This window comes from Rousettus aegyptiacus, unplaced genomic scaffold (assembly GCF_014176215.1).
Source record: "Rousettus aegyptiacus isolate mRouAeg1 unplaced genomic scaffold, mRouAeg1.p scaffold_m13_p_4, whole genome shotgun sequence".
Taxonomy (NCBI): domain Eukaryota; kingdom Metazoa; phylum Chordata; class Mammalia; order Chiroptera; family Pteropodidae; genus Rousettus; species Rousettus aegyptiacus.
The window spans coordinates 65,272,681-65,327,125 of NW_023416307.1; the positions used below are offsets into that span (position 1 = coordinate 65,272,681).

The 54,445-nt window shown below is 36.2% G+C and overlaps 1 protein-coding gene across 1 annotated transcript; it reads right to left on the bottom strand.

Moving 5' to 3' along the window:
• Positions 1 to 36,694: 36,694 nt before the first annotated feature.
• LOC118601721 lies at positions 36,695 to 49,786 on the bottom strand. The gene is made up of 4 exons (XM_036219657.1): positions 49,713 to 49,786; positions 47,552 to 48,062; positions 41,349 to 41,485; positions 36,695 to 37,701 (listed from the first exon to the last, which is right to left on the bottom strand). The coding sequence occupies exons 1-3, from the start codon at positions 49,784 to 49,786 to the stop codon at positions 41,381 to 41,383; spliced, it is 690 nt and encodes a 229-aa protein (XP_036075550.1). The 3' UTR covers positions 36,695 to 37,701; positions 41,349 to 41,380.
• Positions 49,787 to 54,445: the final 4,659 nt, after the last annotated feature.

Here is a 54,445-nt window from a genome sequence, read left to right on the forward strand (position 1 = left end):
CCAGGCCCTTAACATTCTGTCAAATGTACAGTTTAAAATGCTGATCCTTTTTTAATCCCTGAAGTACAAAAACAAAAAAAGAGGATTTCTCCTTCGTTATCAAAGTGATCTCTTATAGATTGACAAGACAGGGAATTTCTTTATGAGGATTTTTCCCCTGTTTTCTTTGAATGAAGCTCTCAAATGAACAACCTTATTCATGTTAAATTTTACCCCGAGTGACCAGTGTGTATCAGTGGTAGAATTATGCCAGTTGGAGAGAAATGCTCATGAAATTAAACAAAAAGCAAGAAAATATTGGACCAGGAAGGCAAACCAGATGGACAAGATCCTATTAGAATTACAGTGATTACTAAGAACAATGCTTGTGCAAACCTCTTACCTCTAGAAACTGCCCCAAGATTATATTTGTCACCAGTTGGAGTCCAGTGAACCCTCCATCTCTAGGCAGACAAAGCAAAATGAAATAGTTCTCAACGATACAAAGAGACAAGACTGAGGGAGATTCTAACAATGTGTCGAAAAGATGACACAGGTCAAAGTGTGTTCAAAGAATTTGATCTGACAACTTTGGGACCTGTTAGTTCTTAGAGCTGACTTTGTGCTGGCTGGAAAATTACTGCTTGGCTATCTCCCATGGGAACACAGGCTATCACCCATAGGAACATAACATTCTAACAATAAGCTTTCTGCTTCTGTACCCCCGCTTGCACAACCAACCTGTAGGTTGACAGTAAATGGAAGAAAAATATACTTTTGTTTTCAGACAGAACGAAGGATGGGGTTTAGGGCTTAAAAACTCTGTACCTCTATATTTCGGGGCTGCTTAATTTGGGGTCTGCGTACCCCTGGCAGACCCAGCTGGTTGAATAAAGAGTGTGTTTCCTATAACTCACTGATTTCCGGTGGTCTGTGTGTCTTTCGGGGGCTGGCAGCTACAACAACTTGAGGACACACTTATCCGGCTTATGTCTGTCCTCTTCCTAGACCCCTGGTCTTATTAGACTCAAGCAGAAAGTAACAAAACAGGTAGGCAAGCAGAAACAGGTTTCAACCACATGTGAAAGTTTTCAGGGGGAAGAGCTAATCAGTCATGTATCTGGAGGACAGCTCAATCCTTCTCATAAATGATCAAATGGTATTTCTTAAACTGATGGGAACAGATAGTACCCTTGATCTTAGCCAAAAGGCTGAGAAGGCCAAGTAGTTATCAAATGGTATTTTATAGAATGACAGACTAAAGGTTTCACCTCATCACGGAAATTATGGAATACGTGGTCCTCAGTTTATCTGGGGTTGGGGGTGCTGAGGATTCCTTACCCATAAACTCACACTGAACTTATAATTTCTAGTTATTTACTTCAGTTTATTAGCCTATCAATAAATTGAGGTTTCCTTTCACTAACAGATTCTGTGGCATAAGAATACCATTTATGACATACTTTAAAAGTGGTGATAAACTTGTGGTATAAATATGAAATAGTTATGTTGTAACCCTCAAGGGGTTTTTAGTCAAGGTAAAAAGACAATCATTTAAAATAACAAGGGGGCCTGCTTTTGTTATTCCTGTCTTTAGGAGAATGTGTGTCCCAATGTTTAAAATTATGTTTACTACTAGTTCATGATAAATACCTTATAAAAATCACATTATGGAAATGGTTTTCTATTCTCATTTTCAAAGAGATTTTTATTAGGAATATGGTTGTGTTTAATCAAGTGTCTTCTGCATTTCTTCATATGATCATGTGATTTTCCACTTTAATAAATGTTTTAATATTGAACTGATCTTTTATACGTGATGTAAAACACACTTGCTTTTATAGTTTATTACACTTCTGGAATAATTTTATGATGCTATTTCTAGGATTTTGGCATCTGTATTCATAGATGTGATTTCGAATTTTACTAGGCTAGTTTAACTACAGCTGGGAATTGGTTTAAAGAGTGAATAGGAATTCCTTGTTCCAGAAATGTTCAATGGAGCCTTTCTTCAAAGTTATCTAGTCCTGTTACATTTTGGGGTGAAAATTTTTTCATTTTTTTCTTACCAGTTTGATTCGTTTAATGTCTCCCCAAGAATGTACTGAATGCCTATATCCAGTAAATGCTTTGAGGTGCTCTGGGTATGGGCAGTTACTGTGGTGAACAGTGCAGCCATAACTCCTACCCTCTGCCTGTATGGATCTAAAGATCTTTTCAATTTTCCTGCCTACTCTTGAATTAGTTTTGTAATTTTTTTTCTAGTGTATATGTTGAATCTGCATTTTCAAATTTATCGTCATAGAGTTTACAATGTGGTCTCTTAAAAATTTTTAAATGCTATATACTTCCCATATATTTCTAATAGTTTTTATTAGAAATAATAAACAGAAGCGTTTTATTTTTTCCCTTTTTATTTCTTGGTCAGGAGGTACATAAGACAAGTTCTAAAAAGATGCATTATTAAAATAATAGCTGATACTTACATGGTACTTTCAATTTGGTCTATTTACCTGATATTATTTTGTGTAACCCTCATGCACTCGATGAGGTGGATCCAACTTAAACACTGCTCTTTTTAAGACCCCACACCAATTTCCATATCTGGTGTATTGAAATCTGCTTCTCTGTATTTTTTTTATTAATTCTTTTTCTTAAAGAAATATTTCCATTCTTTTTTCTTTTTTCTTTTCTTTTTTTTTAGTTTAAGTATTTCACTGTCTCTGTAAGAAATAATTACTAGAGAGAGAAAAAATGAGAACAGCAATAGTACAAAGGAAAAGACAGGTAATTTTCACAAAGAAATACTTCTTGCTATCTGTTTTGTTTAGGAGCAAATGTTTATTTGTTAAATGATGAGAATGAACATTCCAGAAACTCTTACAAGAGGAAGGCAGGAAAAAGCAGATGTACTGGAATGTAAACATTACAAAGTCTGCTTGGGTGGACAGGAAACAATATAATATTCTTAAATATTTCTCCTAGAAAGGAGGTCCCAGAATTTAATTTGTATAGGTACAGAAGGCAGAACTAAACTGAGGAAAATTTACCAGGAAGTAGATATTGAAAAAGTATGAGGAAGAATTTTCTAGTAATTGTAGCTTTTTTCTATGAACTGGAGGGACTGCCTCACAATGTAATGAATTTTATTCTCAGATGAATGATCATGTAAAATTTCGAGAGTAAAATGGGGTGCTAATAATTATAGTTGCATAATTCTTGAAAAAATACTGATTGATAAAGTAGTTTTATTTTATTGGTGAACTTATAAAAATTTATTAAAACTATACTAAAAATAAAATTCTTAACAAATAAGACATATCTATGTATATTAAAGCAAAATATAAAAAGTACATGTATGGATTATCTGCATATTAAAATTATATAAGCAGAGTTTTGTTTTGTTTTTTGCTTTTTGGTCCTGTTTGAATATCTTTCTTTTTTCACATTTTTTGATACTTATTTGAATACTTTAATCAGTAACTTACAGATTAGGACATCTTTGCCTTTATGTTCCCTGCATATTTTACATCTATCGGCCTTATAATTCCCCTATTTCCTACAGATGCCACAGACTGGCAGGCTGACAGCTTCAGGTGTCCTACGGGCTAGGGTGAGGACTGTGACAAGAATCATTGCCATCAGGGGCACCCTACTGGCTAGACCCATGAAGCCAGCGGGGCAGCAAGCACCAAGATGGCATTCAATGCATTCCATTTTATTACTATCTTGCATGATGTCTTTGGGAGGCTGGGGTTAGTTTCTTGGTTCTTAGAAAGATTTGGATGTCTTTTGGATTTAACCATGTGCTAAAGTGGGAACTCTATTCACTACCCAAAGTCTCAATTACTCCTAGCTGATTCCAAGCTGAAGCTGGAAAAGTAGAAAGTCCACCAGAACCATCTTAGCATTTTTAATGCAACTATTACTAATAATGCTAGATTAAAAATGAAAACCCAGAGCAAATGCTAAACTGAACAGGCCAAGATTATGACAGAGTGTAGAAGGGGACCTTACCTGGCAAACCATCCGTGAAGATCTCAGACATACAGAATCGTTTTCTCTTTATTTAAGCATCAATTCTATGCAGGCAGAAAGAATTCAAAACAAACATTCATGGGTGTTTTAAGTATCTAAAATGTGATTCTTGTCTGATTTTTTGGTGCATTACTCATTCGAAGTGTCCCTCCAGTCCCATAAGAGGCTGGAGACGTTGGAGACCTCCAGGAGGGGAAGAAATTAGCTGACTGGTGGGGCTCGGTAACCTGCATTTGAATCTGGTCTCGCTACTTGCTGGCCTTAAGCAAGTTCCTGTGTTCCACTCACTCAGTATCTCATTTTCTCCTTTGTAAATTGGAGAAGGTTGCTAAGAGGGTTGAATGACCTAACAGTGTAAAATAGTATTTGTAATTTATTGTTTGTTAAATAAAATTGGCTCCAGAGCCATGTGGGAGGGAAAAGGAAATACGTCTTTTCCCACTGTGTTCTGTTCTTCAAGCCGTTGAACATTTCTCTTCACTTTCTACAATGAAAGAATTGCCTTTTGTGGTAAACTAAGAATCCTATTTGATATGGTGACAAGACACAATGACATGATTGCTGCTACTCTTAAAGGCTCCTTAATGCAAGACCATCTTGCTTGTGATTAGAAATGTAATTAAGGGCTTTTAGGTCCTTGTACTCCGGTTAGGAGATAGCCTTAAGATTTTGAAACTCAGAGCTATCCATGATAGTTTCTGCAAAGAGCATTTCATTAAGTAGCAGCTTCAAGAAGGAAAATTAGAATGAGTTGAAAATCTCTTCAGATCCCCATCGTAGTTACAAGGGAGAACAAAATGTTAGCACCATAAACAGAACTGTGACTCATCACCAGATAGTCCCTGAAATTATGGTCATGAAAACCAAAATACTGTATATAAGAAATCCTATAGCAGCTTTGATACACTGTAAGATTATGCCACGATTCTGGTTTTAGATTTAACTGCCTATCATTCTGTGTTTGTGCTAACCCCACACCACTATAGGACATTCGGTATTTTTTTCATTCTAGAATAAAATGTTCTTTAACTGAAAAACCATTCAGATGAATCACAGCCTAAGAAGTGCACGTGGGCAGCACAAATAAAATAAAAGTATTACCTTTGCTAAAGCATCAGAATTTTTTAAGCAGGATGCACTTATACTCGATGGTAATAATTGTGTTTTTAAAAACAGCAGTTGAAAAAAAACCTTGTTTTGCTGACTTGCTGACTCACCCGAATTTTGGTGTCTCTAGAAAATGCCAGGTTGATGGTTTTTTGAAAGTAACATCCAAGATGTAGGCACAAATGAGGGTAATCTGGTCATGGCATTCACACTTCTCTGACACCACCTCTGTTCATTATCACCTCATTAGGACAGTCTCAATTCTGATTCTTATTCTTCTGACACTATGATGAAAGAAGTTTGAGATTATGTGTCAACAAATAGCTATGATCTTCATCAAAATCAAAGGGTCAAGCTCAAAGCATTTACCCATGAAGTGGACTGGGCTCAATTAAGACTTACTGAAAAGCTCTCTGCAGGGCTATGCAATAAACCAGTTAGTTGCTAAGGGATAAAGATCTGATCAGCCACACAGGAACATAGAAGCACTTCCACACACAGTTCACACACGTTTCCATCTGTTCAGATTTTTTGACCCTTCAAAACAGAAGTCTGAGAGTAAGAACATGGGAAATGAAGTTCTTCTTCTTTAATTTTAGAGCTTCCTAGTATGCCCCATAATTTTATGCAGTAAAGAACAATTCGTTAGGCCAAGAACAAAGATCTAAAAAGGTGAAGTTTTGTTTGTGTAAGGAGAAGCCTCTTGCATTTCATATACCTGCAACAAAAGAATTTGAGTATGAATTTTATTGGTAAGATGTCAGATTTTTCATGGCATAAATCCTTTATTGTTTCATCAATGAAGGACCAAGTAATTTATATTTGAAGTTCAGACATAGAGTTGTGTTGATTTGATTCAATGCAGAAGTTGGCACACCATGGCTTGCAGCCCCAATCCAGCTTTCACCTATTTCTGTAAATATTTGTTGGAACATAGCCACACTCATTTGTTTACATATTGTCTACAGCTGCTTTCACTGAGACAACATGGGCAGAGTATAAAATAGTTGCTATCTGGTCCTTTATAGGAAAATTTCTGATCTATGAATTAATATATATTTTTATAAAACTTTTTTAAAGACAGCCTAGGTTTTATTTTAGTTGTTTGTATAATAGGTCCTGGAAGAGAGAGGAAAGTAATATAGGTACAACTGTGCTAAGATTCATTCAGTGGTATTATAATCTGTGTTGCCCAAGTTTACCCAGCCACGCAAAGTTGATTCTTATTTCTTTTGTGTCTCTCTAGATTCTAGAAATAGGTCTGTTTTTGTAGTCATTTGTTTACATCTTTCCTATTTGATATTGAGCAATTTGAGAATAAAATTCATGCTCGATAATTTTTTATTCTCAAAATCAGATATAATACTTGGCATAACACTAAAAATTATCAGGAATTGAATAAATTGGGCAGAATTTCTTAGGATCCCAAAACAGAAGCATTTTATGATAGGTCCAAAAAAAGAGGCGGAGAATGCATTCTGTCTCATAGCAGTATGAATTATTTAAAAAAAAATTGAACATGAACTCTAATCCTATGGTTATATGGAATACAACCAGAAATTGATAGCGTCTGATGTGACTTGATCATACAGATCAAAATAAGTAACCCAGAAGTATATTTAACAAAGATGAAGATTTGTTTTTCTTCTGATTTTAATTTTTCTTTTAAAATTGTTATACACTATGAACTCCTATTCATTGAAATGATTGCGGGAATGGGATTCTATAGTTAATTTAACAGTCTCTCTAATTACTATACATTAATAGGTTTTCAATTTTTAAGGAGAAAATAATGAGATAAAAAATCATAAAACCATCTGGACAAATTTTAAATTTGCTTTAATGATTCAGAAGGCACTTTGAGATCTTGAAGTAACACAGTTATCATAATGAACATAAATAGTGGGTGGTCAAATACTTATTGATTTATATTCTATACTCTAAGAAATCAGGCTGAAAATATGCTGACCCTGTGGTATATTTTGGAAATGGCTTCAAAAATTCCTGATATCAGCTTGTTCACTTGTCATTTGTATTTTTCACATAGAGGCAAATTGTAGTTCAAAAAAACTTTAGTTATTTGAGTTTCTTAGCTATTTGCATTGTAGATAAAGGAAAGTTTTACAGTTCTTAAATATCTTAAGAGTTGGCAGGCTTCTAAAGTACTTTTCCTTTCAATTTTGATACCAGTAATAAATATTAGTTTTTATCCATCTTAACCATCAGAAGCAAATATTCTACTATCAGTCTTCTTCCAAAATTGGTTTTCTGTTTCAATGTTCAAAGGGATGATTGTAATGTACTTAGACAGAGAGATAAGTTTAAATCCTCGCTGAGCTACTTATTATATATGTGATTATGGACAAGTTATTTAATCTTTCTGTGTTTCAGTTTTCTCATCTGTGTAATAAAGATATTTTAATAAAAGGGTTATTAAGGTAAGGATTAATAAATTAATGAATATAAAGCCTGTAGCTAACAAGTTTCTGGCACATAGAGATCTGAAAATGCTAACTATTTTTCTCTTTAGAGTTCAGATTCTTTTTAAAAATTTACTTTTTAATTTTTAAATTAACATACAGCAAAATACAGTGTTTTGGTATAAAGTTCTATGAGTTTTAACATATGTATAGATTCATGGAACCATCATTACAGTTGAGATGCAGAACACTTTTATCATATCAAAAAATTTCTCATGCTGTCCATTTGTGGTCACACTACCCCCAGTCCAAACTCATGGAAACCAGCAATCTATTTTTCATCATTGTAATTTTTCCTTTACTAGGAAGTTATATAAATGGAATCATAGAATGCAACTTTTTGAGACTGTATTCTTCATCCAGCATAATACATTTGGGATTCATCCAAGTTTTTGTGTGCGTCAATAGTTTATTCCTTTTATTGCCGAGTAGTATTCCATTGTATGGATGTATTATAGTTTGTTTATCCATTCGCCTTTTGAAGGATGTTTGGGTTGGTGCCAGTTTTCGGCAGTTTTTTCTTTCAGGCTTAAAAAAAACAGTTTTATCGAAGTATAATTGACATGCAGCAAACCACATATATTTAAAGAATACAGTGTAATACACTCTGACATGTTTATACCTGTGAAATCATCACCACAATCAAGATAGAGAACATACTTATTACCCACAAGTCTCCTCATTTTCTTTTGTGATATAAATTCCCATTCCAAACCTCCCCAAGCAACCACTGATCTGCTTTATAGAATTTCCAGTTTCCAGAGTTTTATGTAAATTTACAAATACACTCCCCTGCCCCCAGTCTTTTTTCAGAATGATCATTTTGAGGTTCATCCATGTTGCTGTGTGTACCAATAGTTTATTTTTCTTTATGATATTCCATTGTATGGATGTACGCAATGTGTTTATTCATTCACCTGATGATGGGTATTTGGGGTTCTCCTCCCCCTCAGTTTTGAGCTTTATAAACAAAGCTGCTATGAATATTTATGTCCAACTATTTGCAAGGATATATGCTTTGTTTTCTCTTGGGTAAACATCTGAGTGGAGTGACTGGGTCATGTGGCAGGTATATATGTGAAGAAACAGACTTGGCTTTATGTTGTATTTATGTCTGAGGTTGAGCCTCTTTTGTTTAATGAAAATCTATGTGTAATTTTCCATGAACAGAGTGCTTATATGCTTTGTCCATTTACTGAATAATCTATCTTTCTCCCACTGTCTGTGATGCTATTTTTAAAATAATTTATTTAAATTAGTTTCAAGTATACAGTACATTTGTTAGATATCTCTAGTTTTTGGTAATTTTTAATGGAGCTACTGTGTGAACATATATGGTGTAACATGTTTTCACTTCTTTAGGGTAAATATCTAGGAGTGGGACTTTTAGGTCATATGACAAAATGTGTTTAACTTTACAAGAAATTATCAAGCTGTCTTCCAGAGTGACTGTACCATTTTGCATTCCAGGAACGAATGAGAGTTCCACTTTCTTTGCATCCTCGCCAACACTTGGTATTATCAATTTTATTTTAAATTTTAGCCTTTCTGATAGGTGTAAAGTGGTATCTTATTGTAATTTTAATAATAATATTGAGCATGATTTTATATGCATTTGAAAACCATGAATTTTTTTGGTGTAGTGTATATAAAAATATTTTGTCCTTTTTGGGTTGTTTTCTTATGGGTAAGCTTTTAAGAGTTTTAAAAATTCTTTGTATATTCTGGATGCAAATCTTTTGTTAGATGTGACTTGCAAATATTTTCTCTCAATCTGACTGTTCTTTTCATTTTCTTAATAGCTTTTTAATAAAATGAAGGTTTTAAAGTTTGATGAAGTCCAATTTATCATTTGTTTTCCTTTATGAATTGAACCTTCAGTGTTATGTCTAAGAACTCTTTGACTAATCTCATATCATGTTTTCTTCAAAAGTTTTATAGTTTTATGTTTTACATTTAAATCGGGGATTCATTTTAAATTAATTTTTGTACAATGTGTGAGAGATTTTGCGTGTGTATAAAAAAATCCATTAGCTGTATTTGTGTGGGTCTGTCTGTGAACTCTATTTCATGCCACTGATCTTTGTGTATATCTCTTTAATAATATAGCACAGTGCCTCGATTATTATAGTTTACTGTAATTCTTAAATTACCTCCAACTTTATTCTGCTGCCTCAAAATTGTTTTGTCTATTCTCTTGTTTCTTTGTTCTTTTGTCTTTCCATATAATTTTAGAATTAGCTTGTATATATTTACAAAATCCTTTTTGATTTTGATTGGAATTACATTAAATCTATAGATTACTTTGAGGATAATTGGCAACTTAATTTTGTTAAATCTTTAATCCATGGACACGGTATGTCTCTCCATTTATTTTGGCCTGCATTGACTTCTTTCAACAGTATTGTATAATTTTCAGCATTCAGGTCTTGTAAAATTTTGTTAGATTTATCCACAAGCATTTCATTATTTTGGAGCTATTATGTTTTTAAAAATTATTTTCAGTTTCTAGTTGTTCATATTTGGCATATAGAAATAAGATTAAATTTTATGTGTTGATTATATATCCTGAAACCTTGCAAACTCATTAATTAGTTCTTGGGTTTTTTTGTTTTTGTATATTTTTGTAGATTCATTCATTCATTCATTCATTCATTCATTTGTAATGAAATCCAATAAGTTTCAGTTGTACACTTTAACAGTAAGTCATGTATATTTTTACACTGTGTGTTTACCTTCCAAAGTTAGATTTCTTTCTCTCACCATATATTTGACTTCTTTTAGGGAATCTTGTTTTCTTATCCATTCAGCTTCCCTATCTGTTGGTTGGAACACTTAATTCTTTTCCATTTAAGGTACTTATTGATAGGAATATAGTTCTTATCATTCTTTATTCCTGTTTTTGATACATGTTTTTCTTTTTAAAGAAGTCCCTCCAACATTTCCTGTAATACTGGCTTGGTGTTGATAAATTCCTTTAAATTATTTTTGTCTGGGAAGCTCTTTATCTGTCCTTCCATTCTAAATGATAGCTTTGCTGGATAAAGTATTCTTAATTGTAGATCCTGAGTTTTCATTGCTTTGAATATTTTGTGCCAAACCCTTCTGTCCTGCATAGTTTCTTTTGAGAAATCAACTGCCAGTTTTATGGATGCTCCCTTGTAGGTAACTATCTGCTTTTCTCTTGCTGCTTTAAAGATTCTCTCTTTGTATTTAACCTTTGACATTTTAATTATGATGTGTCTTGATGTGGGCCTCTTTGGTTCTTTTTGCGAGGGGACTCTCTGAGTTTCCTAGGGTTGTATGTTTATTTCCTTCACTAGGTTAGGGAAGTTTCTCATCATTATTTCTTCAAATAGCTCTTCAACCTCTTGTTCTCCTTTAGGTACCTCTATGACCCAGATGTTTTTACATTTAATTTTGTCCAATAGGCTCCTTAAATTATTATTATAATCTTGGCTTCTTTTTCTTGCTGTTCTGATTGAGTGTCCTTGCCTTTCCCATCCTTTATATTGGTGGTTTGAGCCTCTTATTTATCCACTCTGTTGATTCTCACTAATATACTCTTCATCGCAGATAATGTGTTCATTTTTCACTGGTTTCCTTTTATAATTTCCATTTCCATTTATATTTTTTATCTATTTATTAAAGTAATCACTGAGTTCATCTACCCTTCCCCTAAGTACATTGAACATCTTTATAACCAGTATTTTGAACTCTGCATCTGTTAGATTGCTTGACTCCACTATATCTGGATCACTATTCTGTTCTCTCATATGATTCTGTTTCTTTGTATTCCCATTTTAGCTACCTTTCTGTGTCTGTTTCTATGTACTAACCAAAACTCTTAAGTCTCCTGGTCTTATTAGCATGGCTTTCTGTAGTAGGTGGCCAGTAGCACAGTTCTGAGAGGGTTTCGGCTGCAGGCCAAGTTTAGCACCAGCCTGTGTCCCTCCAGGGCCACCTGTTAAGATTGAGCAAGCAACCCACAGATGCTGTGCTTATAGTTGCCTCAAGAAGCCACACCAGAAACCGAGGCCAGCTGCCACCAGCGTAGGCTTGGAGTTGGTTCAGTAAAGAGCACCTGACTCACCAAAGATACAAATGGATGTGGCTTGGGTAAGGCTGCATGTTGGGAAGAGTTTCAGGAAATCATTTCCTCTGGGTGGAGCGACCTCTGTTATCCAGTTTGATGAGGTCTCTCCGCTATAGTGGCACTGTATCTGCACATTGGGAGGGAGCAGGGCTCAAGAGAGAAGCCATGGATACCTCCAGTACTTCTGCCAGGGAGAAAGCCTCACTTCCAGCCCTTGCTCCAACAACTCGGTGTCCCCCTGTAAGTCTCTGGTGCCCCCTGAACAGCCGACCCAGCGCTGGTGCTCAGAGCGAGCAGGTCCATCACAGTGGAAGTCTGGTCACTGACATGGCTCCTTTGAAAGGCGTATGCAGCTGCCAGCTACTGCAGCTATAGCCTCTGTTCCACAGCCTCTGTCACACTCAGTCGCTCAGGACCAGGCAGCCTTGCGTCTTCACCCACTCTTATCTTCTACCATTACAGGAATGCCTTATTTCTCTCCCCAGTAGTAGCACTTCTGCTCACCTAGACCCCAGGTGACTCTGCTTGCTGTTTGCTCCGTGTTTCCATCACAATTTTAATGTGGTTGCAAGAGGGATGAACAAAGTCTCTATCATCTATGCCAGTTTTAGGTGTCTCCCCTGCTTCACGAAGTTTGAAGCTTTGTTGTTCACTTAGATTGTTTTGTCCTCTTGGTGAATTGACGCTTTTATTATTATGTAATATCCCTGTTTATCACTTTAGCTTTCTTTTGATTAGTGTTTGTATGGTATACCTATTTCCACCATTTTAGCTTTAACCTACCTAGTTTTTCTTTTTAAATCCTTTCTGACAACTTATGTCTTCTAATTTGTGTATTTAGACTATTTACTTTTAATGTAAGTTTTGATGTATTTGGATTTAAGTCTACCATTTTATTATTTATTTTTTGGTTTTCCCTCTATTTTTGTTTTCCTATTTCCCCTCTACTACCTTCCTTTGAATTATGTGAATATTTTTAGTAATTCATTTTAATTTATTATGTTTGACTCTCTTTTTTAATAGTTTATGTGGTGCTCAAGAATTATACGTACTTAACTTTTCAAAGATTATTTAAATTATTACCTTATATATTATACAATATATATTATAGTATATAATATATACAATATAATAAAATGTATTACCAATATTTCAATATATTACCTTTCTACTTAGAATGTGTAAAGCTCATCACCCTATAGGTCCTTTTATTCTCCCATGTTTGTTGTAGTTGTCTCATGTATTCCATCAATGTACACTGAAAATTATCAGAAAATGGAATAATTTCTGTTTTCATCTATCAAATGTATTTTAAAGAGCTCAAGAGAAATTGTATTTACCCAAATATCTACTATTTCTGTGTCCTTCTCTTTGGTACTGATAGCATGTTTTCCTTTGGTATCATTTTCCTATAGCAAGTATTCTGGCAACAAATTTCCTTCATTTGAGAAAGCATTTATTTTATCTTTATTCCTGAAGGAAATCCTTGCACTTGAAAATATTGAGCCAATTCCTTCTCACCTCCATGATTTCATTTGAAAAAGAACATTTACATTGTTGTTTCCCTGTAGGTGATATATTGTTCTCTTTACTTTTGAATATTTTTTCCTTTGTCTTTAATTTTTGGAGATTTTATTATAATATGTCTTGGCATAAACTTCTTTGTGTTTATCCTGTTGAGGGTTTACTGAACTTTTTTTCCATTTATAAATTTATGACTTTCATCAAAAGCAGGATATTTCAGGCATTATTTCTTCAGATATTTTTTCTACACCATCCTTCTTTCCTTTCCTTTCCTTTCCTTTCCTTTCCTTTCCTTTCCTTTCCTTTCCTTTCCTTTCCTTTCCTTTCCTTTCCTTTCCTTTCCTTTCCTTTCCTTTCAGAACTCTGATTACACAAGTATTATCTTTTAGGTACTGTCCAATAGGTACTCTTTCCTGTCATCTCCATTCTGCTATGGAGCCTATCCAGCAAGACTTTTTAGACATGTAAAGTTTTAAAAACATCATGTTAGTGAAAAGTTTCCTAGAAAATCCTTTGTATCCTACTGAGTCTTATATTTGCCCCATATCTTATATTTTCAACAAAGTATTATTATTAATAGTGCATTGATATAAGCTACCAGTCAGATCAATGGACAAAGGAGAAATTATAAGTCAGTTTTATGTAAACTATATGTGAATGTCCACCAGCTTTTAAACGTTCTTTCCATTAAATGGTTTACTTTAATTACCCTCCTCTTGAATAGCATTCAGACAGATTGCATTGAAAGTGATGTTTTGTCACTACCAAGGTCATGCTAGAAAAGGCAGAACAGCTTCCTTACTGCTTTTTTCTTAAAAAACTCAGCCTTAGAAAGCAGCCACCATGTCATGAGGGAACATGTAGAGAGTACATGTAGTGTGCTGATCTCCACAGCCAAGGCTCCAGGAAATCTTCAGACATCGGAATGAACAAGACTTCAGATGATTCCAGTTCCCAGCCTTCAAGCTGCCCCAGCCAAAGTTGAATGGAGCATAGATGAACTGTCCCAAATGAGCCCTGCCAGAATTGCTGATTTTTAAGCAACATATACATTGTTAAAAGCCTCTATATTTTGGGTCTTTTTTAAATCTAGCAATTAATAAATGGAATAGATTTTGGTATTTCGTGACTGGAAGTGCTACTGAAGGTGTTGCTATAATGAAAAACCTAAAACATGTAGGAGTTGATTTGAAATTTCAAACAGAATGCTAATGAGAGGCTAACACCTTGAAGAGACTATAAATAATAGCTTTTCTTCAAGCCTTCTAAGGCATTAACAAAATCCATCCACCAATGCTTTTTATTCTTTTAATTACATCTACTCCAATACCATTCAAGTACTAGAGATACTGCGTATGTTAACATATGTTAACCTCTACCTGTACCTCATTCCAATGTGTCATAAATGAGTCTTAGTCATTGTGATGCCACGGCATCCAGGAGTTAACCTCCCTCCCACACTCATGGTATGCAATGGCTGCTATCTGACTGTTGAGTAATTCTATTTCAAAATCTTATCCTGAGGGGCTGTTTTCTAAAGCCACTCCCGCTCCAGCTCTTAAATTGCATTCTCATGAAAGCAGACTTTGACTCTGTGCAGGTAATTTATTTGGGAGATAATCCCAGGAAACAGAAGTGAGAGAGTAGAGAGAAGGAAAGGGAGAAAAGCCAGTAATTGGTATAATATTGTACAGGTTGTTGCTGAGAACAATTGGGACTTAATCCCACTTGTGAACATGAAGAACCTTATAGAATATTTGAATTGTCTTGCTAAAGAACTTAAGGCTAGTCTATTTACATAAAAACTCCTGTACATTTTCTGAGGGTTGTACTCTTGGTTATTAATACTTTTGCATCTACTGTGTGACTTCCAAGACTTCAGAAAAAAGCCCTGAGGTAGAAAAGCCAAGAGATGACAATACATCTGGGATTGTTGACCTTGGCTGAACTGAAATGGATGGACTGATTGAGGTATGTCTTTGGACATCACAAGTGTCTACTACACCTACATTTATAATTGAAGGGTATGCATGCTGTGTTTCAGAGGTTAGACTAGAATTAGTTTTGCATCCAAGCTAATAGCCTTTTTGTCAGCCCATGAGCCCTATGTTAAAAACTCCTGGTCTATAAGCTCGGTAACTCTGTATTCTCTTTCTTGGCACACAAGAAGCCTCACTTTGCAGCCTTCCTTACAATTAGGCTGCTCATGTGCCTGGCCTGACTTTGAGACAATGGCTAGGGGACAGAAGTAAAGTATACTACTTTCAACTCTGTTTCCTAAAATTACCCCATTCTTTGCTCATCAGCCAAGGGAGATTTCAGTGGGAAGATGATGGAGTCACATGATGCAAGGAACTTGAATCCTTGACTCGTCACCTGAAAGATCGCAGCCCAGGCAAGTCACCTTAACTCCCATTAGGCAGTGACTTGAGTGAGAAATAAGCTGTGTGTGTGTGTGTGTGTGTGTGTGTGTGTGTGTGTGTGTGTGTCCATGGATATTATGTGTTGTTTATTTTAGCCATTGATATTTATTACTTTGGTTAATATAGTCAGAGTGGTACCTTACATAAGACCTTTCTTGATTCTCACTACACTTTGGTTACTGAAGAAAGTATTAGCTATTACCTTTTTATCTTATAGGCAGGCATGTGATAATACTTGACAGAATCATGTTTGTGGTTTGCTTTTAGTTTTTTATGGGCTGGGAAAGAAATCAGCTCAAAGCAGTAGTATCATTATTTTTAGATAACTCATTGCTTTCTTCATAGTTGGGGGAAGTTTCCCATTGCTATCTTACACGTGCTGAACACAACTTGAAAGAGAAATTCTCCTTCGTAATCCCAAGATAATAAACATAAGAGAAAGAGCCAGTATGAAATATTGTCTGCTTTCTCCTTTATCATGAGTGGCCAAGAAAAATATCCTGGTTATAATAAATATGAATCAATGAAAGACAAGCAGATAATCACTTGGATTTTAGATAAATAAAAAAGAAGATTGCCTGGCATTTTATAATATGTCTTATCATTTTTAGACAAACATAAGGATAATATCTGTTCAGTGTCAGAGATGAACTGTGACAAAGAAGTAAGAATACTCCCTCTTGTGGTTCTTGAGAAAAATAATCCCAGCTAGGAGAGCATATTGAAAAAGTAGAAATTCTGGGTTTAAAGGTAACTTCAGTGGATAATTAGACTTATCCTTTTCTCTCTGGCTTGGTTCTGTGAAGCTGAGTAAGCATTTGAGGCTGTTTTGATGTGGATCATCTTGAGAGTAATTGTGAGCTGGTACTGCTAACCTCGGGGAGGAGCTGAGAACACGACATGAGGAAAGGGCTCTTCAACCTGAACCCGAAGAAGGCTGCTTTCCACTAGGAAATTTTTCCATGAAAGGTTAAAGAAATAATAACTGTTGCTAAATTTGTTTTTTCTTTAACTTGCAACTGGTTCCTAAATGTGGCCTTATCCTTGCTCTTGGGCAAGCTTTGATTTAAGAGGAGTAATTTGGTGTTAGGACATTGTCTCTTTTAAAACACATTTCTCATTGTTTTGTGAGGTGGGTGTAAATGTATTTCTCAGATATTTGTTTTTTCCCCCTGTCTATTTGGAATCTTATCTAGCAGCTTTGTTTTCCTCAGGAGATTCTTGGCTGCAAAATACTTGAAATAGGAAATTTACTCATTTCTTAAGATGTAAAATAGGGATGGCATCGTAACTGGAAGGCAGCATATATCCTATGTCTGTAGTGGTTATCATTCGTTTTCTCATAATTGATGTCTCCTGTTTTTTGCTTCTAATGTTTCACGATTAGAAACATGATAACTTCCAGTTCTGAGGAGGGTTGACATCTGTGCAGGAAACTAATATCTATTTATCTTTCTATCTCTTTTTCTCCCTCTGGTTTTCTAGTTAGATTGAGCATATTGTTCTGGTTTGCCCAGAAAGGTCCTGGTTTACACTGCTGTCCCTGTGTTCTGTTTGGTTTAGGATGCGTTTCTTTTCCATTTTTGCCAATGAAATTTTAACAATTTCAATTTTATTAGTCTTAAAATGCAACTTTAAGAAGACTGGAGGCAATTTTAAATTTAAAAAGATCGAAATATTACATTGAAAAAATACATTCTTTAGGAAAATACTCGTGATACTATAGTAGAAGCAAAGAAACTGATTGTAGAATATAAATTGTAAGGGGGAAAAAAACTACCTTGGACTGGTGAGACATATCACTTTTACTTAAGTTTCACTGGAGAGACAGGGCACATGGCCATCAAGGTACATAGCTACTGGGAAATGTAGTTTAGCTGTTGGCCCAGAAATGAGAAATGGGTTGAGGAACCATCTATTTAGTCTCTGTCACATTATTTTAGAACAAAAATTTCTTATGGCCACCCAATCAAAAAGGGACATAATTAAGCATTAAACTTGAATCTACTTGACTTCAAATCCCAAAATTTAACATTGTAGCGGCTCAGAACAAGTCACCTCAAGGTGTGCTTTTGTAGTATGTGGATTATTTTGAACTAAAGGCAACTGAGAGCCTGTGGGCTCAAGAGAAACTTCTGCACCATTCTGCACAGCACCCCCCTCCCCCCATCTCTTTGGCAGGGCAATTGCTCATCACCAACATCTGTTCTTATTGTTCTGCAATGAACCTCCTCCCTTCTGAAGCTCCAGGGCACCTTACTTTCTCCTTAGCTCAGAAGGCCACATATACCTTAGTTTTAATTCCTGTCTCTGAACTTCTCATGCAGGTGGGGTCTCTGACGATCATGCGTGTGGGGTTTCCATACATATGTATGTTAATTAAATTTGGTTATTTTCTCTTGTTAATCTATCTCATATAGATTTAATTATTAGACCAGCATAAAGAACCTTCAAGAGTAGGGGAAAGTTTCTTCTTCCACCACATCATCACAGCTCAAACCTCTTTGCAGTTTCCAGAAATCACACTTTATAGCACTATTTATATCTTTGTCTATGATTAACAGAAGTCAAGATTTAAGTGATTAAGGTTATTTCTCATTTTACCTGAATTATAATACCTGCACACATTTTGTAAGCCATGACTAAGTATAAATATTGAAAGGATTTTTATACACTTGCCTGCCAATAATTTAGATTTGATATAAATTTTCTTCTTGTGGAAGTCTATTACCTTAATTATACACACATAGAAAAATAGCCTTCTCTTTTCCTTATGTATTCATCTATTTTATTTTTTTCTGAATTGAGGTCATGGGGTTAGAAACAGAAGCTCATAGGAGATTTTATTATTTTTTCTGGGTTGAGCATGTACATATAACCTGATTTTTGCTCAGAATTTTTCATTAGTTTTAAGGGTGAGTATAATATAAACCTGGAAGATTTCTCTCTTTATGTGCATCATTCTCTTCCACATAAATAATCTTGAGACTCATAAACAGAAAATAAAATTCTGAAATTAAATTCCTCATTGCTCTTGTTGACTCATTTTACCAACTGTTGACTGGTTGGTTTAATAGAACAACTCCTTAAAAACACATAACAAATTGACTAATCCACTTTGCTATTTTCCCAGAAGTTAAAGCAGATAACAGATTTTCTTTTTCTTTCTTTCTTTTTTGTTTTTCTTTCTTTCCTCTTTTTTTTTTTTTTTTTGGTCCAACAATGAACAGAATTATATGGATCTCAGGATTTGAAGATAAAAATGTAGTAAGACACATATTACATAGCTTGGGTAGTAGTGGTCTGTCCTGCTTTTTGGAGTTATTTTCTGCCAAGGATGATCTTACCTGACACCTGTTAACAAGCAAAGTTGAAAAAAATCAAAGATTGCTTGATGGCCTTTAACTCCCTCCCACCCTTACATTAATGTCTGCCTCTTTTATAACTCAGCCAGAGTTCACAGTTGGGCAGTCTGTGCATTTATAGAGAAAATTGGATGGGAAAAAGTGAAAAGAGAGGACACAATCATTCCTTCCCACAATACTAACTATTCTTGCTTTGAGTCTGCTATTCTCTATTTTATTCTTAGAAAAAAAGGCCTAATTTTTTTACTTGATTCTGGACCTTCTTGCAACACTGACTATTTCTCTACTTATCCTTTCTGGAAATGTGTTTGGTTAATTGTTTCTTTGGCCTTATCCTTTCTAAGCACAAAAACTCTGAAGAAACATGTAAACTAGGGAATCATAAACCCCGTTTGTCTCAAACTACAAGTCATACATTTAGTTGTTCAACAGGAAACATACTCTGTCTGTTCCACAGAGAGTAGTAGTTCAGTGTGCTCAGTGTTCTGACTGACACACAAAGCTCACAGATTCCATATCGATAGTATGTAAATGTAGCCAGAGAACAGGCTGTAGACGCAACTAGAATTTGGACATGTCTGGACATGCCCGGTGTGCTGGTAAGGCCATCTCCCCAAAAGACTTGTTTTTCTGATGGACTAAGGAGAGTTTTGAGAAAGTATTTGTCCTGAGAGAGGAGAGTTTGACCTTGTAACAAAGCCTTAGCTCCCTGGATGGATGGGTAATTCTGAATAGCATCACAATTTTCACTTTGACTTGTAGCCAAAACCACATTGGATTCAGGTTTAAATCCTGCAGAGAGCAGTGGGCCTGTACTTAAATCCCCAAAGACCTGATTTCCTAAAAAATCTCAAGTGCAGGTGCACAAACAATGCTTTATTGGAGCTCTTTAAACCAGTGTTATGCAGAGGTGAGAGAAGCCCTTCCCACACGGTAACTGTGTAGACAGGATTTTAAAGATGCTTTGCCACCCACCCCTGCTTCCTACCCCCAAGATTTTTAATCCACGATTACTTATTCAAACACTAATCTAGGTACTTTTTCGAAGGAATTTTGCAGATGCAATTGAAGTCCTAACTCAGTTGACCTTAAAGAAGGGAGATTATCCAGGTGCGCCTGATCCTATGAGATGAGCCCTTTTAAGGCAGAACTTTTCATGGGCAGGAACAAGAGAGGAAGTCAGAGATTCAAAGCACAAGGGTGGGGCGCGGGGTTTGGTGCACTTGCTGGACTGAAGATGGAGGCCTGTGCTAAGGGATACAGATGGCCTTAAGGAGCTTAGGAGTGGCTACCTGTTGACAGCTAGTGAAAAAACATGGACCTGGACCTCAGTCCATATTTGGCCAAAGACCTGAAGCAGATTTCTTCCTGGGGCCTCCAGATAAAAGCCCATCCCAGGGGACCCTTGAGTTTAGCTTTATAGAACCCTATGCAGAGAACTCAGTTGAGCCATGTCAGACTTCAGACTTATGGAAGTGTAAGATAAATCATTTATATTGTTTTAAGTCACTACATTTATGGTAATTTTCTTTGCTAAAATAGAAAACTAATGCAGAAGCAGAATATGATGAGGCTCGTATGTTATGGGACTCGGGCCTTAGCCATGGTGGGAAGCCCCAGCATCCTACACACCTGCTGGCATACAGTGGATGCCCCATGGTTAATGGTGGGACATGGTAAAAGATTTGGTGAGTGCTTGTGAAACATTGCTTAGGAACTCCCAGAAATTTTCCTGGGTAGGGGAAACAACCACTAAAATTTGGATTGTTATAATTAAAATGAGTCATTAGAACCTATAAGCTAATGAAATCCAGAGAAATTCTATACATCTCCATGAAGTCCAGGTTAGTTCAATCTCCTAGCATACATTTCATTCACCAAAAGGGACACAGTTGTTTTTGTTTTTATTTTCCGATTTACTTTTTCCCACTGCCAAATTCTCCTTCCTTTTTCTTGGGCTCTAATCTCTTTTCATAGATGCCAAGTGTCAGCACTGAGCTGATCGAGAAGGGAAGGTTCGATGGTGAGATGCTCAGTTGGAAGAATGCACAAGAGGCCGACATAAGAATGAAACGGCAGGCACCAGCTTTATTGTGCAGAGTGCAGTTCTATTGGGGGAAGTGCAGTCTGTTGCAGGGGGCGCAGTATTGCACGCACTTCCCCTGCTCCCCTTTTCGTGCTCCCCTTCTGCTCTTTAGGGGACCGCATGGATCCACACAGATCAGGGAACAATAGTGGCATTCAGCCACACATGTGTGATACAATAAGCTGAAGTACGTTTACATACGTTGGACTCAGGCGCCCTACTACACTAATATAACATTCTAAGTCCAGGGTCCTATTTCTAGCTGCAAGTCTGGATCACAGCCAGGCCTGAGAGCTGCCAGGCCTGAGACCCACACCAAGAGATGAATTTGGTAAGTATATCCTTGGATAGTGAAAACAGTAGAAATAAATATATCTTTTTCTTCATTATTAATTATTTTTGCTACTAAGATAAAATAGCACCTTATTCTTGAGAGATAGGTCATCTTTTTTCAGTATACTTAAATGCTTTTATCACAAACTTCCTTTAAATAGTGAGCACACATTTTGTATTGGGTTCTTGACAAAGGAAACTTGATCAAAACAGGGAGAGTATGGACTTTCCATTTCGAAGCCAAGATAAAGATTAGTACAGAGATGGCTGTAGTATAATTATACTGTAATTTTATAAGGATATTATTGGGAGCCAATTCCATATAGATCTTTTGCCTTTCTGCACGTCTTCTGAGCAGATACACTGACAACTTCTGTTCTAAAATATATTTTCAAGTATGTTTGTTTGGCAAACAGCTTTGGAAGATAAAGATAGTGTCTGTCTCTGAGGCAAAGGGCAGATCTGTTTGCTTTCCAGGATAATAAAGATAATGTCTTTTTCTGGAGCAAAGGTTGGACAAATTTGATGGCAGTCTTCTTTAAAAGTTCTGTGTTTACTAAGCTCAGGGAATTTAAGCTGTGATACAAACCCTGTATGCACCAACTTGTTCCTAGTTTGCCTGATACTTTCTTGATTATAAAATAAAGTCCTGAATAACAGGAGCCCTTCAGTTTGGGGCAAGTCAGGGAGTTGATCATCCTATTGAGCTGCATGCACCTGAGATACTCCATTTCACGCCCACGAAATTTTGAAGGCAGAGAACCAGAATAAACTTAAAGTTCGTGCTGTTGCTGTATTTAAGTAATAAAGTCCTTTAGTTCTGACCCAAAAGTTCATGTCTTCAGCTAGTACCCTTAAAACTATCGTAGGCTAACTCGTTAGGTAGACAGCACAGTAAAATATTGGACCCTCACAGTTTTTTACAGATATGTCTAGTAATTGTTGGAATTGTAGCCAGAAAAAAAGTCTATTTTAGATTGGGGAAATGGAGTAAGTCCATAAGCTTCCTCTAAAGTTTTCCAAAAGCTGTTTTATGAAATGAGTAATTCAAAAGCAGATCAACTTATAAAAGTGAATTTGTAAGAACTTATTTATCTTTCCCTTACAATTATTTTTCTCTTACTCATAGGTTGTTTAGAAGTGTATTGCTTCATTTCCGAACATTTAGGATTTTTTCCCCTAGTTATCTTTATGTCAATATCCTTTAGTTTAATTCTACTCTCATCAGAGAACATTCTCTATACTTTCAACTTTGAAATTTGTTAAGATTTGCTTTGGTCTCTTTTGGCAAATGTCTAAGTGCATTTAAAAAAAACTATACTTTGTAGTTGTTGGCTATAGGGTTGTCTGTATGTCAGTTAAGTTAAGGTGGTTTATTCTGTTGTGCAAATCTTCTATACTCTTACTGTTTATTTTCCCCTGCTTATTCTGTTAATTATTGTAACATTTCCAAGGATGATAATGGATTTGTCTCTTTTGCCTCTGTTAGATGACAAAGATTTAGGTATGTTTTATCTTTCTATTTAATGGACTCCTTTATCATTTTGAAATGTCACTATTTTTATTAGTACAGGCATATCTTGAAGATATTGTGGGTTCGGTTCCAGATAACTGCAACAAAATGAATATCACAATAAAGTAAGTCACATGAATTTTTTGGTTTTCCAGTGCATATCAAAGTTATGTTTATACTATACTGTAGTCTGTTAAGTGAACCATAAGATTGTGTCTAAAAAAACCCCAATGTACTTATTTTAATGAAAAGATATCTAATTGCTAAAAAAAGCTGACCATCATCTGAGCCTTCAGGGAGTTAAAGTCTTTTTGCTGATGTAGGGTTCAGCCTCAATGTTGATAATGGTGCGAACCTACAATCTGTAAAAAAACACAGTGTCTGTGAAGCACAATCAAGTGAAGTGCAATAAAATGAAGGGTGCCTGTACTTAAAGTCTACTTTGTTTGGTATTAAGAACGCTTTACTAGCATTCTTTTGTTTAGGTTTTACATGATATACTTTTTCCAGTTTTCTGTGTCCTTCTATTTAAAGTATAAATAGCATTAGTTGGGTTTTTTTTTTTTTTTTTTAAAGATTCAGTCTTTGCTTTTTAATAGGAGTCTTTGGTCCATTTACATATAACTACTGACATAGTTGATGTTACAGATTGAATGTTTGGGTCTCCCCCAAATTCGTATGTTGAAACCCCACTCCCCAACCTGATGGCATTAGGCAGTGGATATGTTGAGAGGTAATTAGGATTAGATGAGGTCATAAGGCTGGAGCCCTCATGAATGGGATAAGCACCCTTAGAAGGGGAGGTTGCCTCCCTTCTCTGCTTTCCGCCTTGTAGGGACACAATAAGAAATCAGCAGTCTGCAACCTGGAAGAGGGCTCTCACCAGAACTCAATCATGTTGGCACCCTGATCCTGGACTTTCAGCCCCCAGAACTGTGAGAAATAAATTTCTGTTGTTTATAAGCCATCCTGTCTATGGAATTTTGTTATAGCGGCCCAAACTAAAACAGTTGGGTTTACATCTACCAACATATTGTTTTCTGTGTGTTTAATTTGTTCTTTGATCATTGATTTTTCCTTTTTTTAATTACTTTAGATTAATCAGGTGTTTATTTTTCCATCTTTTTTTCCTATAGGATTTTTAGTTATATAGTGTAAAAATTATTCTCTTGGCTTCTCCCATATAATTACAATAAACATCATATCTTATTGTGGTCTACCTTAAATTAGTAACTTTACCAGTTACTGACCAATGTGAAAACACTTGAACAGTTTAATTCAATTTACCTACCTGCCACCATTTGTGCTAGTGTTACCATACATATTAATACCATGAGATACTGACATGAGTTGAGGGGAATTCGAATGCAGTTTTTTGGATCTCTTTCTCAATTCCTTTCCTGTCTGGAATTTTGGTGTTCAATTCCAAGCCATTTTGGCAGTGCTCAACTCAGACCTCTTTCACCTCAGTCCAATAAGACTGCCATGTACTCTTTGAGCTCTATTCTATACATCACAATTTGAAAAATCCCCTCAGAAAAAAAAACCATAGCATGAACAGAAAGCTCACCATATACCATATACGCTCCCCTGCTCTCAGGAACTGAGAGAATCCTGCATGTCCTGGTTTCTGGCCAATGTCTTCAAACAGTTGATTTATGTATGTCATCTAGCTTTTGTGGTTGTTTTTGGCAGAAAGGTTAGTTCAGTACCAGCTACTTTATCATGCATGGTTGAGAGTGGAAATCCCTTAGAACATTTTTATAAACTGATATTTCTCCTCACATAATAGCAGGTACACCAGTGATATAGTTCATGTAAGTGCATGATCATTTTCCTTTATTTATCAGTTTTCAAAATAATATGATTCCCTAGCATCCTCCATTGTTGACCAATTTAAAATTTTCGATATAATTTTGAACTCGTAGAGTTAGACATATTTGCTGTACTTCTATCCATTGTAGATATTATTGCCAATCCTGCCCCAATTTTCCCTTCTTTGACTATTAGAAGCCTCTTTAAGTCAGCTCCTGAGTCCTTTTGACTTGACCTTGGTGGTCTTTGATATCCTCCTTGTTATATGGATGACAAGCTATTCCAGGATCATCTTGTGTATTTTCCCACTTTAGATGTAAGGAACCTGAGACAGAATATGCGAGAAGGATCAAGGGCAAGTTATGTTCTCAGGGCACTGCCAACTTTCAGTTAAAGCAAGAAGGTAAAGAGACTAACTAGAAAAATAGTTAAAGATATAGTTGATTTTACTGATGACAGTTCATAATTTCTAGAAGGCACAGAGAGGTAGGAGAAAAATGCGAGATTGGGTAAAACCGGTGAGTGAAAGGAGAAAAGAACATGGAGAATGAAAGCCAGGTGAGTACCAACGTGTATTATATTTTAAGCCACTTAGTATATGTATGCTTATCTTTTGTTCTAAAAAATTTCACCGTATTAAAAATCACCATTAAACAATTCCCATGTCACTGGTAGATGCATAGATTCAAGTATAGGACTTGACTGAGGATATTTGTTGGCCATGTCTTTGGTTTTATCTGGAAAATATTTTTGTACAGAGCTCGGAAAATGTGAATATTTCCTCCTTTTCATTATCTAACTAAAGCGTTTCCCTTTGAGTAGTGGGAAGTCAGACACTTGTGAACAAAAAAGAGGCTCTGTAATAAATCTGATCAAAAGTGACTTGCAGGATGATCTGATCATAAATTCCTAACTGGGCAGGTCATGGTGAGTAGTCACACCCCAGGCCTATTTAAGGTTTATCTTTGCCTTAAGCAAGCCCTGTGCATTGTCTTTTGTGGGTCTGAGTTAACACACCTTTGGAATGCCAGAGTGATCCTCTTTCTCATGCCCCTCAAAGATGTAACCATCCTCAAGGGAGCACAAAATCTTGTTAACTTGTAATCCAATCGGCGATTTCTCTGCCTTACTTTCTGCCACCTTCATGTAGTCTTCCTTAGTTTCCTCCTTAATTCCAAATCTATAAAAAGGAACTGCAAAATTGTCATTTGCTGAAGCATTTGAGAGCTTGCTTCCTGGCATGTTGTCAGCTTGGCTCAAATAAAGTCATATAAATTGTCTACAGGTTTGGACATTTCTTACATTGACACTGTAGAGAAAGAATTAGTAGAATGGACTGTAATTAATTTGTACATTTTATTCTCCTCTACTCACTATTATGTTACTATTATACTTATAATACATTTAAAGATATTTATTTCATCTACATTTATTGTATAAAGAGTTTTAGTGTTGTAGACAAAAAAAAGTTTCTATGGAAAGTAACTTCGCAGGGTAATCTGATCTTAAGTTTCTAACTGGGCAGGTTATGGTGGGTAGTCACGCCCCAGGCATATAACTTTTTTAGTGAAAAGTTTATCTTTGCCTTAAGTAAGCCCTGTCCACCGTTTCCGTGGACCTAGGTTAACACATCTTTGAAATAAGTTAACCACCCTCAGAAAAGCACATAATCTTGTTAACTCTCCTGCAATCCAATCCCTGCCTTTCTTTCTCCCACTCTCATGTAATCGTCCATAAATTCCCTGCTTAATTTTAAATGAGTAAAAGAAAGTGTGAAACTATCATTCTGTGACTTGAGATCTATCTTCCAGACAATTGTCACCAGTTTGGGCTCAGATAAACTCTTATTGAAATTCTCTAAAGGTTTGGATGTTTCTTATCTCAACAGTATGTAAACTGTTGGTTGACATTTTCTTGTTGAGTTGATGGATTTTACAGAAATTCCCGGGATGAAAAATATAGTTGTTTGCCATAGTGTGTGTGTGTGTGTGTGTGTGTGTGTGTGTGTGTGTGTGTGTGTATTACATGGTTTTGATTTTCACTGCAATAGATGGGACAACATTTCTGATTTCAACAATTTCATTAAGTCTAGTGGTAGAGAAAGGTAAGTTACAGAAAATATTAGGATAAGTAATAAGTGCTTTAGGAAAGTATGTTTGGGCAGCAGGGAGTACCATAGGCGTTGCTGAGGAAATGATCCTTAGCCCTGCTTGATGGAGTTCACCCACAGTGGAAGAAAAACCATTCCAAACAGAGGGAACAACATGTGCAAGGGCGAATAAGGGAGAAAGATAGGAGATAAGGCTATAATGTTGCTAAATCTAACAGGCCTTTTTGCCATGATAAGGAGTTTGTACTTTACCCTATACCAGAAAGGGAAAATAACCATTGGTTAAAATTAGGTATAGGGAAGAGAAATTTAATTAGTAAAATATAATCAGAACGTTTAAATAATTAGATATGAGAGATTAGGGAAAAGGACAGGTTAAGTGTGCTTCCTAAGTCTCTGATTTTATAACTGGATGAATAATAGAGTGGAGTGGGGTAGAGTGGAATGGGGGTGGAGTGGAAATGAGCAGGCATTGAGGGAATGTGAATATGATGAATTTGATATTTATTTATCTCTGTTAATATATTTATCTATAGTTCTGTGTAAGTGTATCTCTCATGGTATTTTTTTAACCTCATATATCTCTTAGGATAACCTCTCTACTTTTCACAGATAATGAAATGTATTCTCATGTTTTTATTAGGAAACATTTATCTTGTCTTGCTGGCCTTTCAGCTGTTTACTTGTTCTGCAAGCTTTCATGTTTTCTTGAATAATGTTATGTACCCAGTGGATATTTTTATCATGAAAAGTCACACATAGGGCTTTTTCTCATAGAGATAATATTAGTCACTTCAAAAAAGTGTAATCACACAAAAAATGGGCCATATTGAAAGTTGGCAGTTTATACTTTGTCATTGAGGTTCAGAACTTGTCAACTGATTTCGACTTTAAGAGAGGAGTTAACTGAAAATCCTTGAGGAAGACGCAGGCAGCATGGAGGCAGACAGACAGGACAAGGTCTGAATGCAAAAGGAGGTGATTTGGGAGGCTGTTCTCATGCACGTTTCTGGCTTGCATTAGAGTCTGCCAGATTAACCGAGTTTTCAATCACCTTGCTATTTATTTTATGTATAATTTTACAATAGACAAGTTTGCTTCTGTAAATATAAAGATTGAGAAAGATATAGATTTGAATTATTTCATTTAACCAAGTTCCCTGTCTTGGTATGAAGAGTCGTGAAGCACTTTCATGGTGTCTCTCATTTGTTTCTTTCTGCCTCAGGTCAGGCCCACATTATGTCACTCCTCACCTTTTGAAACCGCATCCTTGTTTTCAGACATTCTTCCTTCTGATACATTTCAAACACTGCTAGAAAGAACTTTAGATGCATTCAAGCAGTCTTAACAATATGCATGTTGTTAAGTTAATTAAAAAAGGAGGCCATTAGACTGAGGGAGCCTGCTTAAGCAGACCACAATCTAAGCCTGTAAATACCTCAAGGTCATGAAAGGAAAAATGCAAAGGACAACCAATCACAAACAGCCAACTAGGCTTTAATCTACAGCCAATCCAATAATTTTATTTCTTTGCTTCCACACTTTCTCTCTATATAGTCTTTCCTCCGGCTCCTGTCAGCAGAGCTCTTCTAACCACTTCCAGTTTGATGCTACATGATTCCAATTGATAAATGCTCAAATAAACTCTTAAATGCTTTAATATGCCTCAGTTTATATTTTAACAATCTTCTCTGGATCGGTTTGTACTTTAACCAGACCTTTATCTTTCGTTTTTAACTTTAACATGAGGTAATGTTTTTGAAATTTCTTTCCCTAAGGCTCGAATAAAGTACAAATATTTTACATTGGCCTTTAAAGCCTTACATGATCTGGGTGTAAATTTGTTATCAGCTGCTCTTTCTTTCAGCCATCTTGAACCACCCATGTGTCTCGCTCATGTCATTTCATTTTCGTAGGGCCTTGTTGTCCATCACTGGAGTATAGGCATCATGAGGGCTGATCTCCAGGAATTAGAGCAATGAAGAAGATTTCGAAGTGAATGAATCATTCATGAATCATCCATTAATTTGTTTACCTCCTTCTCAATCCCTGTATATCTAAATTCTGTGCTTGCTTTAAGGTTCAGATAAAATATTGCTTCTTCTATAATACTTGCCCAGATTCCTTCGCAAAAAAATTCATGTACTCTGAATTCCCATAATATTTTATTTGTGCCTCTTTTGTGTTCTTTATTTTCTTTTTGAAATTATTCTTTACATAGACTCTAGAATGAAGTCTGTATTATATTTATTTTTGTATCTTTCTTAGACCCTAGACTCATGGTGGCCTATACTTACCACACACTAGGTACTTGGTACACATATGGCTCTCTCTATTTTTTTAATTAAAAAAAAAAACCTAGTGAAAATAAAGTTCCAGCCAATTTTGTTATCATCATTCCAATGATTAAAAGCTTTAATAATAATAGCCACGCTTTACTGAAAATCGACTTTGTGCCAGGCAAACTAATCACTTTAAGCGATTATCATGGATCTTTAAAACTACCTTGTGAGGGACCATATCCGTTTAGACGATGAGCATATTGAAGCTGAGACTGAGTCTTATATTGGCTAAGTATGTGAACTGAGATTTAAATACTGATCTGCCTGACTCCAAAGCTCTACCCACTAAGTCATACTGCTTCACTCTTTGGATTAAGAAATATCTTTGGTTAACTAAGTTAAACGTCTCGTGCGATGTCCACAGTGGAAACACAAGAAGCCTGGCTATCTGTAGTGATAGGTCTTAGTGCCCCTAATGGATATCTAATGACTATGTTGCTAACGAAAGAAGGAGGGACCCTTACTAAAACTTTTAAGTGAAGACCTAGAATCTAAGTTTATCCTCATCACCACTTTCTATAATAATTAAATATTACAACCTGGAGTGAAAGGGAATTTGGGGACTGTTCCTAACTGTGCTATCTGATTACAGTTTAAAGACCTGTATATTCTGAGGACCAGCAGTTCACAGGATTGCCTTCCTCTGTGCTGCCTCATTAACCTAATATCCCCTGCTTGCTTTATCTCCAGTCATGCCTGGGATACACTAATTGTAATGTCTCTGGAGTCGATGGAAGGTAAAACCACATAGGTACAAAACAAATTAACTGCAGAATTGCCAGCATCAACAGATTTGTGTCCTTGTGGTTTTCTTTTTTGTTAAAAATATTTATTGTATGGCTAAGTCAATCAACGTTTAATTCTGCAATTGTGTAGTGGGTGTTCATTACATTTTACATGGGAACTGGAGAACATTATCTTTCTTCTATCTATTTTGCTGACAGAACTAGGTAAATAAGGAATGTTCTAGCTCTTTCTTGATTTTTTTTTCTGCTCCTCTACTCTGTTCCTGTTCATAAGGAGAGTTTCTGCCTCTGCTTCAGCTTTTCTTTTAATATCTCCCAGTATTAATAATTAATAAATGGAAATATCCTTTTTTCATATCGTGATTTATATTTCGCATATCCATATTCTTATTTTAGCCTAAAAGTAACGATCTACAGAGGGTAAACTAATAGCATCTTCATTTCCATTTTATTGATGAGGAGACATCCTTTTCCTTTTGAATGTGAGAAAAGCAGCATTTGTAGTCCTGCTGTCATCAGAGTCATCAATTCAAGACCGTATCATTGTAGCTGAAGACCAGGAGTTATGAGAGCTGAACTCAGGTTCCTATTTCTCGTTTTTTCTTGTACTTCTTATCAGTAAATACAGCACTGAGTTAATGGCATGACCTTTGGACTAGGACAACAGGAGCACAAGTCTCAGCTCTGACACTTAGTAGCTGCATGTTATTGGGCAACTTACTTGATCTATCTAAGCTTCAATTTCTTATTCTAAAAAGATGAGGATTATGATATTTATACCTACTTCAATAAAATTACGTTAGGAACTATTTAACTTCTAGATCACCATTATTGTACTTACACTCAAACTAGGTATGTTATTTACTCCTTCAACAAATATTTGAGTGTCCACTATGTACCAGATATTGTGCAGTAAATCAGACACACAGTTCCTGCCTTCTCAGTAGAGTGTACACAGAGGAATGTCTAAGTTTATTTGGATATCAGAATGTATACAACAGAATATCTAAGAGCATTCCAATATCAAAAGTTCAGGAATTTGGTGAGAAGTTGAATAGAAAATGAACTACAGTAAGAGAAAAGGAAAACCAGGCATATGTACTGTTGTCATAGAAAACCAACCAAGAAAGTGTTTTAAGATGGTAGTAGTAATCAATTGTATTAAATACCTTTGAGAGTTAGATTGCAAGAGCCAGAGAATGAAACTTTGATTTTGGCAGTATGGATATCATTGGTGTTTATGATAGGGCAGCTTTAGCGAAAGGTGAGAGAACAGAAAATAACTACTTGGTACATGCATCCTTAGCTTATGATTGCTAGATTTCTTCTGTGATGAGAGAGAATGTTCATCTTTTCATAAAGTGGCTGATTTACTTAATTTGAGCATGTGTAGTACTGCTATCTATATACCTGTGCACCCTCTTTTATCATTACATCAGAGTACCTAGGAATGTGTCCTGTGAACCAGCCTATTTATTACTGGTTTTCTTTTACACTTACCACTGAGTGTGACCTAATACTCAGGGACAAACATTCATCATTCTATCTTATTTTCTTAATATCTAACATTTTATAATATTGATTAAAAACATAATAATTCTTGTTGGCTTGATAAGTTGGCTAATATTTTGAGAGTTTGTAGCTATTTTAAAGAACTCATATGCCCCAATTTCAAACATCTTTTAACACATGGCTCTTATTTTCCAGACAAAATGTGGACATCTTATTTTCTAAAAGTGGCATAGTTGATTTCTTATCAAGCAATCAAGAGACAAATTTGAGTATATCTCTAATTGATTTTTTTTTTGGTCTCAAATATTAAAGTGCATGATTCTGGCATTTGATTTCTTGTCTGGGGAGAACGTGGAGAGAATAGAGAGATGGCACGTGAGGTTGCTTTTGAGCTTGATGGTCAAGGCCGGGGTACCTAATTTTGGAAGAGAATCACCCTCACATTTGACACAGGACACAAGAACTCTCTCTGGAAGTTACCAATAATAATTCTTCTGAATTGGTTTTTCAAATTGCTAGAGCCAAAGAGAATCCATTCGGAAAGATTTTAACACTTCTTTTAGAAAGGTTTTAAATTTTGCTTCCATTAAAAAAATTACCGAACAACAAAAGAATTATAATAAAATCTGTGATTGCATCACGTAGAATACTTGACATTTGACTATAGTGTTTTCTCCTTGTTATTGTAAACACATTACATAAAAGAAATTAGTGTCTTAATTTTAGAAAACAAATTTAATGAAGATTTAGAGAACAGTTTTGTTTTGTTTTTTAAGTGCAAGTATTTTGTAACCGAATGAAGCAAGGGTTTATTTTTCAATAAAAGCCTTACCTTAAATATTCTTTATACTATATAGAGATACAGAAATTGGCTTTATTTGTGACAAATAACAGATCTGTCAACACTTGAAAAGAAAAAATGCTATTTGCTTAGCATTTTGATTTGTAGAGAGTTTAAACAATGAATCCCTTCAAGGTGTGTGTATGTGTGTGTGTGTGTGTGCGCGCGCACGCGTGTGTGTGAATGAAAGGTCCTTAGATGAGAGTAGTTTTCTGTTTTAATCTGCATTCCAAGCCAAGTGTGAAAATAATAAGTTTTTTACCCAGGGATGGGTTACCTGCCTCGGGTAGATGGACTGTGAGCAATTTAGGCTATTGCTTAATTATGTGAGATCGAATATGTTGTTATTAGATTCATTGTACCACTTACATGCAACCTGTAAGTGCTTGCCTATCATTGAATATTTGCCATAAGTCCATAGGGTGAATGAGATAAAGCTATTTCTTTCGAATAAAGGTTATTCACCAAAAGAGAAATCATAGCTATCATGTTTAAAGGTACATGAAGGAATAAGGCCTCCAGTTCACACATCATGCCATTTCTTTGTGTGGATTACCTTGGGGAATAATATTTTTTTAAATATAGGCAGTATCTACAGAAGATAGGAAGAGAAGATCATTTGCTTCTTACTGCTCACATTTGCTACGACTCTGAAGATTTTCCCTGGGTGCATGAATCAGTTTAATAATGATTGCTGCCAGTTGGTGGCTAGACATCAGATTGCCAGCCTACTCAACAATGCTGCCATCTGCTATTTGGATTCACAGTGTGCTGCTGCTACACATCACCTCATTAAGAACGGGGCCCTTACGAGCCATAGACAGTGGTTTATTCAAGTGAGCTGAAGCAAGCTCCTCCCCAAGCTGCATAGTAGAGGCTGCAGGCATCTCATTTTATTTGGAAATTGCTCTACGCTGATCATGCAGCCTGAGAGTTTACTGTCTCTGTTCATTTATGTGTTAGTCTGCCAAGCCAGCTCCTTGTTTCAACGTAGTGTTAAAATACAAAAATGATTATTTCAAAGATTTGTTGAAAATATCTTTTTTTTTTTTTTTTTGGTAATAGTCACATCTTGAAATGATATTAGTCAGTGGTTGCCAAACACAAATATTTTAATAAGTGTATTATAACCCATTAGACTTTTCTGAATATTTTACAGTTCTGACGATTTTTTAGTTTTGCGGAACTCCAACTGCCTAGTTTTTATACATTGGAAACTGATTTTCAAAAGGTTTTCCTTGTGCTTTTCCTTTTTCTTTTTTCACTAAATACCCAAAGGCAGCTGTGAATGCAAAATAATTGCATTTGTCATACAGAAATGATTGCATTTGATCCAACACCACTGATCACCTTAGAGATTTAAACATTTTTACAGGAAAAAGAAAATTTGCATAGGTCATATAATATTTAGATCCTGTCCATCTGTCTCAATGGATAATAGATTCTGTAGCACATTAAGAATTATATTAAAGTGCTATAGTTATATTTCAAAATTGGGCTGCTTTAATATTCCAGAGGAATTCACAGGCTGGTGTTCGACTCGGGCATCCCCTCCTCACTCCCCACACAAATACTTACCCAGTTCTCACACCTGTACTTAACCAGAATCCAAAATGTGCTTCTTAAATCCTATGTGTGGTAGGTACTCTGTGAAGAAAGGATTTGGTGGACAAAAAGAATTGGGAAGTGGGACACTGCAGCCTGGGTTCTCCAGGATTCGGACTCTGAGATGTAGTTTCACTTGCAGGGTATTTATTAAAAAGAGCTTTTGGCACCAACGCTTGTGGAAAAGAGGGGAAGCAGCAAGATTGGGTCAAGGGAGAAGCAGTGCAATGCAGGTCCAAAAGCAGCCTTGGCCGAAACCATGGGCTACTCTGGAGTTGCAGTAACCTTCACAGTTGTCCTTAGATGGGCAAGAGGACAACTTCGTAACCTTGCACTGACAGGTCACTGGATATGGGTAATCTCATGAAGGGGTGTGACCTTAGGTGAGGTGGTTCTGTGCAGCTGAGGCAATTCCCACCCAGCAGGCCGCCTGCTGACCGTACTCCCACCCAGCAAGACAGGAGTGAGTCCTTCCTTGAAGGTGTATCTGGGTCATACATCACAACGCTGCCACATAAGCCAGATCAAATCAAAGCTTTTAGAGAGTTGCACTAAATATTCACATATGAACGGCTTGCAGAATCTGGTGCTGAAGAAAACTTCTGACTTTCTTTCCTAACATCAATTCATGTCCTGTGGAAATAGTGTTCCACAGTACATAATTTAATAGATATTTCCCTAATCTTACAGTTCTTTGCAGTCCATGTTAAAATAACTGAAAACGATGGTTTGCTCCACACTCTCCTGCTCAGCAATTCTTCTTGAAAACTTTGGTGTTGCTATATTAGCTATAGGCTTACAAGTCACATGTTCAGGTGTGTGGGAAGATGGCTTTATTTTTCCATAACTGAACGTAATGTATTTCTTAAGTTCTTATTCTGCTTGATGAGACAAACACACACACACACTCTTAACTTTAGTCATTTTCTAGGTATACATATTATATTTTAAAATGATTTAATATAACAGCTTCTCTTCCACCTGGGATTGCAGCTGGTATCACCCTTCATGCTTACATCTGATGAGATATCTGCATTTCCATCCATCATCTTCAGAGTTCACACTACATCTTAGGCCAAGAAGGTCTGTTGGCTCTTAGGGTCATTTCTCAAATGCTTTCAGTCACACAATGCTTTCAGGATCAAGAAAAACATTCGCTTGATCCTGTGGCCCCTAACATCTGTGATCCACTGCCTTGTTACTCAGTCCAGATATTTCTACTCCATTCAATTTCTAATGCCACAGTGTTAAAATAACACTATGGAACTTTTTAAAGATAACCAGACAGAAGTTAGGGCATGAGTCTCTCCATTCTTAGATAATATATAATATATATATATTATTTATTTTATATATATATATATATTTTTTTTTCTGGGAGGTTCTCTCATGCTCTAATTTAGAATATTGAATCTCTCTTCAGAAATCCTCACTAGAAGTTAACTCTTGCTTTCTCTCCTACTGTGATTTTTCTTCTTCTCCTTTAATGTTGAGAAATTTTTTTTCTTCCTTTGAGTGAGTTTAGAGAGGGTAAGTCATGGAAGCACTTAGCTAGACAAGTATCCCTCCAACCCTAAATTTTATGCCATGAAAAATGTCTTTGGAAACACAAAAGCCAGTAACTTGGTTTTTTTTCTTGTTTCTTTTGATGAGTTGTCTATGGGCTCTCTTCCTCAAGGCATGAAGCTTACAATCTAGTTTGAGTGGGGGTATGAGCTTTGGTAAGAGGTAGATACTGGAGTAGAAATAAAGCATTTGCCACTAGGGAATAATACAGTTTTACTCCTCTATTCCATTCTATTAGGCTATTAATCTATCTTTGTGCAAGCACTATTTTCTTAATTTTTGTAGCTTAATGGTAGGTCTTGATATCTGGTAATATAAGCCTTCCAGTTTGTTCTTTTAAAAGATTATTGATTATTCTTCATCCTTTCTATTTCCATATACTTATTAGATTCAGTTTTTTAAATTTCCTAAAAAAAAAAGTTAGAATTTTGATTAGTATTATATTGATTCTAGATAAAGTCAGAGCAAAGTAAAAATTTTGATCCTTAACATATTTTCTTTCCATTAACACTATTTACACTTTCATTTATTTAAATCTCCTTTCTTTTCAAAATATTTTATAGTTTTCCACATAGAAACATTGTAAATATTACAATAGGTTTCTTTCTAGGTATTCAATATTTTTATTTTAAATTAAAAAAAATTAACTTATCTGACTGATCCAGTAAAATATGTAACTCAATTGATTTTGATAGTAACCTTGTATCATGTGATATTTTGATCTTGCTAAATTCAAATAGTCATTCTAAGTTTTTTTATAATTATTTCAGATTTTCTATGAGCACAATCATGCAGTAACAATATTATTTCTTCCTTTCCAATAAATGTTCCCGCTTTCTCTCCCTTTCTTTCCCTTCACTGTCCTGGCTAGGACATCCAGTGCAATACTAAATAGAGGTGATGAGACTGAAGATCCTTTCCTTAATCCCAATATTAATGGGAAAGATTCCATGTCTTACCATTAAGTATTATGTTAGTTGTATGTTTTTGGTAGATACCCTTATAAGGTTAGGAAGTTCCCTTCTATTTCTAGTTTGCTGGTAATTTATAATGTTAATGAATATTGATTTGTCAATTTCTTCTGCATCTATTGATATTATCATATGGTCTTTCTCATTTATTCTATTATATTCTATGTTATAAATATTATTCTATTATATATAAATTACTTTAATTTTCAAATATTAAACCAACATTATGGTACATTAGCCTTTTTACATATTGTATTCTATTTAATAATACTTTACCTAATATTTTAGCATCTATGTTTGAGAGATTTATTGGCTTCTTAGTAAGAAAGAGTTATGTAGCTAGCCTCCGATTAATTTCTCTTTTGGAGACATCTTGGCAGATGTTTCTAGGAAAGAAAAAAGGGGGGTGACCCAGGCTAATCTCTCTGTAAACATGTTGAAAACAGACTTCATGTAAATAAAGTAATATTAATTATTAGGAGGTAAGTCTTTATCTTTGTAGTGCTTTTAGCAGAATGTCCCTAATTCAAGGTCGACTATGATAAACAAAACCAGAATCTATGAACTTATGGGGCATAGCTCCCAGGAAAATGTCATGTAAGTAAAACAATTACCTAGGTATACGAGAGGTGTCATGACCTAAAATGCTCCTCCATGGTGTGTGAAGTAACCTCACTTAGAGAACACATCCTTCCCGCTTGGCCTAATTGCTCCTCCAGTGCAAGAAGAACCCAGGAAGCCACAGACACCACTCAGGGTTTCTTTCTGCTTTGCCTGTCTTCTTGACTGCTTGTATTCTTGAGATTAGTAGAACTTTGTAATGGATAAAATCCCTTATTCCTGTGAGTCTTTGAGTCTGATCAGACAAACCTATCTTTTATGTTGGCTCCATCTATAATTTTCCTTTATTATAATGTCCTGGTCAAGTTTTGATATCAAAGTTATGCTTGTCTTATAAAACAAGTTGAAAAGTATTCGTGTTTTCCTGTTCAGCAGAAAAACTGTGTAAGCTTGGTACTTTTTTCTTCTTAAATGTTTGGAAGAATTTACCAGTGCAGTCATATGGGCCTGCATAGTACTTTATGGAAAGCTATGGACTTCCTCATACGGTGGAAGATGCCAAAAAGGCCCCTCCTCAACACGGCAATAAGTAGGTGCCCCCTCTTGAGAACTTTCCATCTTCTTTCCTGGTTGTTGGGTGGATCACTAGAGCTAAATCCAGTATAACCTCAGTTGAGAAGTGCTGGGCCTGACAAAGGAAGACAAAGATTATACATTAAAGGAGCTACAAGAAATAACATGTACCACCAGGAGCCAGGGGAGTATTTCTGGAACTGGATTTTGAGGGTGCTTTATCTAGGGGACCATAATATAAGACTAGAAAAGCAAGAACTTATTTGTTTAGGAGTATTTCATTTGGACATAGGATTTATTATCTTAACAAGAGCCCTGGAAGATGAGACAAATTTACCGATAGGGTGTGAACCTGATAGAGTTTCAGCCAACACTGAGTGAAGTGGAAATGCCCAGGTTGTCCCGGTAATGGTATGAGAAGCAATGAGGAGGCTGAGAGAAGTGGTCATACTGGACTGGATATTTTATGAGGCTGTAAAACTCACCATATGATTTTGTTCCAAAGAAGGGCCCAGAAGACATACAATTCACTAAGGTACCAAGAACGTGCCCGTGAGAAGGCATGAACATCATGGGTTCGGTGGTGGCTCTCTTCCTTAGATCAGGGCTAACTGTGGATGAGGTGCTCACAGAGCTGGGCCTGTTAACATCATTCAGAGGTGATGGGACCTCTGGTGCTTAACTACCAAGAAGACATAATTGTTTTAACAACTGGTAAAGTAGGAGGAGCAGTAAAGGAGGTTTGACCCTCAGGGTGCTCGGGAGTGACTGACTGACATATCATTCCTATAGCCAAAATAGATAGGTAACAAAAATCTGCTTAACATCTATACCCAATAAGGCCAAAACTGGAAAAGGAAGAGGCTGAGGGCCTTGGTCTGGCCTGAGTGAAGTGTCACAATACCTTGTTCAGTTCCCAGACCTGAGGCAATTTTCAGATATGGAACCTACAGATGGGAAGAGGTGGATAGGTCCTTTTCGGAGGAAGGGCCCTGCTATAAGTGGTAGGCGTGTACTGTGATGAATCACCAAATTCTTCTCTAAATGGATGCGTGGCCAAATACTAGGGTGACAGTACATAAGAAAGGGAAATATCCAGACATTTCAACTCAACTGACAGTAAAGTCTGAGTTGACACTGATACCTGGAAACCCAAAGTGGCTTCATGACACCCATTTAAAGTGGGGACTGTGACCAGGCCCTGTGGTGCTGGCTAAAGTCTGGCCCACAATGGACACATTGAGTCAGTGGATCCACAATTGGTCATGCCTACAGTACCTCAGTGTATAACTGGAAATGACTGTAACATACACATTAAAGCCTTTGGCCCCTGGGCCAAGAGCTATCACAGTGGGGAAAGCCAAATGGAAATCTCTGAAATGCCTCCTTATCTCAGCCAAGGTAGGAAGCCAGAAACATTTGGCTGGGATCGGGGACGTAGAGTTTACTGGCGGTCCTTATCATTTCTCTATTAACTTTGCCAGCCTGGGCTTTGAAGAAACTGCATAGAATAACTGTAGACTAGTGCAGGTGTAACCTGCTATTAGTCCTGATTGCAAATGCTGTGCAGATGTAGTATCGTTTATTACTGAAGATTAAGAAGGACTCACTCACATACATAGTATGTAGCCAGTGATCCAGTGAATATGTTCTTTTTAGTCCCAATCAGGAAAGAGGATCAGAAACGGTTGGCTACATTATAGTTATGTCCAGGAGTGGCCATGAAGGACAGCGTAAAGGGCAAATATTTCTAATAAGCAGAGCTATGAATGGTATACCTGGTTATTTACGTTGTGTGGAAGAGAACTGGTTCTAAGTGGGGATATACATAGCTTCCTGGTCAATGGCTTATGGCTTGGGCATTTGTTCAGATGCCTGAATGGAAAAGGCCTGGAAAATTGAAGCCAAGGAAGTCTGGCATAGAGGTATGTGGATGGACATACAGGAGAGGACACAGAGTGTTAAGATTTTGGTTCCACAAGTTAGCATCCACTAGAAGGCAGCCATCTTGGAAGGGGTACTTAGCAACCAAGTAAACAAAATCACTTGGACAGTGGACATTAGCCAGGCTTTGTTATCAGACCCTGAACTGGAATGATGGATACATGAATGAAATAGCTATATAGTGGCAGAGCTGGAAGTTATATATGATCCAACACATGGACTTTTATTACTTTCCATGGCCCATCTAGCTATTGTAGCCTCTGAATGTCCATGCTGTCAGCCAGAGAGAACATCACCAAGCCCTTACCACGCCACTGTTCCTCAAATAGACTATAATGGGCCTCTTCCATTCTGGAAGGACAAGTAGTTTGTCCTCTCAAGGATAGAACCTAGTTCAGGTATGGGTCTGTCTTTACTACCTGCAGAGCCTTGGCCAGCACCACTATAAAGGACCTATACAGTGTTTGACTACTTTATGGTGATGAAGGTACAAGAATGGGCCCACGACCATGGGATCCCCTGGTCTTATCACTTACTACACTACCCTGCAGCCTCATACATACGGTCACTCATGGAGTGCTAGAAGGGTCTTCTAAAGGCACAGCTAAAGTATGAGCACTGAGGCAACATTTTGAAAGGATGGACAGAATATAGTGCGTTCATTAAACGAGGGAACTTTATGGTGGTAAGTGCCCAATAAGATAATAAGAGTCAAATGTGGTGGCAAAAGGAGTGCTTTCTGCTCTGCATCTCTGCCCTCTGTAAGCTTGAGAGTTCTTGGTTCCCAAAGGGGGCATACTCTCGCCAGGGGCTACAGGGAGGGTTCCTTCGAACTACAAGAAATGATTGCCACTAGGGCACTTTGTACTCCTTGTGCCTAGGGGTGTGCAGGTGAGAAGATACCATATTCACAGAGTAACTGACCACCATGAGCAGGGGGTTGGCTGCTTCTACACAATGGGACACAGGAAGATATGTATGAATCCCAGGTGCCTCCTGGTGCTGCTTTGCCCCACTATCGCTGTGAACCAGACACACATGGCAAACTTAGCATGATTACTAAGGGTTCAGTCCCTCAGGAATGAAAGTTTATACCGCATCATCAGATAAACCACCAGGAACTACTGAGGTGATTAGTGTGAGGCTAGACTTCCCAAGGGTTGTTTCCAGCAGGACAATGAACAGAGCATGTATACTAATGTGGGCCCAGTCCTGTGTGGAGACAGACTCCCCCAAGAGGCAACTTTGCCATGGGGGTTCTTCATCAGCCTGACTTTAAACTTTCTTAGAATTGTGTTGTAGTCTGAGATTCTTGATACTCAACCCTCATTCTTTCTTTCCTTCAAGGGGTCAGACATACAACACAGTCTGAAGACTGCCTCCTCTGCTTCCTCTCTATTTCAGCCCTCACAGGTATTTCCCCAAATGGCTCTCTTGTAAATCTAATCTTGTTTTTTGCATGTGTGTCTTGGAGGACCTGAAATAACACATTTGGACTTTGTTCTGGCAGATAGTTACTTGTGGATCAGCTTCATCCTACTGAGGCTTATTTGTAAGTTTTTTTTGTTTGTTTGTTTGTTTTTGTTTTTTTTGCAAATCTTGTGTGGATTTTACCATTAGGCTAGTTTAGCCCTACTTACACTAGGTATAAACTTCCTGGGATCTCAGTGAACGTCTGTAGTTCTCAGGACTCTCCACTAGGGATGGATGGAAGTTAAATGTTTCCAGATCTCATGCTAGTTTGGGGACTTGCTGAATTCAGCAATGGACACAAAGAAATCTGTAGGCAGATTTCTGGAATGTTTTTTCTCTGCATACCTTCCTTTTTGCTGATTCTCTGCCCTGAAAATTCAAGCCATCTCAGTCTCTCCACTCCAATCTTTTTGTCTCAACTCAGCAAGACTGCTCTGCTCTGCTAACACTCCTGCTCCAGCAATGGGGTCCATGGCTTGAACCTGAAAAGACATGGCAATTGTAGGGTCACCCTGGTTACCTCCCTGTGATCTGTCCTTCGCTGCCAGTTATCCAAAGTCTGAAAAGCTGCCTCAACACAACCTTTCCCCAACCCCCGGCTTCTTGGAACATTGGTAGCTAATCTTTATGTGAAAATTTTAATATATGTACTTAGAGCTATAAATTTCCCATAAGCATTTATTTGCCTTCACAGCATCCCACAAGTTTTGATATGTTGTATTTCCATTAGAATTAATCTCAAAATATTTTCTAAGTTCCGCTGTGATTTAGTTTGACTCATGGATCATTCAGAATATGTTCTTTAAATTACGAGCATCTGAGAAATTTTTTATCTTTATGTAATTGACTTCTGGTTTAATTTATACTGTACTATTTCAATCTTAGGAAATTTGTTGAGACTTGATTTGTGATCAATCATATGGTAAATGTTCTGGGTGAACCTTGAAAAAATACGTATTCTGAGTTTCGAATATAAAGTTTTATATTGTCTTATTTGTACGCATAGTGCCAATACATAGCAAATAGTAGGTGCTCAACACATATGGAATGGAATAACTCAAAGGTATTATCCTATAAGGGCAATTTCAGACTAAACAAGAGAAAATGATGACATTACAGGTATATAGGCACAAAAAAAACCCCTATTTTTTGTAAGCTAGAGCCTCACAGAGGCATCCTGAGACAAGGCATGCAGGTCTCCCCCTATTCCAACAGATACTGATGTCAACCTTTTATGTGACGGAAATTATCCCAATATTTGTCTTTATTGTGTTTCTAGCAATTTTCCTCTCATTGGTTTTGAACTCCATGTTGCTAGTGCTATGAGACAGTAGAAAACAGGATCTTAGGAAAAATAATGACATTGATTTATAAAGCTCAGAGAAACACAATAAAAGGTTAACTTTATTTCTCTACTTTTTTCTCCGAACAATTCATGATTGTTTTTTGGGATTACATGAGTTTAGAGGATATCTAATATCTCTATCCAATAGTCCAGTTTTTCAAGTAGAATGATTTTTTATCTTTCCAAGTTCTTGTGTCACTTTCTATTTCTTATAAACATCCCGAGGGGTTAAAACTGTTATTAATGTATAGCTTCTAACACATTTAACCTTCCTATTTAACCCTTCTGCCAACCTTGTTCTGGACACTGAAATTTTGATTATAGGAAGAAGGGAGGAACTAGATTTGGACAAGGCTAATGGCACATTCTGTAGGCTTTTAAGATGCCTCTTGCGTACTGTCTCACATCTCTTCGACCTCCGCTTCCAGCCACAGCTCTGGGGAACAGTTCTGGGCAGGTTCCACCCTGCTCTTTGCTGACACCACCTCGCTTCCAGCATGTACCAGGAATTTAGCTTCCTGTCCCAAGGCTCCTCTGACATGGCATTGCTTGACACTCTGGTACTAGTGAGGCTTGCTTGTCTTTGCAGCCCATAGGAACGAGGGAATCAACGCCCCATTGGAGCATCCCTCAACACAAAGGAGATGGCTGCTGAGAGATAAATCCTTCTCTCTTTCATTCCCCAGGCAGACCAGTTCTGAGACAAAGTTTAGTAAGAATCCTTAGAAGGTTCTGCACTAAGAAGCCATTAACAGTGGTGGACACCTCATAACACTACCTTGTTTCGCTTGGATTTTCTTTTCCTTTTCCCCCTGTTCACTTCTCTCTCATTTCTCCTTGTTTCTTAGGATCACAATCTCAACAGAATAAGTCTACCTTTGTCTCAGGCTCAGAATCAGGTTCTGCTTTCAAGAATAACCTAGATGAAGACCGTAGGTAAGTAGGCTGTTGGTAGATTATATAATGGAGGAATATAATTTTCCTTGACAGCAGGTGTTACAAAGAAATACTTATTTAGTTGGCAGCACAGTTTATGGTAATTTTGGTGATTTTCCATCCTTTTCCTTTTTGAAAGTTCATCATCCATCCTGAAGCCTGACCACCTAAAGAAAAACAGTTGGTACAAATTAGCTTCTAATTGAATAAGCAAATAGTTTTGTGATAGCTCTAAATGGTTTCTCTTTGTGCGGGGGCCCTCAGCAATTTGGATACTCCCCTCTAATACAAAAGAGCTCTTAGTCTACTTAATCAGGTGAAGATTTTTGTTGCTTTAGAAAACAACCATATCACATTGCCTTTTTTTTCCAGATAAAAATCTGGAACTTTTACTGCTATAATCCTTTTTGCTAAGAAACTCAAACATACCTTAAAAATAGAATACTCTGAGTGCTTTCTTAGTCGTTAAAAACTAAAGAAATACCCTGAAAGATATAGAGATTATTAGAAATAAATTAAGGTTGTCCACATACCAGCCCTGAGAAAAATATTAACAACTACAAATTTTTACAGATTCAAGGTATTAAAGATATCACAGAGAACAAAATTGGTAAATTCCCTTAATCACAATTTATATTGTAGTGATGTGAGACAATAAATTTTTAATAATTAAAATACATAGCATTTCAAATAAAGGCTACAGATAACAATGAATGGGTGAAGGTGATCAAAAGGCACAAACTTAAGTTATAAAATACATAAGCCTTGGGGATGTAATGCACAGCACAGTGACTAAAGTTAACAATATCGTATATTTGAAAGTTGCAGAGAGTAGATCTTTAAAGTTCTCATTACAAGTAAAACATTTTACAATTATGTGTGGTGAGGGATATTAACTAAACTTATTGTGGTGATCATTTCACAGTATATACAAATATAGAATCATGTGTTACACCTGAAACTATATGTCAATAATATCTGAATAAAAAAACAAACTAGGGATGGGGAAAGAATGTAGAAGTTTTTTGTTTTGTTTAATCTACAGATCTGAGAAAATAACATTTGAACAAAGACCTGAGGAGAAGAAAAGAATCAGTCATATGGGTATTTGGGGAGCAGCATTCATGAAGATAAAAAAATAATCCTAAAAGCTCTGAGATAGAAAGAGGCCAGTGTGGTTTGAGAGATGTGAGTACAGGAAGCTGAGGTTCGAAAAGGGCCAGATCATGTGAGAGAGGGGTTCTCAGTGGATACAGGGTCATAGTATGCACATTAAGGGATATTTTGAAAAACTGAAGACATTAGGTGGTAGTATGGAAGTTTAGTGGGTAGGTAATATTTATGTTTAAAGTATAATAATGCTCAGGACAGTTCCACCAACAAAGTATTTTTCCACATTATGTGCAACTTTAAAATGTCCTGCTGCTCATTCATGTAGACGTAGAACTTTATATTTATGCTAACTTCTAAATTCTATTCATGGCAAGCTAGGTTATTGGGATAAACTCCCTACTAAAAACAAATAGACATCCTAAATAAAATACATTTGATGAAATTTGGGAAGCTTTTGAAAATATTTTTTCAAATGATTTTCTGCCCCATACTCTACCTTTTTGCCTTCTGAGAGTCCAATTTCATATATTTTGGATCACTTGATATTATCCCATGAGTCATGGTCACTTTGTTTAAATTTCTTTTTCTCCATGTATATATATTTGGATGATTTCTAATGATCTGTCTTTAAGTTTAATAATACTTTCTATTATTGTGTCCAACCTACTAATAATCCCATCAAATAATTTCAGATATTGTATTTCTAGTTCTAGGATTTCCATTTTGTTCTTTAAAAAAAAAAAGAATACCTGTATCTCTCTTGAAATTCCATGTCCTCTATTATATCTTATCTTTAGTAAGATTCTTTAAAATATTTGTCATGTTTATTTTAAAGTCCTTGTCTACTAAATCCAACATCTATACTAATTTATGTTTCTACTGATTTATAACAAAGGTGACACCACACAGAGCAGTGCAAAAGGGCAATGTTTCCAAAGAAAGGACCTGGGTCAATTGGATAGCTATATGAAAAAAAAAAAATTCAACCCCTACTTCACACCATACTCCAAAATCAATTCCCATGGTTAGTAGGTCTAAATGTTCAAAGAAAAACAGTATGCTTTTAGAGCATAACACAGGACAATGTCCTTATAGGCAATGATTTCTTAAACAGGATAGCAACAACACTAACCGTAAAAGAAAACTGATAGACTCTAGTAAAAAATTTACATTCATTAAAATTTACCAATGAGAGTTAAAAAGCAAGCCACAGATTAAGAAACTATTTTTTGTAGCACTCATAAATGAAAATGAACACACACGTAGAATATATAAATCAAGTAGAAAAAGACAAACCATCTAATAGAAAAATGGGGTGAAGACCCAAAATGCACTTTACTAAAGAGGATTTTGAAAAGACTAATGATCTCATGAAAAGATGATGTTTTTCATTAGTCAGAGAAGCGTAAATTAAAAACACACAACCACCAAATGTTGAGGAGGGTGTGGAACAATGAAAACTCATTACACACTGCTGGTGGGTGTGTAAATTTGAAAAACTGGAACCATCAACTACAGCAAATGGTAAGCATAACTTATGACCCAGGTATTCCACTTTTAGGTATACAGCCCAATAGAAATATGTAGCTCTAGGTGATACATGTTTCTATGGATACATATAATACACAGATATATATAATAATGTTCACAGTAATATTATCTATAATAGCACCAAACCTAGAAATACCATATCTAATATCAGTGTAAGGAACCAATCACGAGAGACCTCATGTTATATAATTCTATTTTTATGAAATGTCCAGAATAGGCAAATACATTAGACAGAAAGTGGATTAGTGCTTGCTAAGGACTGGACAGGATAGGAAATGATAGCTAAACAAGTGCAGACTTGTTTTGAGGTGACGAAATGTTCTAAAATTGACTGTGGTGATGGTTGCGCCTCTCTGTGAAGATACTTAAAAAAAAAAGCCCATTAAATTGTATAATTTAAATGGACGAATTGTATGGCATGTGAATTATATCTCAATAAAGCTGAAATAAATAAAAAACAGTATAAAGGAAAAATAAATTGTGGTATATTCATATAACTGAATGCCATACATAAAATAAAATTTTTAAAAAGATAGGTTATGGGTGACAACACAGATAAATCTCAAATATAATAAAGCGTGAGAGAAACCAAATACTATAGAATGTTTACTAATTCATTTCATATCAAATTCAAAAACATACAATACTAATCTATGTAACTGAGGATGACTGGCTATATTTGGGAAGTTGCCCCTGACTGGGCAGGGGATGAAGGAAGCTAGAAATGGTCTATTTCTTGATCTGAGTTGCAAGGGTATGTTTATGCTAGTCTTTGAAAGTTATTAAATTCTATATTTATAGTTTGCTCACTTTTCTGTATTTTGTACTTCAACAAAAGTTTATTAAGAAATAGTTTTAAAAGTCCACTTATTCAGTCGCTTGTTTTATTAATAAAACAGTCTAAAAGAATAATATTTTGATAGTTATTTTTTGTGGGTTGGGATTATAGAGAATTTTTATTTTCTTCTACATACTTTTCAGTATTTTCCAAATTACCATAGTGGACATATGAAAAATCCTATAAAAATACAATTATATGCAATACCCCTGTATTACTTTTATACTAAGTTATTCACAACTTAAAGATTTTGGCTTTTGCTCCTAGATTGGAAGAGATTTCCAATTTAGAGTAAAGGAGGGTGTGACTGTTGGTCTGCGAGGGTTTCCTGGTGCCTTGGCTGACTGCCAGCAATTTACTACCCGGCCACCCAGCAGGGAGGAGGAGCAGAAGTGCAGGTGTATGGATCCAAAAAGATTGTGAACTAAACCTGGGCAGGTGGGTCCTCCTAGTCCTCACGGAACCTGAGTCCTTCCTGCAAAACTGTGGTTGGACCTGGAACTGGTTGGGGACAAGATGGAAGCTGCAACCTCTGAGAATGATCAGAATCTAATCATTGTAATCCTCATGCTTTTGTAAAGCCAGGAGCTAAGAGTTGTTTTTACATTTTATGAGGTAGTTAAAAAAAGAAAAAGCCAACTATGCGATAGAGACCCGTCCTGACCTGCAAATCCAAAATATTTGCTATCTGGCTCCTAATAGAAAAAGTCTGCCAACTCTGAGTAAGAGACTCAGATAGAAATTTTAAGGCATTTAAAAGGTTACCTGGGAAAGTTCTTGCTGGCGAGAAGCCGGGTGTGCCGTGAACCTGCCGGGGGCACTTTCTTGCGTGCTATCAGGAGACGTACTGCCCCGGCTCGTCTGACACGGGAAGTCGAATCCTCTAATGACAGCGCAGAACGCGCCTCCGCGCCATCCAGCCGCGAACGCGCGGCCGAGCTCGGCGGTCGACGCACAACCGGCTCTCGGGCTGGGGCCGCCGACGCGCCGAGCGACGCTCGCTGCGGCCCGCGGCGGATCGCAAAGGCGGTTTCTGGGGTTCAATTGGGAAAGCACCGTTGTCGCTCCCGGAGTAACCAAAACCCGGCCGGGAGAGTTGACCGCACTGTGCTCGAGGTAGCCGCGCTGCACTGAGCGGTCCACCGCCCTGTGTGTAACTTTTGAAGTAGCAGCGTGTGGGTGCGGCCGGCCGCTCGGCGCATGCGCAGTGGCCTCTGCACGATGCTTCCCACCGCGCAGGCTCCGCAGGTCACCCCCGCTCGGGAGGGATGCGACCCTCCGTAGTAGTCAAAGCTGGAGGGAAGCGTGGGCGGAAGGATAAGCACCATATTTTTGCTGGACAATTTGAGAGTTAGTTGTGAACATTGTAACCCTTCACTCTTATGTATTATTAACATTCGATCTGCGCAAAAAACAATTTAATTCAGTCTAATATCCTAGTACCTATTCCGTAAGAATAAGGATTTTTCTAAATCTGAGTTTCTCCGTCAGGGCGCTATTGACATTTTGGGCAAAATGATTTTTTGTTGTAGGGGGAGGGGAACTGACTTATGCATTGTACAATGTTTACTGGCACTCTTGGCCTCTACACACTACATGCCAATAGAACCCTCCCCTCCCCCAGTTGTGACAACCAGCAATGTTTCCAAATACTGCCAAATGTGTATGTGTGTGGGAGGGTGAGGCAAAATCGCCCCTATTGAGGACTACTGTCCCGTAGGATCACAAAACAATGTCCTTAGAAAATATATTGTTAGGCTTTTCAGACAGGAAGTTATAATACACTAAACATTTTTACATTAGCATATTTTAATATGTAGTATGCATTATAATATCTTCAAATGGTTCCTTTTCCCCCTGCCCTCCCGTCCACACACACACAAAAAAATCCTTGCTTACCCTATTGTTATTTGTAAAATGCAAATCCAAGATTTAACATGTATTACATATTGCATTTACTAGTTATCAAGTCTCTTTAGTTTCCTTTAATTTAGTAAAATTCCCTAGCTTTCCTTGTTTTTTTTTTTTTTTTTCCTGGCATTGATATTTTTAGTAAGTTCAGGCCAGTGGTTTTTCAGAATATTTTTCAACTTGGTTCACGTTGAATATTTTTGTTTTTTTTGAGGGACTGGAATTTCACCTGAGTGATGTTATATCTTGTTTTGTTTTTCTATTTTTAAAGGATTATTTAGCTGTTTTAAAAACATTTAATTTTTAAAAGTCCATTTTCCTCCGAGTAATTCGAGATACCACTGTTATCACATACTTAAATTTTCACATTGTGCTTAGGGCTCTATATGTAGTTTTCATATTTTCATTGATCTGATTGTCTATTCATATGCTAATATTATTCTATTTTAATTAAAGAAACTGTGAAATATATATTCTAGTATCTGTTAGGTCTAGTCCCACCTCTTTGCTGTTTTTTTCCTGTTTCTTGCTTTTTTTTTCTCTCTTTTTTTACATGAACTGTAGACTCTGGCTCTGTAAAAATACTTAAAAAATTGACATGAATTTATGATTTTGCATTAGTCTACTCAAGAACAAGGTCTATGTTTTTTTTTTATTCAAGTCCCAATTTTGTGTCTTTCAGGAAAGTTTTTAAAATTTTTCTCATGTAGGTTTTTCATATTTCTTGTTAAATTTGTTCCTAATATTTTTTTTTTATTTTTGTTGGTAATGTAAATGGGGTCATCTCTACTTTTCCTTCTGTCGCTTGCTTAAACATCTGATCACATCTATATGTAATCTTATATCTTGCTACCATATTGAATCTCCTATTGCTGCTAGTTATCCATCGATTCTATTGGCATCTCTATTTACACTTTTATATAATTGCAGTGATTATTCATTATAAAGCTCAAGTTACATATCTTTGGTATTTATGTTCATTTGACAACCACAAATGTCTGGATAGCTTCCTTACTTTAAGACACTGTGAAGAGTCCCAGTGTCATATGGGACAGTCTCCTTTACTGCTTCATACAAAAAATTAGCCATTTCTCAGAGGAGTTTTCATTGCTTTCAGTGAAAATGATATTTGGTGACCACAATCTGTGTACTGAGAATGTTCATAGCTAAATAGGTTGTTGTTACTTCTCAATCATTTCAATATGAGACCTAGAAAATATGCGATTTTTCAAAGAAAGATAAAAATAAATCATAAATTTGTCCTTATATTCCAATTCTAATGAAAGATTATAAAAATTTTAACTTATTTGATTTTATACTGCATATCTTTTCTGCTGAAAGGCATGATTCCTAATCTCATAATTGCTTATTTACTTTTTCTGTTAATAGTTTCAAAATAGTAGTACCAATATTATAACTAATTGAAAAAGTGCTAAATGCAATTTCATACAGCGAGGTTTGTTGCAGGTTGTTTTCAAATCTAGATTGCTTAATTAAAAAAAAAATAAATCCAAAGTGAAAAAGCAAGCCTTAAATATTTCTATCTTTTTGAGAGTAATTTCTTATTTTTTATTTCTCTCATTTTTATTGATGTAAATCTATGTATTTTATTCTGAACACTTTAGCAATATCTTATCGATTCTGATGTCATGTTTCACAATTTTTTCTCTAGAAATTCTCTATATCAATTGTTTTTCCCTTTGAGCCAAACTATGTTTAATAGAAAACTTTAAAATTTTGAGGTGATAAAGCTTTTTTATGTTTTTATGTTTTGATTGTTATGGACTCCTACCTTTATCATACTGTTGATTACGAATATTATTTTTATTTATATAACTTATTGAGGTATACTTGTTTCTATATGTAAATTATAGAGTCAGTTATCATAAATGTTTTTTATACAATCTTTTTTTTCATGGACTAATAGATGTATACTAAAGTCTGCGAGATATGTATATATTTCTATTATCTTTGAATCTCTTGTAGTTTCTGCTGTATGAATGAAAGAAGCTACTGGTTTATTTCCTGCAGATCTTTCATAAATATTTTATATTCAGTGTGTATTGTAGCTTTAGTATTTTAAGGTGCTCTTTGTCTTGGTAATGGCTTTGGTCAGAATTTTACTTAATTGGATTTAAAAATCTCAGTTCTTTATTTTTATTTGCATTTTCATGACATACCATTGTCCATCTTTTCATTGTTAGCACTTCTGAATTATTTTGTTTTAGGTGTGTCTTTGTCTTTTATATGCAACATAGAGTTGGGTTTTACTTTGACCTTCTAATAGTGATGTTTCAACCCTCTATTGGGTGATGCATTTTATCTCAGATAAAATGTATATATATACACACATACATACATATATAATATCTCACATATTTGATGAAGATAAGTACTATTGAGGAAAATAAGAAGGAAAGGAGGATAGGAAATGCTGGGCAGAATATTCCATTTAAATAGATGGTCGGAGAAGTCCTCGCTTAGAAGGTGACTTTTTCACATACTCTTGAAGTAGATGCAGGAATGAGCTATTCGAATAAGTAAGGTAAGACTTATCCTGAAGGAGAAAACAGCCAAAGCAAAGGCCCTGATGCACAAAGCTACCTCTGTGTTTTCAAAGGACAGCAAGGAGGCTGGTGTGATTAGAGGAGAGTATATAGGAAAATAGTTGGAAATTGGCCAGAAGAAACAGATCAGTAGGATCAGATTGGGCCCTGTCAGTCTTAGGGAGGGAACAAGACAACCCTTTCAAGAGGAATTTTGGTGACAGATATTGAAATAATATTACTTCTGCCATCCCACAGTCATCAATTAATAACTTCATGAGAATACATTAATAACTGGGAATTCCAGCCTAGGTAGGCGAGGAAGCCAGGCTTATGGGTATCATATTTTGGGGTGCAACTTAAATTATGCATTAAAGTAGTTTCATCTTTGCCAATTTTGAGAGTTATGTTACTAAACACATTCCCAAAGCAGTGGAAATGGTCCTTGAACATATTCTTCAAATGTCTACTTTCTGTTCTACCCTAAACACATAGGATATAGATTCACAAGTTTTCACTATTTATCTGAAGGTGTGTATTTACAGGGGAAGAATTTTGTTGAAACATACTTTTGAAATGTAATGTTCAAAAAGCATAGAAACGTCAAAATTCTATACTGGGAAGCTTGACTAAAGGCCAAAACACAGCATAGAAGTTTTTTTTAAGTCTTTTTTAAAGTCAAGTATTTGGCTTAAAAAAATTGTTATTATTATTTTTTTAAATAAATCTGTTGTCAACAGAAAACTATATGGCAGAGAAGGTACAATAAAATGGGTGTCTTCATGTGGTGCAGGAAAAGAGTAAATTAAGTCTGTAATCCATAAAAATAGTGTTCAGGATTCAAGTGGATGGAAACAGAGAAGGGACAAACTTTATATTTATTCACAATTACTTCTTTGACTTGATGTGTTTCATTTGGCAGCATTTCAATTTTCTCTTTCACCTTTTTATTCTCAAGCTAAACTGGCACAGTGAAATGTTGCGTGAATAAGTCACAACTCATATAGAAAACTGAACAGTGCATTGTAAAATAGGACACAAAACAAAATACTTCATCTGAGAGCTGAGATCATCGCAGCAGCTCACACAGACCCAGCGCAGCAATTCAGTGTTTCTCAGAGCCTGGGACAGTCTCCACAATTCTTGGTATGCTATCGCCCCCTGCTGGCCATATGGAAGCACTGACTACAAAAATGGATCATCAACATTCCATGTTTTAGTGCAATGCTGTTAGCGTACCACCAGAGAAGTTAGACGAAGTAGTACAAAGATTTAAAACAGAATAATTTAAATAATAGCCTTCTAAAAAGCTGAATGTGAAAGAAACCACAAAGTAGCTTTTCCTACTCGTCGATATGTTGAACGGAAAGCTATGATTCAATTATTTGGCTAAAGAATCCAATTTCCTTTTTAAGTTTCCGAGGGGAGCAGAGTACAAGGCAATTGAGGTAACTTAGAGAAAACCTGGTAAAATGAGAGCGGGGAGTAGACAGAGAAAACCGAGGGCATAATGTGAAAAAGGAGGGGGGTAATGAATAATTTACATACAATGAGGGTAAAGCAGTTCAATTCTGAACGGATCGTTTGCATTCCGTTGAAAGCCTGGATGGGTCATTCGTAAACCTTCAGGTTTCTGCCTTTTGTTGGGTTTGGTCATGAAAACTTCTCAAAATCATTAGAGTGTAGGTTGAGGCCTGTGAGGCAGAGCGCATAATCCTTGGAGTTTACTCTGCAGTTTCTAAAGAGGTCAGGACTATCTCCTGGATGGAAGTCAGCCCAAGTACAAATGTGGGTTTTAGCATGAGAGTTTAATGTTAACTGTTCCAGGTTACAGATCTCTAGTGCCCATGGCTGCTAGTTACTGCATGCCATAGCTTCTGGTAGGATTAGGTAATAAGGTGCCTGGAACCCCTCTTACTCAGTAAAAGCAATTTAGAAGCTTGGGGTCTTCCTTCAGCATTTGGTCTTTGCTCAGACTCTTTGTCCATGAAGAAAGTGATTAAAAAGAAGAATCTTTTAATATTTAGAAAATTATATGCATATTTACATACAAAACTATATCCTATTATGATAAAACTAGAAATCTACCCTGAGCTATTCGAAAGACTTAGTTTTTGATTTTCTTTGTAAATTATCTTGTAAGATTTAGTTTTTGACACTGAGCGTCACTTCTAAAGCCGCTAAAGTTCCTACGTCAAAGGCACAAATGATGGATTTTAAGAAGTAAACATCCGAGAAAACATTTACATGATTTATTTTGGGTAACAATGAACAAGCTGATTCCTTAATGTTGAGGTAATTATATTGGTAATGTTGGTTTCAGTGCTCATAGCATTTTCTGTTTCTCTTGTGTGACATCTTACTATTTTTTTATTTACTCAGTTAAATCTATGTTCTCCAGGTGTTAAAGATGTGACAAAAAGTAGTATAGACTATGTCCTTACGCTTTTTATAGTAATTTAGAAAAATGCCGGGAGCTAAGAGTAGAAAAATCATTTTCCCATTCCTTTTCATTTTATCACTTTATTCCATCCCATCCCATCTCATCCCATCCCATCCCATTTCATTTCTCATCTTCTTTACTCATTCATTTTATTTGTTCAAATTACAAATCAGGAATGCTAGGTATCCTCTTTTGTGTATTTTTGCTCACTCCCTAGTACTCCAGCACGTAATACAAAGTTTGCCCATATAGGCAATAAATACCTGCTGAATGAATATGAGCACTTACTTACTAGTTGCCTAGCACTAGCACCTAAGTAAACCAGAGGTACATTTGATTTCAGTGGAGAAGAGTGAAGTTGGGAGGACTTTATATAGACCTGGACGGTAATATTAGGAATATTTGTTTGTATTCAAACTCTTAGGGGTAATAAGAAACGTTTTTAAGGAGGAAAAAAAACTGGAACACAAAAATTCCACCCTGTAAGTACCTGAGGAAATGTCTCTTTTTAATGTTTTTGTTTTTGTTTTTGTTTTTGTTTTATGCTGCTAATGCATATAGATTTTTAACATTTCTGCCTGTGCAATTCTTTATCAGATTTGTGTACATGCGTCTACTGAAGATAGGGTAGACACTTGTAATTTTCATCAGTTCAAGAGAGTAGACAAACAGGATGCCTGTTTTTCAAAAAGAAGTTAAAACTTAGTTATCTTTCTTTTTGAATCAAGAACTAACTTAGTATTTTACTGTATAAAATTC

Bases quoted from the DNA above. Each gene is read 5' to 3' on its own strand.
- LOC118601721 (XM_036219657.1), bottom strand. From the start codon at position 49,786: ATGGCTAATTTTTTGTATGAAGCAGTAAAGGAGACTGTCCCATATGAC. The intron at 48,063-49,712 runs GTAAGGAAGCTA...ACTACTACGGAG, and splicing joins ACTCTTCACAGTGTCTTAAA to GGTCGCATCCCTCCCGAGCG. The intron at 41,486-47,551 runs GTAACCTTTTAA...ATGTCTTTTCAG, and splicing joins GCCAGCAAGAACTTTCCCAG to GTTCAAGCCATGGACCCCAT.